Here is a 72089-nt window from a genome sequence, read left to right as displayed (position 1 = left end):
GGGATAATTTCTCATATTGCTTTCCCTGATCCTAACTTACTTATTATAATTAAGCGGGGTGTAGGAATAGGAATATAGTATAGTTATGAATGTACAATAACATATATTCCATTATTCTAAATTGATTTAAATGCACTTAAAAATTATAGTTGAAGATAGAGTGCCTCGTTTGGAAGGGAAGGGGGTCTACACAATATTTGCTTTTATAAAGGGGGTATTGGGTCTGAAATGATAGCTATGGCCATAAGTTAGCAACGTTTGCTAGGAACTGGGTTGATGTTAACTCTGCTAGTTCTGATCCATAGATCACAGTCCTTTGTAGATCCATGTTCTATTGTAGACTTTGTGTGTTAGGTGCAGCATTTATCACATTTTAGGTACCGCATTATACATATGATATTCAGTAGCTTACCCTTCTAAGTGAAAAGATAAAAGGACTATAGATGGGTAGATTCTTAGTGAGCTGTTCCCCGCCCTCTCCCATTCCCACTAATTTGCTTAGAGATAGCCAATACAGACGATTCTTTAAACATGTGGATGAGGATAGAAACTCAATCCTTAACCATTACACAGTTTCAGGACTGACTTTAAATTAAATTTTAGGCTATCATTAGCAATGTACCGCTATTCTCACATTTCTTTTATAGTCTATTGTTTTGGTGACCTTTTCGTACTTCGGTCTTTGCTTAATTTTATTCAGAGCTAGAAAACATGGTAATTTTTGACAACTCCTTGGTAATTCTGCAAATAAAAAGGAAGTTTTAAAAAGGTAGATTTAAAAAGAAAAGAATTGATTTGATTCCAAAGGTGGTATTAACGTATTTTAATGCAGAGGAAAGATAAAGAGCAAGATGAATCTTAAGGTTATAAGAGGCCCATCAAATTGACCTACATGAGCTCACAGAAGTTACACGTTTCCTAAGGCGAAGGAACTGTTTCATGACCTTGAAGGGTATATTAGTATTTCTTCTTAAGTCATTACATTTTCAAACATTGGAACTGCTCAGATTTGGTTCACTGCACAAACCAATCACTTAGAATGTTAAAGAGCATGACTTTGGTCTCCTGGAGACAGCTCTTCTGTGATTGAGCTCTCCTTTGCACGGCCTGTCTACCTTCCCTTTGAATTTTTTTTTCTTGTTGTTGTTTTGTTTTTTTTTTCCCCTTGTCAGCCTACATTGTGAATGCAACTGATAGAACAAACACCAACACCTAACACTGGAAACTCTCTCCTCTGAACTCATTTGAAACACATGCTGAGGTTCTCAATCGGCAAGTTTTATAAAATGTCAGAACGTTTTATTAGAGTTGGGAGTGATTGTTGGACTCATAATAATCACACAGGGAGCTTAAGAAAATACTAATGCCTCAGCCCCACCTTCAGAAATTCTGAATTAACTTGTCTGGGGAAGGCTGCAGGCCCCTATGTTTTTAAAAAGTTTTCCAAGCAATTTGAATGTCCAGCCAATTGGAGAACCACTGGGCTAGTCCCATGCGATCAGATAAAAACAGAAATTCATATAGGATTGGACATAGCAAAGGGCACAAAACTAGACATCAGAATAGCTGAGACTAAACACTGACGGCGCCGGCCCTCCCCGCCCCGCAGAGGCCCGCGCGGCCTCCCTCCGCCGCGGGGACCCGGGGTGGCAGCCGCCGCAACCCCCGTCCTTCCCGCGCCCCGCGCCCTGCCGCCGCCGCCGCCGCCGCCGCCGCCGCCGCCGCCGCCGCCGCAGCCCGCACTCACCTCAGGGGCGCAACCGGCACAGCCGGCCGTCGGCCTCGTTCCCGCCGAAGCGTCTCGGTGCGGTACTCACTGCGCGGGCCGGTTCTTCCCCGGCGGTCGCAGGGGGTTCAGGGATGGGGGGGCGGGGAACGGCCGTCACACGAGCAACGAACCGAAGCGCCGCCTGGTGGCATTTTCCACAGGCCGGCGCCACCGCAGCCGCCTTGTGTCCGCACAACCCCCTGACGGCCGCAGCTCTTGCTGTCTCGCCGAGCCGACAAGCCTCCGCGGACAGGGGAGGGAGCCGCGGCGCGAGTCGGAGGCCGGGCGGGGGTGTGCGCAGACTCTTTCCTCTGGGGACTGCGCGCATGCGCACCAGCGGGGCGGGACCCGCGGCCCCTGCGTGGGGGCGGGACCCGCGGCCGCTGCGAGGGGGCCGGCCCCGCCCAGGGGCGCTGGTCCGGCTCAGCCAATCGCGAGCGCCGGGTACCTCTTGGCGCGGGCGATTTGAATGGTTCGCGGCCGCCCGAGGTGGCGGCAGGTGGGCACGCCGCTGCCCTTTTGGGAGCTTCTCTGAGATCGGGAGGGGAACCCGCCCCTCGTCCTTTCGCCGGAGCCCCACCCTCCCCAGGCCGCGGGACTGGCGAAAAAAAAAAACAGCTGGGAAAGTAAAACAACACTGACTTCAGGATAACGGTTACCTCTTTGGATGCAAAGAAGGGAATGGGATAAAGGAAAGGTGAAAAAGAAACTTCAAGCATTTGTATACGATCTGATTTCTGAAAAGAAAGATTTTTAAATGCTAACGTTTTGCCACAATGCGTCAATGTTTTAAAGAAATAAAATGTTAATATGTAATTTTATTACATAAAAACCCAAAATATAGCCATGCATATGCACACAGATATGCATACTTTATATGTAAACATAAACAACATGATTCAATGAATAAAATGATAGAGATTTTCTTTATCATTGAGCTTTATTCTTTTCCTGAACTTAAGGTTATTTCAGGTACTTCAGGGCTCCAGAGCTTGCCAGGAGACGCACATGTCCAAGAAGGCCAGTCCCCAGCAGGGAAGCAGGATGGAGCCCCAGGTGCAGGTAGGTCACGGCACGATGGGGGTACTGGGGATGGTCGAAGGCAGGCAGGGAGGCTCGGGCTCAGGCAACGGGGAGGGAAGCATCGGGGTGTATGTGGGGCACAGGTAGGCCAAGGCAGGATGCAGTGAGGGGCGCTGTGTGGGACCCAAGTAGGAAGGGAGGGGAGGGGTGCTTCAGGAGCCAGGGTCGGGCTATCCCCTCCCCCCACCTCCTGCCACCTCCCAAAGCAGCAGCTGAGTCCCTCCTGAGCTCCCTGTCGGACAGGCCCAGCTTTGGCATCTGCGTCCTTGCCCCAAGTTGCTACACGGCTCCCCTCATCTGGAGCCCCCGGCCCACTTTTCTTTCCCACCACAGACTGAATGCATCTTTGGACATGTGGCTGGCTCTGGGATGAAATGTTTCCAGGGCACTTCATTGGCACTCTTAACTCGTGTCATAACACACTGAATTGGTTTATAAGTACGTTTATAAATAGCTCATTCACAGGAATATCAAACTTCCTCACTCTTGGTCAACATTGACAGATTGTAATTTATCTTAGCATGTTATACATACTCCAGTTAAGTATTTTTCCCCCTTTGTCTGTGATCGTCTACAGAGAAAACTGGCCTGCTAGTAGCTGAGAGTCCATCTCTGCCTTCGCTCTTTCATTTTTCCTGAACTTCCCGTGTGGGATAATTTCTCATATTGCTTTCCCTGATCCTAACTTACTTATTATAATTAAGAGGGGTGTAGGAATAGGAATATAGTATAGTTATGAATGTACAATAACATATATTCCATTATTCTAAATTGATTTAAATTTACTTAAAAATTATAGTTGAAGATAGAGTGCCTCGTTTGGAAGGGAAGGGGGTCTACACAATATTTGCTTTTATAAAGGGGGTATTGGGCCTGAAATGATAGCTATGGCCATAAGTTAGCAACGTTTGCTAGGAACTGGGTTGATGTTAACTCTGCTAGTTCTGATCCATAGATCACAGTCCTTTGTAGATCTATGGTCTATTGTAGACTTTGTGTGTTAGGTGCAGCATTTATCACATTTTATGTACCGCATTATATATATGACATTCAGTAGCTTACCCTTCTAAATGAAAAGATAAAAGGACTATAGATGAGTAGATTCTTAGTGAGCTGTTCCCCGCCCTCTCCCATTCCCACTAATTTGGTTAGAGATAGCCAATACAGAAGATTCTTTAAACATGTGGATGAGGATAGAAACTCAATCCTTAACCATTACACAGTTTCAGGACTGACTTTAAATTAAATTTTAGGCTATCATTAGCAGTGTACCGCTATTCTCAGGTTTCTTTTATAGTCTCTTGTTTCGATGACCTTTTCGTACTTCGGTCTTTGCTTAATTTCATGCAGAGGTAGAAAATACGGTAATTTTTAACAACTCCTTGGTAATTCTGCAAATACAGAGGAACTTTTAAAAAGGCAGATTTAAAAAGAAAAGAATTGATTTGATTCCAAAGCTGGTATTAACATATTTTAATGCAGAGGAAAGATAAGGAGCAAGATGAATCTTAAGGTTATAAGAGGCCCATCAAATTGACCTACATGAGCTCACAGAAGTTACACGTTTCCTAAGGCCAAGGAACTGTTTCATGACCTTGAAGGGTATATTAGTATTTCTATGTAAGTCATTACATTTTCAAACATTGGAACTGCTCAGATTTGGTTCACTGCACAAACCAATCACTTAGAATGTTAAAGAGCATGACTTTGGTCTCCTGGAGACAGCTCTTCTGTGATTGAGCTCTCCTTTGCACGGCCTGTCTACCTTCCCTTTGAATTTTTTTTTCTTGTTGTTGTTTTGTTTTTTTTTTCCCCTTGTCAGCCTACATTGTGAATGCAACTGATAGAACAAACACCAACACCTAACACTGGAAACTCTCTCCTCTGAACTCATTTGAAACACATGCTGAGGTTCTCAATCGGCAAGTTTTATAAAATGTCAGAACGTTTTATTAGAGTTGGGAGTGATTGTTGGACTCATAATAATCACACAGGGAGCTTAAGAAAATACTAATGCCTCAGCCCCACCTTCAGAAATTCTGAATTAACTTGTCTGGGGAAGGCTGCAGGCCCCTATGTTTTTAAAAAGTTTTCCAAGCAATTTGAATGTCCAGCCAATTGGAGAACCACTGGGCTAGTCCCATGCGATCAGATAAAAACAGAAATTCATATAGGATTGGACATAGCAAAGGGCACAAAACTAGACATCAGAATAGCTGAGACTAAACACTGACGGCGCCGGCCCTCCCCGCCCCGCAGAGGCCCGCGCGGCCTCCCTCCGCCGCGGGGACCCGGGGTGGCAGCCGCCGCAACCCCCGTCCTTCCCGCGCCCCGCGCCCTGCCGCCGCCGCCGCCGCCGCCGCCGCCGCCGCCGCCGCCGCAGCCCGCACTCACCTCAGGGGCGCAACCGGCACAGCCGGCCGTCGGCCTCGTTCCCGCCGAAGCGTCTCGGTGCGGTACTCACTGCGCGGGCCGGTTCTTCCCCGGCGGTCGCAGGGGGTTCAGGGATGGGGGGGCGGGGAACGGCCGTCACACGAGCAACGAACCGAAGCGCCGCCTGGTGGCATTTTCCAAAGGCCGGCGCCACCGCAGCCGCCTTGGGTCCGCACAGCCCCCTGCCGGCCGCAGCTCTTGCTGTCTCGCCGAGCCGACAAGCCTCGGCAGACAGGGGAGGGAGCCACGGCGCGAGTCGGAGGCCGGGCGGGGGTGTGCGCAGACTCTGTCCTCTGGGGACTGCGCGCATGCGCACCAGCGGGGCGGGACCCGAGGCCGCTGCGTGGGGGCGGGACCCGCGGCCGCTTAGTGGGGGCCGGCCCCGCCCAGGGGCACTGGTCCGGCTCAGCCAATCGCGAGCGCCCGGTACCTCTTGGCGCGGGCGATTTGAATGGTTCGCGGCCGCCTGAGGTGGCGGCAGGTGGGCACGCCGCTGCCCTTTTGGGAGCTTCTCTGAGATCGGGGGGGGGGGGAACCCGCCCCTCATCCTTTCGCCGGAGCCCCACCCTCCCCAGGCCGCGGGACTGGCAAAAAAAAAAAAAAAAAAAACAAACAAACCCAGCTGGGAAATTAAAACAACACTGACTTCAGGATAACGGTTACGTCCTTGGATGGAAAGAAGGGAATGGGATAAAGGAAAGGAGAAAAAGAAACTTCAAGCATTTGTATATGATTTGATTTCTTAAAAGAAAGATTTTTAAATGCTAACATTTTGCCACAATGCTTCAATGTTTTGAAGAAATAAAATGTTAATATGTAATTTTATTACATAAAAACCCAAAATTTAGTCATGCATATGCACACAGATATGCATATTTTATATGTAAACATAAAAAACATGATTCAATGAATAAAATGATAGAGATTTTCTTTATCATTGAGCTTTATTCTTTTCCTGAACTTACGGTTATTTCAGGTACTTCAGGGCTCCAGAGCTTGCCAGGAGACGCACATGTCCAAGAAGGCCAGTCCCCAGCAGGGAAGCAGGATGGAGCCCCAGGTGCAGGTAGGTCACGGCAGGATGGGGATACTGGGGATGGTCGAAGGCAGGCAGGGAGGCTCGGGGTCAGGCAACGGGGAGGGAAGCACCGGGGTGTATGTGGGGCACAGGTAGGCCAAGGCAGGATGGAGTGAGGGGCGCTGTGTGGGACCCAAGTAGGAAGGGAGGGGAGGGGTGCTTCAGGAGCCAGGGTCGGGCTATCCCCTCCCCCCACCTCCTGCCACCTCCCAAAGCAGCAGCTGAGTCCCTCCTGAGCTCCCTGTGGGACAGGCCCAGCTTTGGCATCTGCGTCCTTGCCCCAACTTGCTACACGGCTCCCCTCATCTGGAGCCCCCGGCCCGCTTATCTTTCCCACCACAGACCGAATGCATCTTTGGACATGTGGCTGGCTCTGGGATGAAATGTTTCCAGGGCACTTCATTGGCACTCTTAACTCGTGCCATAACACACTGAATTGTTTTATAAGTACGTTTAGAAATAGCTTATTCACAAGAATATCAAACTTCCTCATTCTTGGTCAACATTGACAGATTGTCATTTATCTTAGCATGTTATACATACTCCAGTTAAGTATTTTTCCCCCTTTGTCTGTGATCGTCTACAGATAACACTGGTCTGCTATTAGCTTAGAGTCCATCTCTGCCTTTGCTCTTTCATTTTTCCTGAACTTCCCGTGTGGGATAATTTCTCATATTGCTTTCCCTGATCCTAACTTACTTATTATAATTAAGCGGGGTGTAGGAATAGGAATATAGTATAGTTATGAATGTACAATAACATATATTCCATTATTCTAAATTGATTTAAATGTACTTAAAAATTATAGTTGAAGATAGAGTGCCTCGTTTGGAAGGGAAGGGGGTCTACACAATATTTGCTTTTATAAAGGGGGTATTGGGTCTGAAATGATAGCTATGGCCATAAGTTAGCAACGTTTGCTAGGAACTGGGTTGATGTTAACTCTGCTAGTTCTGATCCATAGATCACAGTCCTTTGTAGATCTATGTTCTATTGTAGACTTTGTGTGTTAGGTGCAGCATTTATCACATTTTATGTACCGCATTATACATATGATATTCAGTAGCTTACCCTTGTAAATGAAAAGATAAAAGGACTATAGATGGGTAGATTCTTAGTGAGTTGTTCCCCGCCCTCTCCCATTCCCACTAATTTGCTTAGAGATAGCCAATACAGACGATTCTTTAAACATGTGGATGAGGATAGAAACTCAATCCTTAACCATTACACATTTTCAGGACTGACTTTAAATTAAATTTTAGGCTATCATTAGCAATGTACCGCTATTCTCACATTTCTTTTATAGTCTCTTGTTTTGATGACCTTTTCGTACTTCGGTCTTTGCTTAATTTCATTCAGAGCTAGAAAACATGGTAATTTTTAACAACTCCTTGGTAATTCTGCAAATAAAAAGGAAGTTTTAAAAAGGTAGATTTAAAAAGAAAAGAATTGATTTGATTCCAAAGCTGGTATTAACGTATTTTAATGCAGAGGAAAGATAAGGAGCAAGATGAATCTTAAGGTTATAAGAGGCCCATCAAATTGACCTACATGAGCTCACAGAAGTTACACGTTTCCTAAGGCCAAGGAACTGTTTCATGACCTTGAAGGGTATATTAGTATTTCTTCTTAAGTCATTACATTTTCAAACATTGGAACTGCTCAGATTTGGTTCACTGCACAAACCAATCACTTAGAATGTGAAAGAGCATGACTTTGGTCTCCTGGAGACAGCTCTTCTGTGATTGAGCTCTCGTTTGCACGGCCTGTCTACCTTCCCTGTTAATTTTTTTTTTTCTTTTTTTTTTTTTTGTTTCTTTGTTTTTTCCCCTTGTCAGCCTACATTGTGAATGCAACTGATAGAACAAACACCAACACCTAACACTGGAAATTCTCTCCTCTGGACTCATTTGAAACACATGCTGAGGTTCTCAATCGGCAAGTTTTATAAAATGTCAGAACGTTTTAGAGTTGGGAGTGATTGTTGGACTCATTAAAATCACACAGGGAGCTTAAGAAAATACTAATGCCTCAGCCCGACCTTCAGAAATTCTGAATTAACTTGTCTGGGGAAGGCTGCAGGCCCCTATGTTTTTAAAACGTTTTCCAAGCAATTTGAATGTCCAGCCAATTGGAGAACCACTGGGCTAGTCCCATTCGATCAGATAAAAACAGAAATTCATATAGGATTTGACATAGCAAAGGGCACAAAACTAGACATCAGAATAGCTGAGACTAAACACTGACGGCGCCGGCCCTCCCAGCCCCGCAGACGCCCGCGCCGCCTCCCTCCGCCGAGGGGACCCGGGGTGGCAGCCGCCACAACCCCCGTCCTTCCCGCGCCCCGCGCCCTGCCGCCGCCGCCGCCGCCGCCGCCGCCGCCGCCGCCGCCGCCGCCCCCACTCACCTCAGGGGCGCAACCGGCACAGCCGGCCGTCGGCCTCGTTCCCGCCGAAGCGTCTCGGAGCGGTACTCCCTGCGCGGGCCGGTTCTTCCCCGGCGGCCGCAGGGGGTTCAGGGGTGGGGGGGCGGGGAACGGCCGTCACTTGAGCAACGAACCGAAGCGCCGCCTGGTGGCATTTTCCAAAGGCCGGCGCCACCGCAGCCGCCTTGGGTCCGCACAGCCCCCTGCCGGCCGCAGCTCTTGCTGTCTCGCCGAGCCGACAAGCCTCGGCGGACAGGGGAGGGAGCCACGGCGCGAGTCGGAGGCCGGGCGGGGGTGTGCGCAGACTCTGTCCTCTGGGGACTGCGCGCATGCGCACCAGCGGGGCGGGACCCGAGGCCGCTGCGTGGGGGCGGGACCCGCGGCCGCTTAGTGGGGGCCGGCCCCGCCCAGGGGCACTGGTCCGGCTCAGCCAATCGCGAGCGCCCGGTACCTCTTGGCGCGGGCGATTTGAATGGTTCGCGGCCGCCTGAGGTGGCGGCAGGTGGGCACGCCGCTGCCCTTTTGGGAGCTTCTCTGAGATCGGGGGGGGGGGGAACCCGCCCCTCATCCTTTCGCCGGAGCCCCACCCTCCCCAGGCCGCGGGACTGGCAAAAAAAAAAAAAAAAAAAAACAAACAAACCCAGCTGGGAAATTAAAACAACACTGACTTCAGGATAACGGTTACGTCCTTGGATGGAAAGAAGGGAATGGGATAAAGGAAAGGAGAAAAAGAAACTTCAAGCATTTGTATATGATTTGATTTCTTAAAAGAAAGATTTTTAAATGCTAACATTTTGCCACAATGCTTCAATGTTTTGAAGAAATAAAATGTTAATATGTAATTTTATTACATAAAACCCCAAAATTTAGTCATGCATATGCACACAGATATGCATATTTTATATGTAAACATAAAAAACATGATTCAATGAATAAAATGATAGAGATTTTCTTTATCATTGAGCTTTATTCTTTTCCTGAACTTACGGTTATTTCAGGTACTTCAGGGCTCCAGAGCTTGCCAGGAGACGCACATGTCCAAGAAGGCCAGTCCCCAGCAGGGAAGCAGGATGGAGCCCCAGGTGCAGGTAGGTCACGGCAGGATGGGGATACTGGGGATGGTCGAAGGCAGGCAGGGAGGCTCGGGGTCAGGCAACGGGGAGGGAAGCACCGGGGTGTATGTGGGGCACAGGTAGGCCAAGGCAGGATGGAGTGAGGGGCGCTGTGTGGGACCCAAGTAGGAAGGGAGGGGAGGGGTGCTTCAGGAGCCAGGGTCGGGCTATCCCCTCCCCCCACCTCCTGCCACCTCCCAAAGCAGCAGCTGAGTCCCTCCTGAGCTCCCTGTGGGACAGGCCCAGCTTTGGCATCTGCGTCCTTGCCCCAACTTGCTACACGGCTCCCCTCATCTGGAGCCCCCGGCCCGCTTATCTTTCCCACCACAGACAGAATGCATCTTTGGACATGTGGCTGGCTCTGGGATGAAATGTTTCCAGGGCACTTCATTGGCACTCTTAACTCGTGTCATAACACACTGAATTGTTTTATAAGTACGTTTAGAAATAGCTTATTCACAAGAATATCAAACTTCCTCATTCTTGGTCAACATTGACAGATTGTCATTTATCTTAGCATGTTATACATACTCCAGTTAAGTATTTTTCCCCCTTTGTCTGTGATCGTCTACAGATAACACTGGTCTGCTATTAGCTTAGAGTCCATCTCTGCCTTTGCTCTTTCATTTTTCCTGAACTTCCCGTGTGGGATAATTTCTCATATTGCTTTCCCTGATCCTAACTTACTTATTATAATTAAGCGGGGTGTAGGAATAGGAATATAGTATAGTTATGAATGTACAATAACATATATTCCATTATTCTAAATTGATTTAAATGTACTTAAAAATTATAGTTGAAGATAGAGTGCCTCGTTTGGAAGGGAAGGGGGTCTACACAATATTTGCTTTTATAAAGGGGGTATTGGGTCTGAAATGATAGCTATGGCCATAAGTTAGCAACGTTTGCTAGGAACTGGGTTGATGTTAACTCTGCTAGTTCTGATCCATAGATCACAGTCCTTTGTAGATCTATGTTCTATTGTAGACTTTGTGTGTTAGGTGCAGCATTTATCACATTTTATGTACCGCATTATACATATGATATTCAGTAGCTTACCCTTGTAAATGAAAAGATAAAAGGACTATAGATGGGTAGATTCTTAGTGAGTTGTTCCCCGCCCTCTCCCATTCCCACTAATTTGCTTAGAGATAGCCAATACAGACGATTCTTTAAACATGTGGATGAGGATAGAAACTCAATCCTTAACCATTACACATTTTCAGGACTGACTTTAAATTAAATTTTAGGCTATCATTAGCAATGTACCGCTATTCTCACATTTCTTTTATAGTCTCTTGTTTTCATGACCTTTTCGTACTTCGGTCTTTGCTTAATTTCATTCAGAGCTAGAAAACATGGTAATTTTTAACAACTCCTTGGTAATTCTGCAAATAAAATGGAAGCTTTAAAAAGGTAGATTTAAAAAGAAAAGAATTGATTTGATTCCAAAGCTGGTATTAACGTATTTTAATGCAGAGGAAAGATAAGGAGCAAGATGAATCTTAAGGTTATAAGAGGCCCATCAAATTGACCTACATGAGCTCACAGAAGTTACACGTTTCCTAAGGCCAAGGAACTGTTTCATGACCTTGAAGGGTATATTAGTATTTCTTCTTAAGTCATTACATTTTCAAACATTGGAACTGCTCAGATTTGGTTCACTGCACAAACCAATCACTTAGAATGTGAAAGAGCATGACTTTGGTCTCCTGGAGACAGCTCTTCTGTGATTGAGCTCTCGTTTGCACGGCCTGTCTACCTTCCCTGTTAATTTTTTTTTTCTTTTTTTTTTTTTTGTTTCTTTGTTTTTTCCCCTTGTCAGCCTACATTGTGAATGCAACTGATAGAACAAACACCAACACCTAACACTGGAAATTCTCTCCTCTGGACTCATTTGAAACACATGCTGAGGTTCTCAATCGGCAAGTTTTATAAAATGTCAGAACGTTTTAGAGTTGGGAGTGATTGTTGGACTCATTAAAATCACACAGGGAGCTTAAGAAAATACTAATGCCTCAGCCCCACCTTCAGAAATTCTGAATTAACTTGTCTGGGGAAGGCTGCAGGCCCCTATGTTTTTAAAACGTTTTCCAAGCAATTTGAATGTCCAGCCAATTGGAGAACCACTGGGCTAGTCCCATTCGATCAGATAAAAACAGAAATTCATATAGGATTTGACATAGCAAAGGGCACAAAACTAGACATCAGAATAGCTGAGACTAAACACTGACGGCGCCGGCCCTCCCAGCCCCGCAGACGCCCGCACCGCCTCCCTCCGCCGAGGGGACCCGGGGTGGCAGCCGCCACAACCCCCGTCCTTCCCGCGCCCCGCGCCCTGCCGCCGCCGCCGCCGCCGCCGCCGCCGCCGCCGCCGCCGCCGCCGCCGCCGCCGCCGCCGCCGCCCCCACTCACCTCAGGGGCGCAACCGGCACAGCCGGCCGTCGGCCTCGTTCCCGCCGAAGCGTCTCGGAGCGGTACTCCCTGCGCGGGCCGGTTCTTCCCCGGCGGCCGCAGGGGGTTCAGGGGTGGGGGGGCGGGGAACGGCCGTCACTTGAGCAACGAACCGAAGCGCCGCCTGGTGGCATTTTCCAAAGGCCGGCGCCACCGCAGCCGCCTTGGGTCCGCACAGCCCCCTGCCGGCCGCAGCTCTTGCTGTCTCGCCGAGCGGGCAAGCCTCCGCGGACAGGGGAGGGAGCCGCGGCGCGAGTCGGAGGCCGGGCGGGGGTGTGCGCAGACTCTTTCCTCTGGGGACTGCGCGCATGCGCACCAGCGGGGCGGGACCCGCGGCCCCTGCGTGGGGGCGGGACCCGCGGCCGCTGCGAGGGGGCCGGCCCCGCCCAGGGGCGCTGGTCCGGCTCAGCCAATCGCGAGCGCCGGGTACCTCTTGGCGCGGGCGATTTGAATGGTTCGCGGCCGCCCGAGGTGGCGGCAGGTGGGCACGCCGCTGCCCTTTTGGGAGCTTCTCTGAGATCGGGAGGGGAACCCGCCCCTCGTCCTTTCGCCGGAGCCCCACCCTCCCCAGGCCGCGGGACTGGCGGAAAAAAAAAAACAGCTGGGAAAGTAAAACAACACTGACTTCAGGATAACGGTTACCTCTTTGGATGCAAAGAAGGGAATGGGATAAAGGAAAGGTGAAAAAGAAACTTCAAGCATTTGTATACGATCTGATTTCTGAAAAGAAAGATTTTTAAATGCTAACGTTTTGCCACAATGCGTCAATGTTTTAAAGAAATAAAATGTTAATATGTAATTTTATTACATAAAAACCCAAAATATAGCCATGCATATGCACACAGATATGCATACTTTATATGTAAACATAAACAACATGATTCAATGAATAAAATGATAGAGATTTTCTTTATCATTGAGCTTTATTCTTTTCCTGAACTTAAGGTTATTTCAGGTACTTCAGGGCTCCAGAGCTTGCCAGGAGACGCACATGTCCAAGAAGGCCAGTCCCCAGCAGGGAAGCAGGATGGAGCCCCAGGTGCAGGTAGGTCACGGCACGATGGGGGTACTGGGGATGGTCGAAGGCAGGCAGGGAGGCTCGGGGTCAGGCAACGGGGAGGGAAGCATCGGGGTGTATGTGGGGCACAGGTAGGCCAAGGCAGGATGCAGTGAGGGGCGCTGTGTGGGACCCAAGTAGGAAGGGAGGGGAGGGGTGCTTCAGGAGCCAGGGTCGGGCTATCCCCTCCCCCCACCTCCTGCCACCTCCCAAAGCAGCAGCTGAGTCCCTCCTGAGCTCCCTGTCGGACAGGCCCAGCTTTGGCATCTGCGTCCTTGCCCCAAGTTGCTACACGGCTCCCCTCATCTGGAGCCCCCGGCCCACTTTTCTTTCCCACCACAGACTGAATGCATCTTTGGACATGTGGCTGGCTCTGGGATGAAATGTTTCCAGGGCACTTCATTGGCACTCTTAACTCGTGTCATAACACACTGAATTGGTTTATAAGTACGTTTATAAATAGCTCATTCACAGGAATATCAAACTTCCTCACTCTTGGTCAACATTGACAGATTGTAATTTATCTTAGCATGTTATACATACTCCAGTTAAGTATTTTTCCCCCTTTGTCTGTGATCGTCTACAGAGAAAACTGGCCTGCTAGTAGCTGAGAGTCCATCTCTGCCTTCGCTCTTTCATTTTTCCTGAACTTCCCGTGTGGGATAATTTCTCATATTGCTTTCCCTGATCCTAACTTACTTATTATAATTAAGAGGGGTGTAGGAATAGGAATATAGTATAGTTATGAATGTACAATAACATATATTCCATTATTCTAAATTGATTTAAATTTACTTAAAAATTATAGTTGAAGATAGAGTGCCTCGTTTGGAAGGGAAGGGGGTCTACACAATATTTGCTTTTATAAAGGGGGTATTGGGCCTGAAATGATAGCTATGGCCATAAGTTAGCAACGTTTGCTAGGAACTGGGTTGATGTTAACTCTGCTAGTTCTGATCCATAGATCACAGTCCTTTGTAGATCTATGGTCTATTGTAGACTTTGTGTGTTAGGTGCAGCATTTATCACATTTTATGTACCGCATTATATATATGACATTCAGTAGCTTACCCTTCTAAATGAAAAGATAAAAGGACTATAGATGAGTAGATTCTTAGTGAGCTGTTCCCCGCCCTCTCCCATTCCCACTAATTTGGTTAGAGATAGCCAATACAGAAGATTCTTTAAACATGTGGATGAGGATAGAAACTCAATCCTTAACCATTACACAGTTTCAGGACTGACTTTAAATTAAATTTTAGGCTATCATTAGCAGTGTACCGCTATTCTCAGGTTTCTTTTATAGTCTCTTGTTTCGATGACCTTTTCGTACTTCGGTCTTTGCTTAATTTCATGCAGAGGTAGAAAATACGGTAATTTTTAACAACTCCTTGGTAATTCTGCAAATACAGAGGAACTTTTAAAAAGGCAGATTTAAAAAGAAAAGAATTGATTTGATTCCAAAGCTGGTATTAACATATTTTAATGCAGAGGAAAGATAAGGAGCAAGATGAATCTTAAGGTTATAAGAGGCCCATCAAATTGACCTACATGAGCTCACAGAAGTTACACGTTTCCTAAGGCCAAGGAACTGTTTCATGACCTTGAAGGGTATATTAGTATTTCTATGTAAGTCATTACATTTTCAAACATTGGAACTGCTCAGATTTGGTTCACTGCACAAACCAATCACTTAGAATGTTAAAGAGCATGACTTTGGTCTCCTGGAGACAGCTCTTCTGTGATTGAGCTCTCCTTTGCACGGCCTGTCTACCTTCCCTTTGAATTTTTTTTTCTTGTTGTTGTTTTGTTTTTTTTTTCCCCTTGTCAGCCTACATTGTGAATGCAACTGATAGAACAAACACCAACACCTAACACTGGAAACTCTCTCCTCTGAACTCATTTGAAACACATGCTGAGGTTCTCAATCGGCAAGTTTTATAAAATGTCAGAACGTTTTATTAGAGTTGGGAGTGATTGTTGGACTCATAATAATCACACAGGGAGCTTAAGAAAATACTAATGCCTCAGCCCCACCTTCAGAAATTCTGAATTAACTTGTCTGGGGAAGGCTGCAGGCCCCTATGTTTTTAAAAAGTTTTCCAAGCAATTTGAATGTCCAGCCAATTGGAGAACCACTGGGCTAGTCCCATGCGATCAGATAAAAACAGAAATTCATATAGGATTGGACATAGCAAAGGGCACAAAACTAGACATCAGAATAGCTGAGACTAAACACTGACGGCGCCGGCCCTCCCCGCCCCGCAGAGGCCCGCGCGGCCTCCCTCCGCCGCGGGGACCCGGGGTGGCAGCCGCCGCAACCCCCGTCCTTCCCGCGCCCCGCGCCCTGCCGCCGCCGCCGCCGCCGCCGCCGCCGCCGCCGCCGCCGCCGCCGCAGCCCGCACTCACCTCAGGGGCGCAACCGGCACAGCCGGCCGTCGGCCTCGTTCCCGCCGAAGCGTCTCGGTGCGGTACTCACTGCGCGGGCCGGTTCTTCCCCGGCGGTCGCAGGGGGTTCAGGGATGGGGGGGCGGGGAACGGCCGTCACACGAGCAACGAACCGAAGCGCCGCCTGGTGGCATTTTCCAAAGGCCGGCGCCACCGCAGCCGCCTTGGGTCCGCACAGCCCCCTGCCGGCCGCAGCTCTTGCTGTCTCGCCGAGCCGACAAGCCTCGGCAGACAGGGGAGGGAGCCACGGCGCGAGTCGGAGGCCGGGCGGGGGTGTGCGCAGACTCTGTCCTCTGGGGACTGCGCGCATGCGCACCAGCGGGGCGGGACCCGAGGCCGCTGCGTGGGGGCGGGACCCGCGGCCGCTTAGTGGGGGCCGGCCCCGCCCAGGGGCACTGGTCCGGCTCAGCCAATCGCGAGCGCCCGGTACCTGTTGGCGCGGGCGATTTGAATGGTTCGCGGCCGCCTGAGGTGGCGGCAGGTGGGCACGCCGCTGCCCTTTTGGGAGCTTCTCTGAGATCGGGGGGGGGGGGGGAACCCGCCCCTCATCCTTTCGCCGGAGCCCCACCCTCCCCAGGCCGCGGGACTGGCAAAAAAAAAAAAAAAAAAAAAACAAACAAACCCAGCTGGGAAATTAAAACAACACTGACTTCAGGATAACGGTTACGTCCTTGGATGGAAAGAAGGGAATGGGATAAAGGAAAGGAGAAAAAGAAACTTCAAGCATTTGTATATGATTTGATTTCTTAAAAGAAAGATTTTTAAATGCTAACATTTTGCCACAATGCTTCAATGTTTTGAAGAAATAAAATGTTAATATGTAATTTTATTACATAAAAACCCAAAATTTAGTCATGCATATGCACACAGATATGCATATTTTATATGTAAACATAAAAAACATGATTCAATGAATAAAATGATAGAGATTTTCTTTATCATTGAGCTTTATTCTTTTCCTGAACTTACGGTTATTTCAGGTACTTCAGGGCTCCAGAGCTTGCCAGGAGACGCACATGTCCAAGAAGGCCAGTCCCCAGCAGGGAAGCAGGATGGAGCCCCAGGTGCAGGTAGGTCACGGCAGGATGGGGATACTGGGGATGGTCGAAGGCAGGCAGGGAGGCTCGGGGTCAGGCAACGGGGAGGGAAGCACCGGGGTGTATGTGGGGCACAGGTAGGCCAAGGCAGGATGGAGTGAGGGGCGCTGTGTGGGACCCAAGTAGGAAGGGAGGGGAGGGGTGCTTCAGGAGCCAGGGTCGGGCTATCCCCTCCCCCCACCTCCTGCCACCTCCCAAAGCAGCAGCTGAGTCCCTCCTGAGCTCCCTGTGGGACAGGCCCAGCTTTGGCATCTGCGTCCTTGCCCCAACTTGCTACACGGCTCCCCTCATCTGGAGCCCCCGGCCCGCTTATCTTTCCCACCACAGACCGAATGCATCTTTGGACATGTGGCTGGCTCTGGGATGAAATGTTTCCAGGGCACTTCATTGGCACTCTTAACTCGTGTCATAACACACTGAATTGTTTTATAAGTACGTTTAGAAATAGCTTATTCACAAGAATATCAAACTTCCTCATTCTTGGTCAACATTGACAGATTGTCATTTATCTTAGCATGTTATACATACTCCAGTTAAGTATTTTTCCCCCTTTGTCTGTGATCGTCTACAGATAACACTGGTCTGCTATTAGCTTAGAGTCCATCTCTGCCTTTGCTCTTTCATTTTTCCTGAACTTCCCGTGTGGGATAATTTCTCATATTGCTTTCCCTGATCCTAACTTACTTCTTATAATTAAGCGGGGTGTAGGAATAGGAATATAGTATAGTTATGAATGTACAATAACATATATTCCATTATTCTAAATTGATTTAAATGTACTTAAAAATTATAGTTGAAGATAGAGTGCCTCGTTTGGAAGGGAAGGGGGTCTACACAATATTTGCTTTTATAAAGGGGGTATTGGGTCTGAAATGATAGCTATGGCCATAAGTTAGCAACGTTTGCTAGGAACTGGGTTGATGTTAACTCTGCTAGTTCTGATCCATAGATCACAGTCCTTTGTAGATCTATGTTCTATTGTAGACTTTGTGTGTTAGGTGCAGCATTTATCACATTTTATGTACCGCATTATACATATGATATTCAGTAGCTTACCCTTGTAAATGAAAAGATAAAAGGACTATAGATGGGTAGATTCTTAGTGAGTTGTTCCCCGCCCTCTCCCATTCCCACTAATTTGGTTAGAGTTAGCCAATACAGAAGATTCTTTAAACATGTGGATGAGGATAGAAACTCAATCCTTAACCATTACACATTTTCAGGACTGACTTTAAATTAAATTTTAGGCTATCATTAGCAATGTACCGCTATTCTCACATTTCTTTTATAGTCTCTTGTTTTCATGACCTTTTCGTACTTCGGTCTTTGCTTAATTTCATTCAGAGCTAGAAAACATGGTAATTTTTAACAACTCCTTGGTAATTCTGCAAATAAAAAGGAAGTTTTAAAAAGGTAGATTTAAAAAGAAAAGAATTGATTTGATTCCAAAGCTGGTATTAACGTATTTTAATGCAGAGGAAAGATAAGGAGCAAGATGAATCTTAAGGTTATAAGAGGCCCATCAAATTGACCTACATGAGCTCACAGAAGTTACACGTTTCCTAAGGCCAAGGAACTGTTTCATGACCTTGAAGGGTATATTAGTATTTCTTCTTAAGTCATTACATTTTCAAACATTGGAACTGCTCAGATTTGGTTCACTGCACAAACCAATCACTTAGAATGTGAAAGAGCATGACTTTGGTCTCCTGGAGACAGCTCTTCTGTGATTGAGCTCTCGTTTGCACGGCCTGTCTACCTTCCCTGTTAATTTTTTTTTTCTTTTTTTTTTTTTGTTTCTTTGTTTTTTCCCCTTGTCAGCCTACATTGTGAATGCAACTGATAGAACAAACACCAACACCTAACACTGGAAATTCTCTCCTCTGGACTCATTTGAAACACATGCTGAGGTTCTCAATCGGCAAGTTTTATAAAATGTCAGAACGTTTTAGAGTTGGGAGTGATTGTTGGACTCATTAAAATCACACAGGGAGCTTAAGAAAATACTAATGCCTCAGCCCGACCTTCAGAAATCCTGAATTAACTTGTCTGGGGAAGGCTGCAGGCCCCTATGTTTTTAAAACGTTTTCCAAGCAATTTGAATGTCCAGCCAATTGGAGAACCACTGGGCTAGTCCCATTCGATCAGATAAAAACAGAAATTCATATAGGATTTGACATAGCAAAGGGCACAAAACTAGACATCAGAATAGCTGAGACTAAACACTGACGGCGCCGGCCCTCCCAGCCCCGCAGACGCCCGCGCCGCCTCCCTCCGCCGAGGGGACCCGGGGTGGCAGCCGCCACAACCCCCGTCCTTCCCGCGCCCCGCGCCCTTCCGCCGCCGCCGCCGCCGCCGCCGCCGCCGCCGCCGCCGCCGCCGCCGCCCCCACTCACCTCAGGGGCGCAACCGGCACAGCCGGCCGTCGGCCTCGTTCCCGCCGAAGCGTCTCGGAGCGGTACTCCCTGCGCGGGCCGGTTCTTCCCCGGCGGCCGCAGGGGGTTCAGGGGTGGGGGGGCGGGGAACGGCCGTCACTTGAGCAACGAACCGAAGCGCCGCCTGGTGGCATTTTCCAAAGGCCGGCGCCACCGCAGCCGCCTTGGGTCCGCACAGCCCCCTGCCGGCCGCAGCTCTTGCTGTCTCGCCGAGCCGACAAGCCTCCGCGGACAGGGGAGGGAGCCACGGCGCGAGTCGGAGGCCGGGCGGGGGTGTGCGCAGACTCTGTCCTCTGGGGACTGCGCGCATGCGCACCAGCGGGGCGGGACCCGAGGCCGCTGCGTGGGGGCGGGACCCGCGGCCGCTTAGTGGGGGCCGGCCCCGCCCAGGGGCACTGGTCCGGCTCAGCCAATCGCGAGCGCCCGGTACCTCTTGGCGCGGGCGATTTGAATGGTTCGCGGCCGCCTGAGGTGGCGGCAGGTGGGCACGCCGCTGCCCTTTTGGGAGCTTCTCTGAGATCGGGGGGGGGGGGGGAACCCGCCCCTCATCCTTTCGCCGGAGCCCCACCCTCCCCAGGCCGCGGGACTGGCAAAAAAAAAAAAAAAAAAAAACAAACAAACCCAGCTGGGAAATTAAAACAACACTGACTTCAGGATAACGGTTACGTCCTTGGATGGAAAGAAGGGAATGGGATAAAGGAAAGGAGAAAAAGAAACTTCAAGCATTTGTATATGATTTGATTTCTTAAAAGAAAGATTTTTAAATGCTAACATTTTGCCACAATGCTTCAATGTTTTGAAGAAATAAAATGTTAATATGTAATTTTATTACATAAAAACCCAAAATTTAGTCATGCATATGCACACAGATATGCATATTTTATATGTAAACATAAAAAACATGATTCAATGAATAAAATGATAGAGATTTTCTTTATCATTGAGCTTTATTCTTTTCCTGAACTTACGGTTATTTCAGGTACTTCAGGGCTCCAGAGCTTGCCAGGAGACGCACATGTCCAAGAAGGCCAGTCCCCAGCAGGGAAGCAGGATGGAGCCCCAGGTGCAGGTAGGTCACGGCAGGATGGGGATACTGGGGATGGTCGAAGGCAGGCAGGGAGGCTCGGGGTCAGGCAACGGGGAGGGAAGCACCGGGGTGTATGTGGGGCACAGGTAGGCCAAGGCAGGATGGAGTGAGGGGCGCTGTGTGGGACCCAAGTAGGAAGGGAGGGGAGGGGTGCTTCAGGAGCCAGGGTCGGGCTATCCCCTCCCCCCACCTCCTGCCACCTCCCAAAGCAGCAGCTGAGTCCCTCCTGAGCTCCCTGTGGGACAGGCCCAGCTTTGGCATCTGCGTCCTTGCCCCAACTTGCTACACGGCTCCCCTCATCTGGAGCCCCCGGCCCGCTTATCTTTCCCACCACAGACAGAATGCATCTTTGGACATGTGGCTGGCTCTGGGATGAAATGTTTCCAGGGCACTTCATTGGCACTCTTAACTCGTGTCATAACACACTGAATTGTTTTATAAGTACGTTTAGAAATAGCTTATTCACAAGAATATCAAACTTCCTCATTCTTGGTCAACATTGACAGATTGTCATTTATCTTAGCATGTTATACATACTCCAGTTAAGTATTTTTCCCCCTTTGTCTGTGATCGTCTACAGATAACACTGGTCTGCTATTAGCTTAGAGTCCATCTCTGCCTTTGCTCTTTCATTTTTCCTGAACTTCCCGTGTGGGATAATTTCTCATATTGCTTTCCCTGATCCTAACTTACTTCTTATAATTAAGCGGGGTGTAGGAATAGGAATATAGTATAGTTATGAATGTACAATAACATATATTCCATTATTCTAAATTGATTTAAATGTACTTAAAAATTATAGTTGAAGATAGAGTGCCTCGTTTGGAAGGGAAGGGGGTCTACACAATATTTGCTTTTATAAAGGGGGTATTGGGTCTGAAATGATAGCTATGGCCATAAGTTAGCAACGTTTGCTAGGAACTGGGTTGATGTTAACTCTGCTAGTTCTGATCCATAGATCACAGTCCTTTGTAGATCTATGTTCTATTGTAGACTTTGTGTGTTAGGTGCAGCATTTATCACATTTTATGTACCGCATTATACATATGATATTCAGTAGCTTACCCTTGTAAATGAAAAGATAAAAGGACTATAGATGGGTAGATTCTTAGTGAGTTGTTCCCCGCCCTCTCCCATTCCCACTAATTTGGTTAGAGTTAGCCAATACAGAAGATTCTTTAAACATGTGGATGAGGATAGAAACTCAATCCTTAACCATTACACATTTTCAGGACTGACTTTAAATTAAATTTTAGGCTATCATTAGCAATGTACCGCTATTCTCACATTTCTTTTATAGTCTCTTGTTTTCATGACCTTTTCGTACTTCGGTCTTTGCTTAATTTCATTCAGAGCTAGAAAACATGGTAATTTTTAACAACTCCTTGGTAATTCTGCAAATAAAAAGGAAGTTTTAAAAAGGTAGATTTAAAAAGAAAAGAATTGATTTGATTCCAAAGCTGGTATTAACGTATTTTAATGCAGAGGAAAGATAAGGAGCAAGATGAATCTTAAGGTTATAAGAGGCCCATCAAATTGACCTACATGAGCTCACAGAAGTTACACGTTTCCTAAGGCCAAGGAACTGTTTCATGACCTTGAAGGGTATATTAGTATTTCTTCTTAAGTCATTACATTTTCAAACATTGGAACTGCTCAGATTTGGTTCACTGCACAAACCAATCACTTAGAATGAGAAAGAGCATGACTTTGGTCTCCTGGAGACAGCTCTTCTGTGATTGATCTCTCGTTTGCACGGCCTGTCTACCTTCCCTGTTAATTTTTTTTTTCTTTTTTTTTTTTTTTGTTTCTTTGTTTTTTCCCCTTGTCAGCCTACATTGTGAATGCAACTGATAGAACAAACACCAACACCTAACACTGGAAATTCTCTCCTCTGGACTCATTTGAAACACATGCTGAGGTTCTCAATCGGCAAGTTTTATAAAATGTCAGAACGTTTTAGAGTTGGGAGTGATTGTTGGACTCATTAAAATCACACAGGGAGCTTAAGAAAATACTAATGCCTCAGCCCCACCTTCAGAAATTCTGAATTAACTTGTCTGGGGAAGGCTGCAGGCCCCTATGTTTTTAAAACGTTTTCCAAGCAATTTGAATGTCCAGCCAATTGGAGAACCACTGGGCTAGTCCCATTCGATCAGATAAAAACAGAAATTCATATAGGATTTGACATAGCAAAGGGCACAAAACTAGACATCAGAATAGCTGAGACTAAACACTGACGGCGCCGGCCCTCCCAGCCCCGCAGACGCCCGCGCCGCCTCCCTCCGCCGAGGGGACCCGGGGTGGCAGCCGCCACAACCCCCGTCCTTCCCGCGCCCCGCGCCCTGCCGCCGCCGCCGCCGCCGCCGCCGCCGCCGCCGCCGCCGCCGCCGCCGCCGCCCCCACTCACCTCAGGGGCGCAACCGGCACAGCCGGCCGTCGGCCTCGTTCCCGCCGAAGCGTCTCGGAGCGGTACTCCCTGCGCGGGCCGGTTCTTCCCCGGCGGCCGCAGGGGGTTCAGGGGTGGGGGGGCGGGGAACGGCCGTCACTTGAGCAACGAACCGAAGCGCCGCCTGGTGGCATTTTCCAAAGGCCGGCGCCACCGCAGCCGCCTTGGGTCCGCACAGCCCCCTGCCGGCCGCAGCTCTTGCTGTCTCGCCGAGCCGACAAGCCTCGGCGGACAGGGGAGGGAGCCACGGCGCGAGTCGGAGGCCGGGCGGGGGTGTGCGCAGACTCTGTCCTCTGGGGACTGCGCGCATGCGCACCAGCGGGGCGGGACCCGAGGCCGCTGCGTGGGGGCGGGACCCGCGGCCGCTTAGTGGGGGCCGGCCCCGCCCAGGGGCACTGGTCCGGCTCAGCCAATCGCGAGCGCCCGGTACCTCTTGGCGCGGGCGATTTGAATGGTTCGCGGCCGCCTGAGGTGGCGGCAGGTGGGCACGCCGCTGCCCTTTTGGGAGCTTCTCTGAGATCGGGGGGGGGGGGAACCCGCCCCTCATCCTTTCGCCGGAGCCCCACCCTCCCCAGGCCGCGGGACTGGCAAAAAAAAAAAAAAAAACAAACAAACAAACCCAGCTGGGAAATTAAAACAACACTGACTTCAGGATAACGGTTACGTCCTTGGATGGAAAGAAGGGAATGGGATAAAGGAAAGGAGAAAAAGAAACTTCAAGCATTTGTATATGATTTGATTTCTTAAAAGAAAGATTTTTAAATGCTAACATTTTGCCACAATGCTTCAATGTTTTGAAGAAATAAAATGTTAATATGTAATTTTATTACATAAAAACCCAAAATTTAGTCATGCATATGCACACAGATATGCATATTTTATATGTAAACATAAAAAACATGATTCAATGAATAAAATGATAGAGATTTTCTTTATCATTGAGCTTTATTCTTTTCCTGAACTTACGGTTATTTCAGGTACTTCAGGGCTCCAGAGCTTGCCAGGAGACGCACATGTCCAAGAAGGCCAGTCCCCAGCAGGGAAGCAGGATGGAGCCCCAGGTGCAGGTAGGTCACGGCAGGATGGGGATACTGGGGATGGTCGAAGGCAGGCAGGGAGGCTCGGGGTCAGGCAACGGGGAGGGAAGCACCGGGGTGTATGTGGGGCACAGGTAGGCCAAGGCAGGATGGAGTGAGGGGCGCTGTGTGGGACCCAAGTAGGAAGGGAGGGGAGGGGTGCTTCAGGAGCCAGGGTCGGGCTATCCCCTCCCCCCACCTCCTGCCACCTCCCAAAGCAGCAGCTGAGTCCCTCCTGAGCTCCCTGTGGGACAGGCCCAGCTTTGGCATCTGCGTCCTTGCCCCAACTTGCTACACGGCTCCCCTCATCTGGAGCCCCCGGCCCGCTTATCTTTCCCACCACAGACCGAATGCATCTTTGGACATGTGGCTGGCTCTGGGATGAAATGTTTCCAGGGCACTTCATTGGCACTCTTAACTCGTGTCATAACACACTGAATTGTTTTATAAGTACGTTTAGAAATAGCTTATTCACAAGAATATCAAACTTCCTCATTCTTGGTCAACATTGACAGATTGTCATTTATCTTAGCATGTTATACATACTCCAGTTAAGTATTTTTCCCCCTTTGTCTGTGATCGTCTACAGATAACACTGGTCTGCTATTAGCTTAGAGTCCATCTCTGCCTTTGCTCTTTCATTTTTCCTGAACTTCCTGTGTGGGATAATTTCTCATATTGCTTTCCCTGATCCTAACTTACTTATTATAATTAAGCGGGGTGTAGGAATAGGAATATAGTATAGTTATGAATGTACAATAACATATATTCCATTATTCTAAATTGATTTAAATGTACTTAAAAATTATAGTTGAAGATAGAGTGCCTCGTTTGGAAGGGAAGGGGGTCTACACAATATTTGCTTTTATAAAGGGGGTATTGGGTCTGAAATGATAGCTATGGCCATAAGTTAGCAACGTTTGCTAGGAACTGGGTTGATGTTAACTCTGCTAGTTCTGATCCATAGATCACAGTCCTTTGTAGATCTATGTTCTATTGTAGACTTTGTGTGTTAGGTGCAGCATTTATCACATTTTATGTACCGCATTATACATATGATATTCAGTAGCTTACCCTTGTAAATGAAAAGATAAAAGGACTATAGATGGGTAGATTCTTAGTGAGTTGTTCCCCGCCCTCTCCCATTCCCACTAATTTGCTTAGAGATAGCCAATACAGACGATTCTTTAAACATGTGGATGAGGATAGAAACTCAATCCTTAACCATTACACATTTTCAGGACTGACTTTAAATTAAATTTTAGGCTATCATTAGCAATGTACCGCTATTCTCACATTTCTTTTATAGTCTCTTGTTTTCATGACCTTTTCGTACTTCGGTCTTTGCTTAATTTCATTCAGAGCTAGAAAACATGGTAATTTTTAACAACTCCTTGGTAATTCTGCAAATAAAAAGGAAGTTTTAAAAAGGTAGATTTAAAAAGAAAAGAATTGATTTGATTCCAAAGCTGGTATTAACGTATTTTAATGCAGAGGAAAGATAAGGAGCAAGATGAATCTTAAGGTTATAAGAGGCCCATCAAATTGACCTACATGAGCTCACAGAAGTTACACGTTTCCTAAGGCCAAGGAACTGTTTCATGACCTTGAAGGGTATATTAGTATTTCTATTCAAGTCATTACATTTTCAAACATTGGAACTGCTCAGATTTGGTTCACTGCACAAACCAATCACTTAGAATGTGAAAGAGCATGACTTTGGTCTCCTGGAGACAGCTCTTCTGTGATTGAGCTCTCGTTTGCACGGCCTGTCTACCTTCCCTGTTAATTTTTTTTTTTTGTTTGTTTGTTTTTTCCCCTTGTCAGCCTACATTGTGAATGCAACTGATAGAACAAACACCAACACCTAACACTGGAAATTCTCTCCTCTGGACTCATTTGAAACACATGCTGAGGTTCTCAATCGGCAAGTTTTATAAAATGTCAGAACGTTTTAGAGTTGGGAGTGATTGTTGGACTCATTAAAATCACACAGGGAGCTTAAGAAAATACTAATGCCTCAGCCCCACCTTCAGAAATTCTGAATTAACTTGTCTGGGGAAGGCTGCAGGCCCCTATGTTTTTAAAACGTTTTCCAAGCAATTTGAATGTCCAGCCAATTGGAGAACCACTGGGCTAGTCCCATTCGATCAGATAAAAACAGAAATTCATATAGGATTTGACATAGCAAAGGGCACAAAACTAGACATCAGAATAGCTGAGACTAAACACTGACGGCGCCGGCCCTCCCAGCCCCGCAGACGCCCGCGCCGCCTCCCTCCGCCGAGGGGACCCGGGGTGGCAGCCGCCACAACCCCCGTCCTTCCCGCGCCCCGCTCCCTGCCGCCGCCGCCGCCGCCGCCGCCGCCCCCACTCACCTCAGGGGCGCAACCGGCACAGCCGGCCGTCGGCCTCGTTCCCGCCAAAGCGTCTCGGAGCGGTACTCCCTGCGCGGGCCGGTTCTTCCCCGGCGGCCGCAGGGGGTTCAGGGGTGGGGGGGCGGGGAACGGCCGTCACTTGAGCAACGAACCGAAGCGCCGCCTGGTGGCATTTTCCAAAGGCCGGCGCCACCGCAGCCACCTTGGGTCCGCACAGCCCCCTGCCGGCCGCAGCTCTTGCTGTCTCGCCGAGCCTACAAGCCTCCGCGGACAGGGGAGGGAGCCACAGCGCGAGTCGGAGGCCGGGCGGGGGTGTGCGCAGAGTCTGTCCTCTGGGGACTGCGCGCATGCGCACCAGCGGGGCGGGAGCCGCGGCCGCTGCGTGGGGGCGGGACCCGCGGCCGCTTAGTGGGGGCCGGCCCCGCCCAGGGGCACTGGTCCGGCTCAGCCAATCGCGAGCGCCGGGTACCTCTTGGCGCGGGCGATTTGAATGGTTCGCGGCCGCCTGAGGTGGCGGCAGGTGGGCACGCCGCTGCCCTTTTGGGAGCTTCTCTGAGATGGGGGGGGGGGGAACCCGCCCCTCATCCTTTCGCCGGAGCCCCACCCTCCCCAGGCCGCGGGACTGGCAAAAAAAAAAAAAAAAAAAAAACAAACAAACCCAGCTGGGAAATTAAAACAACACTGACTTCAGGATAACGGTTACGTCCTTGGATGGAAAGAAGGGAATGGGATAAAGGAACGGAGAAAAAGAAACTTCAAGCATTTGTATATGATTTGATTTCTTAAAAGAAAGATTTTTAAATGCTAACATTTTGCCACAATGCTTCAATGTTTTGAAGAAATAAAATGTTAATATGTAATTTTATTACATAAAAACCCAAAATTTAGTCATGCATATGCACACAGATATGCATATTTTATATGTAAACATAAAAACATGATTCAATGAATAAAATGATAGAGATTTTCTTTATCATTGAGCTTTATTCTTTTCCTGAACTTACGGTTATTTCAGGTACTTCAGGGCTCCAGAGCTTGCCAGGAGACGCACATGTCCAAGAAGGCCAGTCCCCAGCAGGGAAGCAGGATGGAGCCCCAGGTGCAGGTAGGTCACGGCAGGATGGGGATACTGGGGATGGTCGAAGGCAGGCAGGGAGGCTCGGGGTCAGGCAACGGGGAGGGAAGCACCGGGGTGTATGTGGGGCACAGGTAGGCCAAGGCAGGATGGAGTGAGGGGCGCTGTGTGGGACCCAAGTAGGAAGGGAGGGGAGGGGTGCTTCAGGAGCCAGGGTCGGGCTATCCCCTCCCCCCACCTCCTGCCACCTCCCAAAGCAGCAGCTGAGTCCCTCCTGAGCTCCCTGTGGGACAGGCCCAGCTTTGGCATCTGCGTCCTTGCCCCAACTTGCTACACGGCTCCCCTCATCTGGAGCCCCCGGCCCGCTTATCTTTCCCACCACAGACCGAATGCATCTTTGGACATGTGGCTGGCTCTGGGATGAAATGTTTCCAGGGCACTTCATTGGCACTCTTAACTCGTGCCATAACACACTGAATTGTTTTATAAGTACGTTTAGAAATAGCTTATTCACAAGAATATCAAACTTCCTCATTCTTGGTCAACATTGACAGATTGTCATTTATCTTAGCATGTTATACATACTCCAGTTAAGTATTTTTCCCCCTTTGTCTGTGATCGTCTACAGATAACACTGGTCTGCTATTAGCTTAGAGTCCATCTCTGCCTTTGCTCTTTCATTTTTCCTGAACTTCCCGTGTGGGATAATTTCTCATATTGCTTTCCCTGATCCTAACTTACTTATTATAATTAAGCGGGGTGTAGGAATAGGAATATAGTATAGTTATGAATGTACAATAACATATATTCCATTATTCTAAATTGATTTAAATGTACTTAAAAATTATAGTTGAAGATAGAGTGCCTCGTTTGGAAGGGAAGGGGGTCTACACAATATTTGCTTTTATAAAGGGGGTATTGGGTCTGAAATGATAGCTATGGCCATAAGTTAGCAACGTTTGCTAGGAACTGGGTTGATGTTAACTCTGCTAGTTCTGATCCATAGATCACAGTCCTTTGTAGATCTATGTTCTATTGTAGACTTTGTGTGTTAGGTGCAGCATTTATCACATTTTATGTACCGCATTATACATATGATATTCAGTAGCTTACCCTTGTAAATGAAAAGATAAAAGGACTATAGATGGGTAGATTCTTAGTGAGTTGTTCCCCGCCCTCTCCCATTCCCACTAATTTGCTTAGACATAGCCAATACAGACGATTCTTTAAACATGTGGATGAGGATAGAAACTCAATCCTTAACCATTACACATTTTCAGGACTGACTTTAAATTAAATTTTAGGCTATCATTAGCAATGTACCGCTATTCTCACATTTCTTTTATAGTCTCTTGTTTTCATGACCTTTTCGTACTTCGGTCTTTGCTTAATTTCATTCAGAGCTAGAAAACATGGTAATTTTTAACAACTCCTTGGTAATTCTGCAAATAAAAAGGAAGTTTTAAAAAGGTAGATTTAAAAAGAAAAGAATTGATTTGATTCCAAAGCTGGTATTAACGTATTTTAATGCAGAGGAAAGATAAGGAGCAAGATGAATCTTAAGGTTATAAGAGGCCCATCAAATTGACCTACATGAGCTCACAGAAGTTACACGTTTCCTAAGGCCAAGGAACTGTTTCATGACCTTGAAGGGTATATTAGTATTTCTATTCAAGTCATTACATTTTCAAACATTGGAACTGCTCAGATTTGGTTCACTGCACAAACCAATCACTTAGAATGTGAAAGAGCATGACTTTGGTCTCCTGGAGACAGCTCTTCTGTGATTGAGCTCTCGTTTGCACGGCCTGTCTACCTTCCCTGTTAATTTTTTTTTTCTTTTTTTTTTTTTGTTTCTTTGTTTTTTCCCCTTGTCAGCCTACATTGTGAATGCAACTGATAGAACAAACACCAACACCTAACACTGGAAATTCTCTCCTCTGGACTCATTTGAAACACATGCTGAGGTTCTCAATCGGCAAGTTTTATAAAATGTCAGAACGTTTTAGAGTTGGGAGTGATTGTTGGACTCATTAAAATCACACAGGGAGCTTAAGAAAATACTAATGCCTCAGCCCCACCTTCAGAAATTCTGAATTAACTTGTCTGGGGAAGGCTGCAGGCCCCTATGTTTTTAAAACGTTTTCCAAGCAATTTGAATGTCCAGCCAATTGGAGAACCACTGGGCTAGTCCCATTCGATCAGATAAAAACAGAAATTCATATAGGATTTGACATAGCAAAGGGCACAAAACTAGACATCAGAATAGCTGAGACTAAACACTGACGGCGCCGGCCCTCCCAGCCCCGCAGACGCCCGCGCCGCCTCCCTCCGCCGAGGGGACCCGGGGTGGCAGCCGCCACAACCCCCGTCCTTCCCGCGCCCCGCGCCCTGCCGCCGCCGCCGCGCCGCCGCCGCCGCCGCCGCCGCCGCCGCCGCCCCCACTCACCTCAGGGGCGCAACCGGCACAGCCGGCCGTCGGCCTCGTTCCCGCCGAAGCGTCTCGGAGCGGTACTCCCTGCGCGGGCCGGTTCTTCCCCGGCGGCCGCAGGGGGTTCAGGGGTGGGGGGGCGGGGAACGGCCGTTACTTGAGCAACGAACCGAAGCGCCGCCTGGTGGCATTTTCCACAGGCCGGCGCCACCGCAGCCGCCTTGGGTCCGCACAGCCCCCTGCCGGCCGCAGCTCTTGCTGTCTCGCCGAGCCGACAAGCCTCCGCGGACAGGGGAGGGAGCCACGGCGCGAGTCGGAGGCCGGGCGGGGGTGTGCGCAGACTCTGTCCTCTGGGGACTGCGCGCATGCGCACCAGCGGGGCGGGACCCGCGGCCCCTGCGTGGGGGCGGGACCCGCGGCCGCTTCGTGGGGGCCGGCCCCGCCCAGGGGCACTGGTCCGGCTCAGCCAATCGCGAGCGCCGGGTACCTCTTGGCGCGGGCGATTTGAATGGTTCGCGGCCGCCTGAGGTGGCGGCAGGTGGGCACGCCGCTGCCCTTTTGGGAGCTTCTCTGAGATCGGGGGGGGGGGGAACACGCCCCTCATCCTTTCGCCGGAGCCCCACCCTCCCCAGGCCGCGGGACTGGCAAAAAAAAAAAAAACAAACCCAGCTGGGAAATTAAAACAACACTGACTTCAGGATAACGGTTACGTCCTTGGATGGAAAGAAGGGAATGGGATAAAGGAAAGGAGAAAAAGAAACTTCAAGCATTTGGATATGATTAGATTTCTTAAAAGAAAGATTTTTAAATGCTAACATTTTGCCACAATGCTTCAATGTTTTGAAGAAATAAAATGTTAATATGTAATTTTATTACATAAAAACCCAAAATTTAGTCATGCATATGCACACAGATATGCATATTTTATATGTAAACATAAAAAACATGATTCAATGAATAAAATGATAGAGATTTTCTTTATCATTGAGCTTTATTCTTTTCCTGAACTTACGGTTATTTCAGGTACTTCAGGGCTCCAGAGCTTGCCAGGAGACGCACATGTCCAAGAAGGCCAGTCCCCAGCAGGGAAGCAGGATGGAGCCCCAGGTGCAGGTAGGTCACGGCAGGATGGGGATACTGGGGATGGTCGAAGGCAGGCAGGGAGGCTCGGGGTCAGGCAACGGGGAGGGAAGCACCGGGGTGTATGTGGGGCACAGGTAGGCCAAGGCAGGATGGAGTGAGGGGCGCTGTGTGGGACCCAAGTAGGAAGGGAGGGGAGGGGTGCTTCAGGAGCCAGGGTCGGGCTATCCCCTCCCCCCACCTCCTGCCACCTCCCAAAGCAGCAGCTGAGTCCCTCCTGAGCTCCCTGTGGGACAGGCCCAGCTTTGGCATCTGCGTCCTTGCCCCAACTTGCTACACGGCTCCCCTCATCTGGAGCCCCCGGCCCGCTTATCTTTCCCACCACAGACCGAATGCATCTTTGGACATGTGGCTGGCTCTGGGATGAAATGTTTCCAGGGCACTTCATTGGCACTCTTAACTCGTGCCATAACACACTGAATTGTTTTATAAGTACGTTTAGAAATAGCTTATTCACAAGAATATCAAACTTCCTCATTCTTGGTCAACATTGACAGATTGTCATTTATCTTAGCATGTTATACATACTCCAGTTAAGTATTTTTCCCCCTTTGTCTGTGATCGTCTACAGATAACACTGGTCTGCTATTAGCTTAGAGTCCATCTCTGCCTTTGCTCTTTCATTTTTCCTGAACTTCCCGTGTGGGATAATTTCTCATATTGCTTTCCCTGATCCTAACTTACTTATTATAATTAAGCAGGGTGTAGGAATAGGAATATAGTATAGTTATGAATGTACAATAACATATATTCCATTATTCTAAATTGATTTAAATGTACTTAAAAATTATAGTTGAAGATAGAGTGCCTCGTTTGGAAGGGAAGGGGGTCTACACAATATTTGCTTTTATAAAGGGGGTATTGGGTCTGAAATGATAGCTATGGCCATAAGTTAGCAACGTTTGCTAGGAACTGGGTTGATGTTAACTCTGCTAGTTCTGATCCATAGATCACAGTCCTTTGTAGATCTATGTTCTATTGTAGACTTTGTGTGTTAGGTGCAGCATTTATCACATTTTATGTACCGCATTATACATATGATATTCAGTAGCTTACCCTTGTAAATGAAAAGATAAAAGGACTATAGATGGGTAGATTCTTAGTGAGTTGTTCCCCGCCCTCTCCCATTCCCACTAATTTGCTTAGAGATAGCCAATACAGACGATTCTTTAAACATGTGGATGAGGATAGAAACTCAATCCTTAACCATTACACATTTTCAGGACTGACTTTAAATTAAATTTTAGGCTATCATTAGCAATGTACCGCTATTCTCACATTTCTTTTATAGTCTCTTGTTTTCATGACCTTTTCGTACTTCGGTCTTTGCTTAATTTCATTCAGAGCTAGAAAACATGGTAATTTTTAACAACTCCTTGGTAATTCTGCAAATAAAAAGGAAGTTTTAAAAAGGTAGATTTAAAAAGAAAAGAATTGATTTGATTCCAAAGCTGGTATTAACGTATTTTAATGCAGAGGAAAGATAAGGAGCAAGATGAATCTTAAGGTTATAAGAGGCCCATCAAATTGACCTACATGAGCTCACAGAAGTTACACGTTTCCTAAGGCCAAGGAACTGTTTCATGACCTTGAAGGGTATATTAGTATTTCTATTCAAGTCATTACATTTTCAAACATTGGAACTGCTCAGATTTGGTTCACTGCACAAACCAATCACTTAGAATGTGAAAGAGCATGACTTTGGTCTCCTGGAGACAGCTCTTCTTTGACTGAGCTCTCGTTTGCACGGCCTGTCTACCTTCCCTGTTAATTTTTTTTTCTTTTTTTTTTTTTGTTTGTTTGTTTTTTCCCCTTGTCAGCCTACATTGTGAATGCAACTGATAGAACAAACACCAACACCTAACACTGGAAATTCTCTCCTCTGGACTCATTTGAAACACATGCTGAGGTTCTCAATCGGCAAGTTTTATAAAATGTCAGAACGTTTTAGAGTTGGGAGTGATTGTTGGACTCATTAAAATCACACAGGGAGCTTAAGAAAATACTAATGCCTCAGCCCCACCTTCAGAAATTCTGAATTAACTTGTCTGGGGAAGGCTGCAGGCCCCTATGTTTTTAAAACGTTTTCCAAGCAATTTGAATGTCCAGCCAATTGGAGAACCACTGGGCTAGTCCCATTCGATCAGATAAAAACAGAAATTCATATAGGATTTGACATAGCAAAGGGCACAAAACTAGACATCAGAATAGCTGAGACTAAACACTGACGGCGCCGGCCCTCCCAGCCCCGCAGACGCCCGCGCCGCCTCCCTCCGCCGAGGGGACCCGGGGTGGCAGCCGCCACAACCCCCGTCCTTCCCGCGCCCCGCAACCTGCCGCCGCTGCCGCCGCCGCCGCCGCCGCCGCCGCCGCCCCCACTCACCTCAGGGGCGCAACCGGCACAGCCGGCCGTCGGCCTCGTTCCCGCCGAAGCGTCTCGGAGCGGTACTCCCTGCGCGGGCCGGTTCTTCCCCGGCGGCCGCAGGGGGTTCAGGGGTGGGGGGGGCGGGGAACGGCCGTCACTTGAGCAACGAACCGAAGCGCCGCCTGGTGGCATTTTCCAAAGGCCGGCGCCACCGCAGCCGCCTTGGGTCCGCACAGCCCCCTGCCGGCCGCAGCTCTTGCTGTCTCGCCGAGCCAACAAGCCTCCGCGGACAGGGGAGGGAGCCACGGCGCGAGTCGGAGGCCGGGCGGGGGTGTGCGCAGACTCTGTCCTCTGGGGACTGCGCGCATGCGCACCAGCGGGGCGGGACCCGCGGCCGCTTCGTGGGGGCCGGCCCCGCCCAGGGGCACTGGTCCGGCTCAGCCAATCGCGAGCGCCGGGTACCTCTTGGCGCGGGCGATTTGAATGGTTCGCGGCCGCCTGAGGTGGCGGCAGGTGGGCACGCCGCTGCCCTTTTGGGAGCTTCTCTGAGATCGGGGGGGGGGAACACGCCCCTCATCCTTTCGCCGGAGCCCCACCCTCCCCAGGCCGCGGGACTGGCAAAAAAAAAAAAAAAACAAACAAACAAACAAACCCAGCTGGGAAATTAAAACAACACTGACTTCAGGATAACGGTTACGTCCTTGGATGGAAAGAAGGGAATGGGATAAAGGAAAGGAGAAAAAGAAACTTCAAGCATTTGTATATGATTTGATTTCTTAAAAGAAAGATTTTTAAATGCTAACATTTTGCCACAATGCTTCAATGTTTTGAAGAATTAAAATGTTAATATGTAATTTTATTACATAAAAACCCAAAATTTAGTCATGCATATGCACACAGATATGCATATTTTATATGTAAACATAAAAAACATGATTCAATGAATAAAATGATAGAGATTTTCTTTATCATTGAGCTTTATTCTTTTCCTGAACTTACGGTTATTTCAGGTACTTCAGGGCTCCAGAGCTTGCCAGGAGACGCACATGTCCAAGAAGGCCAGTCCCCAGCAGGGAAGCAGGATGGAGCCCCAGGTGCAGGTATGTCACGGCAGGATGGGGGTACTGGGGATGGTCGAAGGCAGGCAGGGAGGCTCGGGGTCAGGCAACGGGGAGGGAAGCACCGGGGTGTATGTGGGGCACAGGTAGGCCAAGGCAGGATGGAGTGAGGGGCGCTGTGTGGGACCCAAGTAGGAAGGGAGGGGAGGGGTGCTTCAGGAGCCAGGGTCGGGCTATCCCCTCCCCCCACCTCCTGCCACCTCCCAAAGCAGCAGCTGAGTCCCTCCTGAGCTCCCTGTGGGACAGGCCCAGCTTTGGCATCTGCGTCCTTGCCCCAACTTGCTACACGGCTCCCCTCATCTGGAGCCCCCGGCCCGCTTATCTTTCCCACCACAGACCGAATGCATCTTTGGACATGTGGCTGGCTCTGGGATGAAATGTTTCCAGGGCACTTCATTGGCACTCTTAACTCGTGCCATAACACACTGAATTGTTTTATAAGTACGTTTAGAAATAGCTTATTCACAAGAATATCAAACTTCCTCATTCTTGGTCAACATTGACAGATTGTCATTTATCTTAGCATGTTATACATACTCCAGTTAAGTATTTTTCCCCCTTTGTCTGTGATCGTCTACAGATAACACTGGTCTGCTATTAGCTTAGAGTCCATCTCTGCCTTTGCTCTTTCATTTTTCCTGAACTTCCCGTGTGGGATAATTTCTCATATTGCTTTCCCTGATCCTAACTTACTTATTATAATTAAGCGGGGTGTAGGAATAGGAATATAGTATAGTTATGAATGTACAATAACATATATTCCATTATTCTAAATTGATTTAAATGTACTTAAAAATTATAGTTGAAGATAGAGTGCCTCGTTTGGAAGGGAAGGGGGTCTACACAATATTTGCTTTTATAAAGGGGGTATTGGGTCTGAAATGATAGCTATGGCCATAAGTTAGCAACGTTTGCTAGGAACTGGGTTGATGTTAACTCTGCTAGTTCTGATCCATAGATCACAGACCTTTGTAGATCTATGTTCTATTGTAGACTTTGTGTGTTAGGTGCAGCATTTATCACATTTTATGTACCGCATTATACATATGATATTCAGTAGCTTACCCTTGTAAATGAAAAGATAAAAGGACTATAGATGGGTAGATTCTTAGTGAGTTGTTCCCTGCCCTCTCCCATTCCCACTAATTTGCTTAGAGATAGCCAATACAGACGATTCTTTAAACATGTGGATGAGGATAGAAACTCAATCCTTAACCATTACACATTTTCAGGACTGACTTTAAATTAAATTTTAGGCTATCACTAGCAATGTACCGCTATTCTCACATTTCTTTTATAGTCTCTTGTTTTCATGACCTTTTCGTACTTTGGTCTTTGCTTAATTTCATTCAGAGCTAGAAAACATGGTAATTTTTAACAACTCCTTGGTAATTCTGCAAATAAAAAGGAAGTTTTAAAAAGGTAGATTTAAAAAGAAAAGAATTGATTTGATTCCAAAGCTGGTATTAACGTATTTTAATGCAGAGGAAAGATAAGGAGCAAGATGAATCTTAAGGTTATAAGAGGCCCATCAAATTGACCTACATGAGCTCACAGAAGTTACACGTTTCCTAAGGCCAAGGAACTGTTTCATGACCTTGAAGGGTATATTAGTATTTCTATTCAAGTCATTACATTTTCAAACATTGGAACTGCTCAGATTTGGTTCACTGCACAAACCAATCACTTAGAATGTGAAAGAGCATGACTTTGGTCTCCTGGAGACAGCTCTTCTTTGACTGAGCTCTCGTTTGCACGGCCTGTCTACCTTCCCTGTTAATTTTTTTTTTGTTTGTTTGTTTTTTCCCCTTGTCAGCCTACATTGTGAATGCAACTGATAGAACAAACACCAACACCTAACACTGGAAATTCTCTCCTCTGGACTCATTTGAAACACATGCTGAGGTTCTCAATCGGCAAGTTTTATAAAATGTCAGAACGTTTTAGAGTTGGGAGTGATTGTTGGACTCATTAAAATCACACAGGGAGCTTAAGAAAATACTAATGCCTCAGCCCCACCTTCAGAAATTCTGAATTAACTTGTCTGGGGAAGGCTGCAGGCCCCTATGTTTTTAAAACGTTTTCCAAGCAATTTGAATGTCCAGCCAATTGGAGAACCACTGGGCTAGTCCCATTCGATCAGATAAAAACAGAAATTCATATAGGATTTGACATAGCAAAGGGCACAAAACTAGACATCAGAATAGCTGAGACTAAACACTGACGGCGCCGGCCCTCCCAGCCCCGCAGACGCCCGCGCCGCCTCCCTCCGCCGAGGGGACCCGGGGTGGCAGCCGCCACAACCCCCGTCCTTCCCGCGCCCCGCAACCTGCCGCCGCTGCCGCCGCCGCCGCCGCCGCCGCCGCCGCCCCCACTCACCTCAGGGGCGCAACCGGCACAGCCGGCCGTCGGCCTCGTTCCCGCCGAAGCGTCTCGGAGCGGTACTCCCTGCGCGGGCCGGTTCTTCCCCGGCGGCCGCAGGGGGTTCAGGGGTGGGGGGGGCGGGGAACGGCCGTCACTTGAGCAACGAACCGAAGCGCCGCCTGGTGGCATTTTCCAAAGGCCGGCGCCACCGCAGCCGCCTTGGGTCCGCACAGCCCCCTGCCGGCCGCAGCTCTTGCTGTCTCGCCGAGCCAACAAGCCTCCGCGGACAGGGGAGGGAGCCACGGCGCGAGTCGGAGGCCGGGCGGGGGTGTGCGCAGACTCTGTCCTCTGGGGACTGCGCGCATGCGCACCAGCGGGGCGGGACCCGCGGCCGCTTCGTGGGGGCCGGCCCCGCCCAGGGGCACTGGTCCGGCTCAGCCAATCGCGAGCGCCGGGTACCTCTTGGCGCGGGCGATTTGAATGGTTCGCGGCCGCCTGAGGTGGCGGCAGGTGGGCACGCCGCTGCCCTTTTGGGAGCTTCTCTGAGATCGGGGGGGGGGAACACGCCCCTCATCCTTTCGCCGGAGCCCCACCCTCCCCAGGCCGCGGGACTGGCAAAAAAAAAAAACAAACAAACAAACAAACAAACCCAGCTGGGAAATTAAAACAACACTGACTTCAGGATAACGGTTACGTCCTTGGATGGAAAGAAGGGAATGGGATAAAGGAAAGGAGAAAAAGAAACTTCAAGCATTTGTATATGATTTGATTTCTTAAAAGAAAGATTTTTAAATGCTAACATTTTGCCACAATGCTTCAATGTTTTGAAGAATTAAAATGTTAATATGTAATTTTATTACATAAAAACCCAAAATTTAGTCATGCATATGCACACAGATATGCATATTTTATATGTAAACATAAAAAACATGATTCAATGAATAAAATGATAGAGATTTTCTTTATCATTGAGCTTTATTCTTTTCCTGAACTTACGGTTATTTCAGGTACTTCAGGGCTCCAGAGCTTGCCAGGAGACGCACATGTCCAAGAAGGCCAGTCCCCAGCAGGGAAGCAGGATGGAGCCCCAGGTGCAGGTATGTCACGGCAGGATGGGGGTACTGGGGATGGTCGAAGGCAGGCAGGGAGGCTCGGGGTCAGGCAACGGGGAGGGAAGCACCGGGGTGTATGTGGGGCACAGGTAGGCCAAGGCAGGATGGAGTGAGGGGCGCTGTGTGGGACCCAAGTAGGAAGGGAGGGGAGGGGTGCTTCAGGAGCCAGGGTCGGGCTATCCCCTCCCCCCACCTCCTGCCACCTCCCAAAGCAGCAGCTGAGTCCCTCCTGAGCTCCCTGTGGGACAGGCCCAGCTTTGGCATCTGCGTCCTTGCCCCAACTTGCTACACGGCTCCCCTCATCTGGAGCCCCCGGCCCGCTTATCTTTCCCACCACAGACCGAATGCATCTTTGGACATGTGGCTGGCTCTGGGATGAAATGTTTCCAGGGCACTTCATTGGCACTCTTAACTCGTGCCATAACACACTGAATTGTTTTATAAGTACGTTTAGAAATAGCTTATTCACAAGAATATCAAACTTCCTCATTCTTGGTCAACATTGACAGATTGTCATTTATCTTAGCATGTTATACATACTCCAGTTAAGTATTTTTCCCCCTTTGTCTGTGATCGTCTACAGATAACACTGGTCTGCTATTAGCTTAGAGTCCATCTCTGCCTTTGCTCTTTCATTTTTCCTGAACTTCCCGTGTGGGATAATTTCTCATATTGCTTTCCCTGATCCTAACTTACTTATTATAATTAAGCGGGGTGTAGGAATAGGAATATAGTATAGTTATGAATGTACAATAACATATATTCCATTATTCTAAATTGATTTAAATGTACTTAAAAATTATAGTTGAAGATAGAGTGCCTCGTTTGGAAGGGAAGGGGGTCTACACAATATTTGCTTTTATAAAGGGGGTATTGGGTCTGAAATGATAGCTATGGCCATAAGTTAGCAACGTTTGCTAGGAACTGGGTTGATGTTAACTCTGCTAGTTCTGATCCATAGATCACAGACCTTTGTAGATCTATGTTCTATTGTAGACTTTGTGTGTTAGGTGCAGCATTTATCACATTTTATGTACCGCATTATACATATGATATTCAGTAGCTTACCCTTGTAAATGAAAAGATAAAAGGACTATAGATGGGTAGATTCTTAGTGAGTTGTTCCCTGCCCTCTCCCATTCCCACTAATTTGCTTAGAGATAGCCAATACAGACGATTCTTTAAACATGTGGATGAGGATAGAAACTCAATCCTTAACCATTACACATTTTCAGGACTGACTTTAAATTAAATTTTAGGCTATCACTAGCAATGTACCGCTATTCTCACATTTCTTTTATAGTCTCTTGTTTTCATGACCTTTTCGTACTTTGGTCTTTGCTTAATTTCATTCAGAGCTAGAAAACATGGTAATTTTTAACAACTCCTTGGTAATTCTGCAAATAAAAAGGAAGTTTTAAAAAGGTAGATTTAAAAAGAAAAGAATTGATTTGATTCCAAAGCTGGTATTAACGTATTTTAATGCAGAGGAAAGATAAGGAGCAAGATGAATCTTAAGGTTATAAGAGGCCCATCAAATTGACCTACATGAGCTCACAGAAGTTACACGTTTCCTAAGGCCAAGGAACTGTTTCATGACCTTGAAGGGTATATTAGTATTTCTATTCAAGTCATTACATTTTCAAACATTGGAACTGCTCAGATTTGGTTCACTGCACAAACCAATCACTTAGAATGTGAAAGAGCATGACTTTGGTCTCCTGGAGACAGCTCTTCTTTGACTGAGCTCTCGTTTGCACGGCCTGTCTACCTTCCCTGTTAATTTTTTTTTTTGTTTGTTTGTTTTTTCCCCTTGTCAGCCTACATTGTGAATGCAACTGATAGAACAAACACCAACACCTAACACTGGAAATTCTCTCCTCTGGACTCATTTGAAACACATGCTGAGGTTCTCAATCGGCAAGTTTTATAAAATGTCAGAACGTTTTAGAGTTGGGAGTGATTGTTGGACTCATTAAAATCACACAGGGAGCTTAAGAAAATACTAATGCCTCAGCCCCACCTTCAGAAATTCTGAATTAACTTGTCTGGGGAAGGTTGCAGGCCCCTATGTTTTTAAAACGTTTTCCAAGCAATTTGAATGTCCAGCCAATTGGAGAACCACTGGGCTAGTCCCATTCGATCAGATAAAAACAGAAATTCATATAGGATTTGACATAGCAAAGGGCACAAAACTAGACATCAGAATAGCTGAGACTAAACACTGACGGCGCCGGCCCTCCCAGCCCCGCAGACGCCCGCGCCGCCTCCCTCCGCCGAGGGGACCCGGGGTGGTAGCCGCCACAACCCCCGTCCTTCCCGCGCCCCGCGCCCTGCCGCCGCCGCCGCCGCCGCCGCCGCCGCCGCCGCCGCCGCCGCCGCCCCCACTCACCTCAGGGGCGCAACCGGCACAGCCGGCCGTCGGCCTCGTTCCCGCCGAAGCGTCTCGGAGCGGTACTCCCTGCGCGGGCCGGTTCTTCCCCGGCGGCCGCAGGGGGTTCAGGGGTGGGGGGGCGGGGAACGGCCGTCACTTGAGCAACGAACCGAAGCCCCGCCTGGTGGCATTTTCCAAAGGCCGGCGCCACCGCAGCCGCCTTGGGTCCGCACAGCCCCCTGCCGGCCGCAGCTCTTGCTGTCTCGCCGAGCCGACAAGCCTCCGCGGACGGGGGAGGGAGCCACAGCGCGAGTCGGAGGCCGGGCTGGGGTGTGCGCAGAGTCTGTCCTCTGGGGACTGCGCGCATGCGCACCAGCGGGGCGGGAGCCGCGGCCGCTGCGTGGGGGCGGGACCCGCGGCCGCTTAGTGGGGGCCGGCCCCGCCCAGGGGCACTGGTCCGGCTCAGCCAATCGCGAGCGCCGGGTACCTCTTGGCGCGGGCGATTTGAATGGTTCGCGGCCGCCTGAGGTGGCGGCAGGTGGGCACGCTGCTGCCCTTTTGGGAGCTTCTCTGAGATCGGGGGGGGGGAACCCGCCCCTCATCCTTTCGCCGGAGCCCCACCCTCCCCAGGCCGCGGGACTGGCAAAAAAAAAAAAAAAAAAAAAACAAACAAACCCAGCTGGGAAATTAAAACAACACTGACTTCAGGATAACGGTTACGTCCTTGGATGGAAAGAAGGGAATGGGATAAAGGAACGGAGAAAAAGAAACTTCAAGCATTTGTATATGATTTGATTTCTTAAAAGAAAGATTTTTAAATGCTAACATTTTGCCACAATGCTTCAATGTTTTGAAGAAATAAAATGTTAATATGTAATTTTATTACATAAAAACCCAAAATTTAGTCATGCATATGCACACAGATATGCATATTTTATATGTAAACATAAAAAACATGATTCAATGAATAAAATGATAGAGATTTTCTTTATCATTGAGCTTTATTCTTTTCCTGAACTTACGGTTATTTCAGGTACTTCAGGGCTCCAGAGCTTGCCAGGAGACGCACATGTCCAAGAAGGCCAGTCCCCAGCAGGGAAGCAGGATGGAGCCCCAGGTGCAGGTAGGTCACGGCAGGATGGGGATACTGGGGATGGTCGAAGGCAGGCAGGGAGGCTCGGGGTCAGGCAACGGGGAGGGAAGCACCGGGGTGTATGTGGGGCACAGGTAGGCCAAGGCAGGATGGAGTGAGGGGCGCTGTGTGGGACCCAAGTAGGAAGGGAGGGGAGGGGTGCTTCAGGAGCCAGGGTCGGGCTATCCCCTCCCCCCACCTCCTGCCACCTCCCAAAGCAGCAGCTGAGTCCCTCCTGAGCTCCCTGTGGGACAGGCCCAGCTTTGGCATCTGCGTCCTTGCCCCAACTTGCTACACGGCTCCCCTCATCTGGAGCCCCCGGCCCGCTTATCTTTCCCACCACAGACCGAATGCATCTTTGGACATGTGGCTGGCTCTGGGATGAAATGTTTCCAGGGCACTTCATTGGCACTCTTAACTCGTGTCATAACACACTGAATTGTTTTATAAGTACGTTTAGAAATAGCTTATTCACAAGAATATCAAACTTCCTCATTCTTGGTCAACATTGACAGATTGTCATTTATCTTAGCATGTTATACATACTCCAGTTAAGTATTTTTCCCCCTTTGTCTGTGATCGTCTACAGATAACACTGGTCTGCTATTAGCTTAGAGTCCATCTCTGCCTTTGCTCTTTCATTTTTCCTGAACTTCCCGTGTGGGATAATTTCTCATATTGCTTTCCCTGATCCTAACTTACTTATTATAATTAAGCGGGGTGTAGGAATAGGAATATAGTATAGTTATGAATGTACAATAACATATATTCCATTATTCTAAATTGATTTAAATGTACTTAAAAATTATAGTTGAAGATAGAGTGCCTCGTTTGGAAGGGAAGGGGGTCTACACAATATTTGCTTTTATAAAGGGGGTATTGGGTCTGAAATGATAGCTATGGCCATAAGTTAGCAACGTTTGCTAGGAACTGGGTTGATGTTAACTCTGCTAGTTCTGATCCATAGATCACAGTCCTTTGTAGATCTATGTTCTATTGTAGACTTTGTGTGTTAGGTGCAGCATTTATCACATTTTATGTACCGCATTATACATATGATATTCAGTAGCTTACCCTTGTAAATGAAAAGATAAAAGGACTATAGATGGGTAGATTCTTAGTGAGTTGTTCCCCGCCCTCTCCCATTCCCACTAATTTGCTTAGAGATAGCCAATACAGACGATTCTTTAAACATGTGGATGAGGATAGAAACTCAATCCTTAACCATTACACATTTTCAGGACTGACTTTAAATTAAATTTTAGGCTATCATTAGCAATGTACCGCTATTCTCACATTTCTTTTATAGTCTCTTGTTTTCATGACCATTTCGTACTTCGGTCTTTGCTTAATTTCATTCAGAGCTAGAAAACATGGTAATTTTTAACAACTCCTTGGTAATTCTGCAAATAAAAAGGAAGATTTAAAAAGGTAGATTTAAAAAGAAAAGAATTGATTTGATTGCAAAGCTGGTATTAACGTATTTTAATGCAGAGGAAAGATAAGGAGCAAGATGAATCTTAAGGTTATAAGAGGCCCATCAAATTGACCTACATGAGCTCACAGAAGTTACACGTTTCCTAAGGCCAAGGAACTGCTTCATGACCTTGAAGGGTATATTAGTATTTCTATTCAAGTCATTACATTTTCAAACATTGGAACTGCTCAGATTTGGTTCACTGCACAAACCAATCACTTAGAATGTGAAAGAGCATGACTTTGGTCTCCTGGAGACAGCTCTTCTGTGATTGAGCTCTCGTTTGCACGGCCTGTCTACCTTCCCTGTTAATTTTTTTTTTCTTTTTTTTTTTTTTTTGTTTCTTTGTTTTTTCCCCTTGTCAGCCTACATTGTGAATGCAACTGATAGAACAAACACCAACACCTAACACTGGAAATTCTCTCCTCTGGACTCATTTGAAACACATGCTGAGGTTCTCAATCGGCAAGTTTTATAAAATGTCAGAACGTTTTAGAGTTGGGAGTGATTGTTGGACTCATTAAAATCACACAGGGAGCTTAAGAAAATACTAATGCCTCAGCCCCACCTTCAGAAATTCTGAATTAACTTGTCTGGGGAAGGCTGCAGGCCCCTATGTTTTTAAAACGTTTTCCAAGCAATTTGAATGTCCAGCCAATTGGAGAACCACTGGGCTAGTCCCATTCGATCAGATAAAAACAGAAATTCATATAGGATTTGACATAGCAAAGGGCACAAAACTAGACATCAGAATAGCTGAGACTAAACACTGACGGCGCCGGCCCTCCCAGCCCCGCAGACGCCCGCGCCGCCTCCCTCCGCCGAGGGGACCCGGGGTGGCAGCCGCCACAACCCCCGTCCTTCCCGCGCCCCGCGCCCTGCCGCCGCCGCCGCGCCGCGCCGCCGCCGCCGCCGCCGCCGCCGCCGCCGCCGCCCCCACTCACCTCAGGGGCGCAACCGGCACAGCCGGCCGTCGGCCTCGTTCCCGCCGAAGCGTCTCGGAGCGGTACTCCCTGCGCGGGCTGGTTCTTCCCCGGCGGCCGCAGGGGGTTCAGGGGTGGGGGGGCGGGGAACGGCCGTCACTTGAGCAACGAACCGAAGCGCCGCCTGGTGGCATTTTCCAAAGGCCGGCGCCACCGCAGCCGCCTTGGGTCCGCACAGCCCCCTGCCGGCCGCAGCTCTTGCTGTCTCGCCGAGCCGACAAGCCTCTGTGGACAGGGGAGGGAGCCACGGCGCGAGTCGGAGGCCGGGCGGGGGTGTGCGCAGACTCTGTCCTCCAGGGACTGCGCGCATGCGCACCAACGGGGCGGGACCCGCGGCCCCTGCGTGGGGGCGGGACCCGCGGCCGCTTCGTGGGGGCCGGCCCCGCCCAGGGGCACTGGTCCGGCTCAGCCAATCGCGAGCGCCGGGTACCTCTTGGCGCGGGCGATTTGAATGGTTCGCGGCCGCCTGAGGTGGCGGCAGGTGGGCACGCCGCTGCCCTTTTGGGAGCTTCTCTGAGATCCGGAGGGAAACCCGCCTCTCATCCTTTCGCCGGAGCCCCACCCTCCCCAGGCCGCGGGACTGGCAAAAAAAAAAAAAAAAAAAAACAAACAAACCCAGCTGGGAAATTAAAACAACACTGACTTCAGGATAACGGTTACGTCCTTGGATGGAAAGAAGGGAATGGGATAAAGGAACGGAGAAAAAGAAACTTCAAGCATTTGTATATGATTTGATTTCTTAAAAGAAAGATTTTTAAATGCTAACATTTTGCCACAATGCTTCAATGTTTTGAAGAAATAAAATGTTAATATGTAATTTTATTACATAAAAACCCAAAATTTAGTCATGCATATGCACACAGATATGCATATTTTATATGTAAACATAAAAAACATGATTCAATGAATAAAATGATAGAGATTTTCTTTATCATTGAGCTTTATTCTTTTCCTGAACTTACGGTTATTTCAGGTACTTCAGGGCTCCAGAGCTTGCCAGGAGACGCACATGTCCAAGAAGGCCAGTCCCCAGCAGGGAAGCAGGATGGAGCCCCAGGTGCAGGTAGGTCACGGCAGGATGGGGATACTGGGGATGGTCGAAGGCAGGCAGGGAGGCTCGGGGTCAGGCAACGGGGAGGGAAGCACCGGGGTGTATGTGGGGCACAGGTAGGCCAAGGCAGGATGGAGTGAGGGGCGCTGTGTGGGACCCAAGTAGGAAGGGAGGGGAGGGGTGCTTCAGGAGCCAGGGTCGGGCTATCCCCTCCCCCCACCTCCTGCCACCTCCCAAAGCAGCAGCTGAGTCCCTCCTGAGCTCCCTGTGGGACAGGCCCAGCTTTGGCATCTGCGTCCTTGCCCCAACTTGCTACACGGCTCCCCTCATCTGGAGCCCCCGGCCCGCTTATCTTTCCCACCACAGACCGAATGCATCTTTGGACATGTGGCTGGCTCTGGGATGAAATGTTTCCAGGGCACTTCATTGGCACTCTTAACTCGTGCCATAACACACTGAATTGTTTTATAAGTACGTTTAGAAATAGCTTATTCACAAGAATATCAAACTTCCTCATTCTTGGTCAACATTGACAGATTGTCATTTATCTTAGCATGTTATACATACTCCAGTTAAGTATTTTTCCCCCTTTGTCTGTGATCGTCTACAGATAACACTGGTCTGCTATTAGCTTAGAGTCCATCTCTGCCTTTGCTCTTTCATTTTTCCTGAACTTCCCGTGTGGGATAATTTCTCATATTGCTTTCCCTGATCCTAACTTACTTATTATAATTAAGCGGGGTGTAGGAATAGGAATATAGTATAGTTATGAATGTACAATAACATATATTCCATTATTCTAAATTGATTTAAATGTACTTAAAAATTATAGTTGAAGATAGAGTGCCTCGTTTGGAAGGGAAGGGGGTCTACACAATATTTGCTTTTATAAAGGGGGTATTGGGTCTGAAATGATAGCTATGGCCATAAGTTAGCAACGTTTGCTAGGAACTGGGTTGATGTTAACTCTGCTAGTTCTGATCCATAGATCACAGTCCTTTGTAGATCTATGTTCTATTGTAGACTTTGTGTGTTAGGTGCAGCATTTATCACATTTTATGTACCGCATTATACATATGATATTCAGTAGCTTACCCTTGTAAATGAAAAGATAAAAGGACTATAGATGGGTAGATTCTTAGTGAGTTGTTCCCCGCCCTCTCCCATTCCCACTAATTTGCTTAGAGATAGCCAATACAGACGATTCTTTAAACATGTGGATGAGGATAGAAACTCAATCCTTAACCATTACACATTTTCAGGACTGACTTTAAATTAAATTTTAGGCTATCATTAGCAATGTACCGCTATTCTCACATTTCTTTTATAGTCTCTTGTTTTCATGACCTTTTCGTACTTCGGTCTTTGCTTAATTTCATTCAGAGCTAGAAAACATGGTAATTTTTAACAACTCCTTGGTAATTCTGCAAATAAAAAGGAAGTTTTAAAAAGGTAGATTTAAAAAGAAAAGAATTGATTTGATTGCAAAGCTGGTATTAACGTATTTTAATGCAGAGGAAAGATAAGGAGCAAGATGAATCTTAAGGTTATAAGAGGCCCATCAAATTGACCTACATGAGCTCACAGAAGTTACACGTTTCCTAAGGCCAAGGAACTGTTTCATGACCTTGAAGGGTATATTAGTATTTCTATTCAAGTCATTACATTTTCAAACATTGGAACTGCTCAGATTTGGTTCACTGCACAAACCAATCACTTAGAATGTGAAAGAGCATGACTTTGGTCTCCTGGAGACAGCTCTTCTTTGACTGAGCTCTCGTTTGCACGGCCTGTCTACCTTCCCTGTTAATTTTTTTTTTTTTTTTTTTTTTTTGTTTGTTTGTTTTTTCCCCTTGTCAGCCTACATTGTGAATGCAACTGATAGAACAAACACCAACACCTAACACTGGAAATTCTCTCCTCTGGACTCATTTGAAACACATGCTGAGGTTCTCAATCGGCAAGTTTTATAAAATGTCAGAACGTTTTAGAGTTGGGAGTGATTGTTGGACTCATTAAAATCACACAGGGAGCTTAAGAAAATACTAATGCCTCAGCCCCACCTTCAGAAATTCTGAATTAACTTGTCTGGGGAAGGCTGCAGGCCCCTATGTTTTTAAAACGTTTTCCAAGCAATTTGAATGTCCAGCCAATTGGAGAACCACTGGGCTAGTCCCATTCGATCAGATAAAAACAGAAATTCATATAGGATTTGACATAGCAAAGGGCACAAAACTAGACATCAGAATAGCTGAGACTAAACACTGACGGCGCCGGCCCTCCCAGCCCCGCAGACGCCCGCGCCGCCTCCCTCCGCCGAGGGGACCCGGGGTGGCAGCCGCCACAACCCCCGTCCTTCCCGCGCCCCGCAACCTGCCGCCGCTGCCGCCGCCGCCGCCGCCGCCGCCGCCGCCCCCACTCACCTCAGGGGCGCAACCGGCACAGCCGGCCGTCGGCCTCGTTCCCGCCGAAGCGTCTCGGAGCGGTACTCCCTGCGCGGGCCGGTTCTTCCCCGGCGGCCGCAGGGGGTTCAGGGGTGGGGGGGCGGGGAACGGCCGTCACTTGAGCAACGAACCGAAGCGCCGCCTGGTGGCATTTTCCAAAGGCCGGCGCCACCGCAGCCGCCTTGGGTCCGCACAGCCCCCTGCCGGCCGCAGCTCTTGCTGTCTCGCCGAGCCAACAAGCCTCCGCGGACAGGGGAGGGAGCCACGGCGCGAGTCGGAGGCCGGGCGGGGGTGTGCGCAGACTCTGTCCTCTGGGGACTGCGCGCATGCGCACCAGCGGGGCGGGACCCGCGGCCGCTTCGTGGGGGCCGGCCCCGCCCAGGGGCACTGGTCCGGCTCAGCCAATCGCGAGCGCCGGGTACCTCTTGGCGCGGGCGATTTGAATGGTTCGCGGCCGCCTGAGGTGGCGGCAGGTAGGCACGCCGCTGCCCTTTTGGGAGCTTCTCTGAGATCAGGAGGGAAACCCGCCTCTCATCCTTTCGCCGGAGCCCCACCCTCCCCAGGCCACGGGACTGGCAAAAAAAAAAAAAACAAACCCAGCTGGGAAATTAAAACAACACTGACTTCAGGATAACGGTTACGTCTTTGGATGGAAAGAAGGGAATGGGATAAAGGAAAGGAGAAAAAGAAACTTCAAGCATTTGTATATGATTTGATTTCTTAAAAGAAAGATTTTTAAATGCTAACATTTTGCCACAATGCTTCAATGTTTTGAAGAAATAAAATGTTAATATGTAATTTTATTACATAAAAACCCAAAATTTAGTCATGCATATGCACACAGATATGCATATTTTATATGTAAACATAAAAAACATGATTCAATGAATAAAATGATAGAGATTTTCTTTATCATTGAGCTTTATTCTTTTCCTGAACTTACGGTTATTTCAGGTACTTCAGGGCTCCAGAGCTTGCCAGGAGACGCACATGTCCAAGAAGGCCAGTCCCCAGCAGGGAAGCAGGATGGAGCCCCAGGTGCAGGTAGGTCACGGCAGGATGGGGGTACTGGGGATGGTCGAAGGCAGGCAGGGAGGCTCGGGCTCAGGCAACGGGGGAGGGAAGCACCGGGGTGTATGTGGGGCACAGGTAGGCCAAGGCAGGATGGAGTGAGGGGCGCTGTGTGGGACCCAAGTAGGAAGGGAGGGGAGGGGTGCTTCAGGAGCCAGGGTCGGGCTATCCCCTCCCCCCACCTCCTGCCACCTCCCAAAGCAGCAGCTGAGTCCCTCCTGAGCTCCCTGTGGGACAGGCCCAGCTTTGGCATCTGCGTCCTTGCCCCAACTTGCTACACGGCTCCCCTCATCTGGAGCCCCCGGCCCGCTTATCTTTCCCACCACAGACCGAATGCATCTTTGGACATGTGGCTGGCTCTGGGATGAAATGTTTCCAGGGCACTTCATTGGCACTCTTAACTCGTGTCATAACACACTGAATTGTTTTATAAGTACGTTTAGAAATAGCTTATTCACAAGAATATCAAACTTCCTCATTCTTGGTCAACATTGACAGATTGTCATTTATCTTAGCATGTTATACATACTCCAGTTAAGTATTTTTCCCCCTTTGTCTGTGATCGTCTACAGATAACACTGGTCTGCTATTAGCTTAGAGTCCATCTCTGCCTTTGCTCTTTCATTTTTCCTGAACTTCCCGTGTGGGATAATTTCTCATATTGCTTTCCCTGATCCTAACTTACTTATTATAATTAAGCGGGGTGTAGGAATAGGAATATAGTATAGTTATGAATGTACAATAACATATATTCCATTATTCTAAATTGATTTAAATGTACTTAAAAATTATAGTTGAAGATAGAGTGCCTCGTTTGGAAGGGAAGGGGGTCTACACAATATTTGCTTTTATAAAGGGGGTATTGGGTCTGAAATGATAGCTATGGCCATAAGTTAGCAACGTTTGCTAGGAACTGGGTTGATGTTAACTCTGCTAGTTCTGATCCATAGATCACAGTCCTTTGTAGATCTATGTTCTATTGTAGACTTTGTGTGTTAGGTGCAGCATTTATCACATTTTATGTACCGCATTATACATATGATATTCAGTAGCTTACCCTTGTAAATGAAAAGATAAAAGGACTATAGATGGGTAGATTCTTAGTGAGTTGTTCCCCGCCCTCTCCCATTCCCACTAATTTGCTTAGAGATAGCCAATACAGACGATTCTTTAAACATGTGGATGAGGATAGAAACTCAATCCTTAACCATTACACATTTTCAGGACTGACTTTAAATTAAATTTTAGGCTATCATTAGCAATGTACCGCTATTCTCACATTTCTTTTATACTCTCTTGTTTTCATGACCTTTTCGTACTTCGGTCTTTGCTTAATTTCATTCAGAGCTAGAAAACATGGTAATTTTTAACAACTCCTTGGTAATTCTGCAAATAAAAAGGAAGTTTTAAAAAGGTAGATTTAAAAAGAAAAGAATTGATTTGATTCCAAAGCTGGTATTAACGTATTTTAATGCAGAGGAAAGATAAGGAGCAAGATGAATCTTAAGGTTATAAGAGGCCCATCAAATTGACCTACATGAGCTCACAGAAGTTACACGTTTCCTAAGGCCAAGGAACTGCTTCATGATCTTGAAGGGTATATTAGTATTTCTATTCAAGTCATTACATTTTCAAACATTGGAACTGCTCAGATTTGGTTCACTGCACAAACCAATCACTTAGAATGTGAAAGAGCATGACTTTGGTCTCCTGGAGACAGCTCTTCTGTGATTGAGCTCTCGTTTGCACGGCCTGTCTACCTTCCCTGTTAATTTTTTTTTCTTTTTTTTTTTTTTTTTTTGTTTGTTTGTTTTTTCCCCTTGTCAGCCTACATTGTGAATGCAACTGATAGAACAAACACCAACACCTAACACTGGAAATTCTCTCCTCTGGACTCATTTGAAACACATGCTGAGGTTCTCAATCGGCAAGTTTTATAAAATGTCAGAACGTTTTAGAGTTGGGAGTGATTGTTGGACTCATTATAATCACACAGGGAGCTTAAGAAAATACTAATGCCTCAGCCCCACCTGCAGAAATTCTGAATTAACTTGTCTGGGGAAGGCTGCAGGCCCCTATGTTTTTAAAACGTTTTCCAAGCAATTTGAATGTCCAGCCAATTGGAGAACCACTGGGCTAGTCCCATTCGATCAGATAAAAACAGAAATTCATATAGGATTTGACATAGCAAAGGGCACAAAACTAGACATCAGAATAGCTGAGACTAAACACTGACGGCGCCGGCCCTCCCAGCCCCGCAGACGCCCGCGCCGCCTCCCTCCGCCGAGGGGACCCGGGGTGGCAGCCGCCACAACCCCCGTCCTTCCCGCGCCCCGCGCCCTGCCGCCGCCGCCGCCGCCGCCCCCACTCACCTCAGGGGCGCAACCGGCACAGCCGGCCGTCGGCCTCGTTCCCGCCGAAGCGTCTCGGAGCGGTACTCCCTGCGCGGGCCGGTTCTTCCCCGGCGGCCGCAGGGGGTTCAGGGGTGGGGGGGCGGGGAACGGCCGTCACTTGAGCAACGAACCGAAGCGCCGCCTGGTGGCATTTTCCAAAGGCCGGCGCCACCGCAGCCGCCTTGGGTCCGCACAGCCCCCTGCCGGCCGCAGCTCTTGCTGTCTCGCCGAGCCGACAAGCCTCTGTGGACAGGGGAGGGAGCCACGGCGCGAGTCGGAGGCCGGGCGGGGGTGTGCGCAGACTCTGTCCTCTAGGGACTGCGCGCATGCGCACCAGCGGGGCGGGACCCGCGGCCCCTGCGTGGGGGCGGGACCCGCGGCCGCTACGTGGGGGCCGGCCCCGCCCAGGGGCACTGGTCCGGCTCAGCCAATCGCGAGCGCCGGGTACCTCTTGGCGCGGGCGATTTGAATGGTTCGCGGCCGCCTGAGGTGGCGGCAGGTGGGCACGCCGCTGCCCTTTTGGGAGCTTCTCTGAGATCAGGAGGGAAACCCGCCTCTCATCCTTTCGCCGGAGCCCCACCCTCCCCAGGCCGCGGGACTGGCAAAAAAAAAAAAAACAAACCCAGCTGGGAAATTAAAACAACACTGACTTCAGGATAACGGTTACGTCTTTGGATGGAAAGAAGGGAATGGGATAAAGGAAAGGAGAAAAAGAAACTTCAAGCATTTGGATATGATTTGATTTCTTAAAAGAAAGATTTTTAAATGCTAACATTTTGCCACAATGCTTCAATGTTTTGAAGAAATAAAATGTTAATATGTAATTTTATTACATAAAAACCCAAAATTTAGTCATGCATATGCACACAGATATGCATATTTTATATGTAAACATAAAAAACATGATTCAATGAATAAAATGATAGAGATTTTCTTTATCATTGAGCTTTATTCTTTTCCTGAACTTACGGTTATTTCAGGTACTTCAGGGCTCCAGAGCTTGCCAGGAGACGCACATGTCCAAGAAGGCCAGTCCCCAGCAGGGAAGCAGGATGGAGCCCCAGGTGCAGGTAGGTCACGGCAGGATGGGGGTACTGAGGATGGTCGAAGGCAGGCAGGGAGGCTCGGGCTCAGGCAACGGGGGAGGGAAGCACCGGGGTGTATGTGGGGCACAGGTAGGCCAAGGCAGGATGGAGTGAGGGGCGCTGTGTGGGACCCAAGTAGGAAGGGAGGGGAGGGGTGCTTCAGGAGCCAGGGTCGGGCTATCCCCTCCCCCCACCTCCTGCCACCTCCCAAAGCAGCAGCTGAGTCCCTCCTGAGCTCCCTGTGGGACAGGCCCAGCTTTGGCATCTGCGTCCTTGCCCCAACTTGCTACACGGCTCCCCTCATCTGGAGCCCCCGGCCCGCTTATCTTTCCCACCACAGACCGAATGCATCTTTGGACATGTGGCTGGCTCTGGGATGAAATGTTTCCAGGGCACTTCATTGGCACTCTTAACTCGTGTCATAACACACTGAATTGTTTTATAAGTACGTTTAGAAATAGCTTATTCACAAGAATATCAAACTTCCTCATTCTTGGTCAACATTGACAGATTGTCATTTATCTTAGCATGTTATACATACTCCAGTTAAGTATTTTTCCCCCTTTGTCTGTGATCGTCTACAGATAACACTGGTCTGCTATTAGCTTAGAGTCCATCTCTGCCTTTGCTCTTTCATTTTTCCTGAACTTCCCGTGTGGGATAATTTCTCATATTGCTTTCCCTGATCCTAACTTACTTATTATAATTAAGCGGGGTGTAGGAATAGGAATATAGTATAGTTATGAATGTACAATAACATATATTCCATTATTCTAAATTGATTTAAATGTACTTAAAAATTATAGTTGAAGATAGAGTGCCTCGTTTGGAAGGGAAGGGGGTCTACACAATATTTGCTTTTATAAAGGGGGTATTGGGTCTGAAATGATAGCTATGGCCATAAGTTAGCAACGTTTGCTAGGAACTGGGTTGATGTTAACTCTGCTAGTTCTGATCCATAGATCACAGTCCTTTGTAGATCTATGTTCTATTGTAGACTTTGTGTGTTAGGTGCAGCATTTATCACATTTTATGTACCGCATTATACATATGATATTCAGTAGCTTACCCTTGTAAATGAAAAGATAAAAGGACTATAGATGGGTAGATTCTTAGTGAGTTGTTCCCCGCCCTCTCCCATTCCCACTAATTTGCTTAGAGATAGCCAATACAGACGATTCTTTAAACATGTGGATGAGGATAGAAACTCAATCCTTAACCATTACACATTTTCAGGACTGACTTTAAATTAAATTTTAGGCTATCATTAGCAATGTACCGCTATTCTCACATTTCTTTTATAGTCTCTTGTTTTCATGACCTTTTCGTACTTCGGTCTTTGCTTAATTTCATTCAGAGCTAGAAAACATGGTAATTTTTAACAACTCCTTGGTAATTCTGCAAATAAAAAGGAAGTTTTAAAAAGGTAGATTTAAAAAGAAAAGAATTGATTTGATTGCAAAGCTGGTATTAACGTATTTTAATGCAGAGGAAAGATAAGGAGCAAGATGAATCTTAAGGTTATAAGAGGCCCATCAAATTGACCTACATGAGCTCACAGAAGTTACACGTTTCCTAAGGCCAAGGAACTGTTTCATGACCTTGAAGGGTATATTAGTATTTCTATTCAAGTCATTACATTTTCAAACATTGGAACTGCTCAGATTTGGTTCACTGCACAAACCAATCACTTAGAATGTGAAAGAGCATGACTTTGGTCTCCTGGAGACAGCTCTTCTGTGATTGAGCTCTCGTTTGCACGGCCTGTCTACCTTCCCTGTTAATTTTTTTTTTCTTTTTTTTTTTTTTTTTGTTTCTTTGTTTTTACCCCTTGTCAGCCTACATTGTGAATGCAACTGATAGAACAAACACCAACACCTAACACTGGAAATTCTCTCCTCTGGACTCATTTGAAACACATGCTGAGGTTCTCAATCGGCAAGTTTTATAAAATGTCACAACGTTTTAGAGTTGGGAGTGATTGTTGGACTCATTAAAATCACACAGGGAGCTTAAGAAAATACTAATGCCTCAGCCCCACCTTCAGAAATTCTGAATTAACTTGTCTGGGGAAGGCTGCAGGCCCCTATGTTTTTAAAACGTTTTCCAAGCAATTTGAATGTCCAGCCAATTGGAGAACCACTGGGCTAGTCCCATTCGATCAGATAAAAACAGAAATTCATATAGGATTTGACATAGCAAAGGGCACAAAACTAGACATCAGAATAGCTGAGACTAAACACTGACGGCGCCGGCCCTCCCAGCCCCGCAGACGCCCGCGCCGCCTCCCTCCGCCGAGGGGACCCGGGGTGGCAGCCGCCACAACCCCCGTCCTTCCCGCGCCCCGCGCCCTGCCGCCGCCGCCGCCGCCCCCACTCACCTCAGGGGCGCAACCGGCACAGCCGGCCGTCGGCCTCGTTCCCGCCGAAGCGTCTCGGAGCGGTACTCCCTGCGCGGGCCGGTTCTTCCCCGGCGGCCGCAGGGGGTTCAGGGGTGGGGGGGCGGGGAACGGCCGTCACTTGAGCAACGAACCGAAGCGCCGCCTGGTGGCATTTTCCAAAGGCCGGCGCCACCGCAACCGCCTTGGGTCCGCACAGCCCCCTGCCGGCCGCAGCTCTTGCTGTCTCGCCGAGCCGACAAGCCTCTGTGGACAGGGGAGGGAGCCACGGCGCGAGTCGGAGGCCGGGCGGGGGTGTGCGCAGACTCTGTCCTCTAGGGACTGCGCGCATGCGCACCAGCGGGGCGGGACCCGCGGCCCCTGCGTGGGGGCGGGACCCGCGGCCGCTTCGTGGGGGCCGGCCCCGCCCAGGGGCACTGGTCCGGCTCAGCCAATCGCGAGCGCCGGGTACCTCTTGGCGCGGGCGATTTGAATGGTTCGCGGCCGCCTGAGGTGGCGGCAGGTGGGCACGCCGCTGCCCTTTTGGGAGCTTCTCTGAGATCAGGAGGGAAACCCGCCTCTCATCCTTTCGCCGGAGCCCCACCCTCCCCAGGCCGCGGGACTGGCAAAAAAAAAAAAAACAAACCCAGCTGGGAAATTAAAACAACACTGACTTCAGGATAACCGTTACGTCTTTGGATGGAAAGAAGGGAATGGGATAAAGGAAAGGAGAAAAAGAAACTTCAAGCATTTGTATATGATTTGATTTCTTAAAAGAAAGATTTTTAAATGCTAACATTTTGCCACAATGCTTCAATGTTTTGAAGAAATAAAATGTTAATATGTAATTTTATTACATAAAAACCCAAAATTTAGTCATGCATATGCACACAGATATGCATATTTTATATGTAAACATAAAAAACATGATTCAATGAATAAAATGATAGAGATTTTCTTTATCATTGAGCTTTATTCTTTTCCTGAACTTACGGTTATTTCAGGTACTTCAGGGCTCCAGAGCTTGCCAGGAGACGCACATGTCCAAGAAGGCCAGTCCCCAGCAGGGAAGCAGGATGGAGCCCCAGGTGCAGGTAGGTCACGGCAGGATGGGGGTACTGGGGATGGTCGAAGGCAGGCAGGGAGGCTCGGGCTCAGGCAACGGGGGAGGGAAGCACCGGGGTGTATGTGGGGCACAGGTAGGCCAAGGCAGGATGGAGTGAGGGGCGCTGTGTGGGACCCAAGTAGGAAGGGAGGGGAGGGGTGCTTCAGGAGCCAGGGTCGGGCTATCCCCTCCCCCCACCTCCTGCCACCTCCCAAAGCAGCAGCTGAGTCCCTCCTGAGCTCCCTGTGGGACAGGCCCAGCTTTGGCATCTGCGTCCTTGCCCCAACTTGCTACACGGCTCCCCTCATCTGGAGCCCCCGGCCCGCTTATCTTTCCCACCACAGACCGAATGCATCTTTGGACATGTGGCTGGCTCTGGGATGAAATGTTTCCAGGGCACTTCATTGGCACTCTTAACTCGTGTCATAACACACTGAATTGTTTTATAAGTACGTTTAGAAATAGCTTATTCACAAGAATATCAAACTTCCTCATTCTTGGTCAACATTGACAGATTGTCATTTATCTTAGCATGTTATACATACTCCAGTTAAGTATTTTTCCCCCTTTGTCTGTGATCGTCTACAGATAACACTGGTCTGCTATTAGCTTAGAGTCCATCTCTGCCTTTGCTCTTTCATTTTTCCTGAACTTCCCGTGTGGGATAATTTCTCATATTGCTTTCCCTGATCCTAACTTACTTATTATAATTAAGCGGGGTGTAGGAATAGGAATATAGTATAGTTATGAATGTACAATAACATATATTCCATTATTCTAAATTGATTTAAATGTACTTAAAAATTATAGTTGAAGATAGAGTGCCTCGTTTGGAAGGGAAGGGGGTCTACACAATATTTGCTTTTATAAAGGGGGTATTGGGTCTGAAATGATAGCTATGGCCATAAGTTAGCAACGTTTGCTAGGAACTGGGTTGATGTTAACTCTGCTAGTTCTGATCCATAGATCACAGTCCTTTGTAGATCTATGTTCTATTGTAGACTTTGTGTGTTAGGTGCAGCATTTATCACATTTTATGTACCGCATTATACATATGATATTCAGTAGCTTACCCTTGTAAATGAAAAGATAAAAGGACTATAGATGGGTAGATTCTTAGTGAGTTGTTCCCCGCCCTCTCCCATTCCCACTAATTTGCTTAGAGATAGCCAATACAGACGATTCTTTAAACATGTGGATGAGGATAGAAACTCAATCCTTAACCATTACACATTTTCAGGACTGACTTTAAATTAAATTTTAGGCTATCATTAGCAATGTACCGCTATTCTCACATTTCTTTTATACTCTCTTGTTTTCATGACCTTTTCGTACTTCGGTCTTTGCTTAATTTCATTCAGAGCTAGAAAACATGGTAATTTTTAACAACTCCTTGGTAATTCTGCAAATAAAAAGGAAGTTTTAAAAAGGTAGATTTAAAAAGAAAAGAATTGATTTGATTCCAAAGCTGGTATTAACGTATTTTAATGCAGAGGAAAGATAAGGAGCAAGATGAATCTTAAGGTTATAAGAGGCCCATCAAATTGACCTACATGAGCTCACAGAAGTTACACGTTTCCTAAGGCCAAGGAACTGCTTCATGACCTTGAAGGGTATATTAGTATTTCTATTCAAGTCATTACATTTTCAAACATTGGAACTGCTCAGATTTGGTTCACTGCACAAACCAATCACTTAGAATGTGAAAGAGCATGACTTTGGTCTCCTGGAGACAGCTCTTCTGTGATTGAGCTCTCGTTTGCACGGCCTGTCTACCTTCCCTGTTAATTTTTTTTTCTTTTTTTTTTTTTTTTTTTTGTTTGTTTGTTTTTTCCCCTTGTCAGCCTACATTGTGAATGCAACTGATAGAACAAACACCAACACCTAACACTGGAAATTCTCTCCTCTGGACTCATTTGAAACACATGCTGAGGTTCTCAATCGGCAAGTTTTATAAAATGTCAGAACGTTTTAGAGTTGGGAGTGATTGTTGGACTCATTATAATCACACAGGGAGCTTAAGAAAATACTAATGCCTCAGCCCCACCTGCAGAAATTCTGAATTAACTTGTCCGGGGAAGGCTGCAGGCCCCTATGTTTTTAAAACGTTTTCCAAGCAATTTGAATGTCCAGCCAATTGGAGAACCACTGGGCTAGTCCCATTCGATCAGATAAAAACAGAAATTCATATAGGATTTGACATAGCAAAGGGCACAAAACTAGACATCAGAATAGCTGAGACTAAACACTGACGGCGCCGGCCCTCCCAGCCCCGCAGACGCCCGCGCCGCCTCCCTCCGCCGAGGGGACCCGGGGTGGCAGCCGCCACAACCCCCGTCCTTCCCGCGCCCCGCGCCCTGCCGCCGCCGCCGCCGCCGCCCCCACTCACCTCAGGGGCGCAACCGGCACAGCCGGCCGTCGGCCTCGTTCCCGCCGAAGCGTCTCGGAGCGGTACTCCCTGCGCGGGCCGGTTCTTCCCCGGCGGCCGCAGGGGGTTCAGGGGTGGGGGGGCGGGGAACGGCCGTCACTTGAGCAACGAACCGAAGCGCCGCCTGGTGGCATTTTCCAAAGGCCGGCGCCACCGCAGCCGCCTTGGGTCCGCACAGCCCCCTGCCGGCCGCAGCTCTTGCTGTCTCGCCGAGCCGACAAGCCTCTGTGGACAGGGGAGGGAGCCACGGCGCGAGTCGGAGGCCGGGCGGGGGTGTGCGCAGACTCTGTCCTCTAGGGACTGCGCGCATGCGCACCAGCGGGGCGGGACCCGCGGCCCCTGCGTGGGGGCGGGACCCGCGGCCGCTTCGTGGGGGCCGGCCCCGCCCAGGGGCACTGGTCCGGCTCAGCCAATCGCGAGCGCCGGGTACCTCTTGGCGCGGGCGATTTGAATGGTTCGCGGCCGCCTGAGGTGGCGGCAGGTGGGCACGCCGCTGCCCTTTTGGGAGCTTCTCTGAGATCAGGAGGGAAACCCGCCTCTCATCCTTTCGCCGGAGCCCCACCCTCCCCAGGCCGCGGGACTGGCAAAAAAAAAAAAAAACAAACCCAGCTGGGAAATTAAAACAACACTGACTTCAGGATAACGGTTACGTCTTTGGATGGAAAGAAGGGAATGGGATAAAGGAAAGGAGAAAAAGAAACTTCAAGCATTTGTATATGATTTGATTTCTTAAAAGAAAGATTTTTAAATGCTAACATTTTGCCACAATGCTTCAATGTTTTGAAGAAATAAAATGTTAATATGTAATTTTATTACATAAAAACCCAAAATTTAGTCATGCATATGCACACAGATATGCATATTTTATATGTAAACATAAAAAACATGATTCAATGAATAAAATGATAGAGATTTTCTTTATCATTGAGCTTTATTCTTTTCCTGAACTTACGGTTATTTCAGGTACTTCAGGGCTCCAGAGCTTGCCAGGAGACGCACATGTCCAAGAAGGCCAGTCCCCAGCAGGGAAGCAGGATGGAGCCCCAGGTGCAGGTAGGTCACGGCAGGATGGGGGTACTGGGGATGGTCGAAGGCAGGCAGGGAGGCTCGGGCTCAGGCAACGGGGGAGGGAAGCACCGGGGTGTATGTGGGGCACAGGTAGGCCAAGGCAGGATGGAGTGAGGGGCGCTGTGTGGGACCCAAGTAGGAAGGGAGGGGAGGGGTGCTTCAGGAGCCAGGGTCGGGCTATCCCCTCCCCCCACCTCCTGCCACCTCCCAAAGCAGCAGCTGAGTCCCTCCTGAGCTCCCTGTGGGACAGGCCCAGCTTTGGCATCTGCGTCCTTGCCCCAACTTGCTACACGGCTCCCCTCATCTGGAGCCCCCGGCCCGCTTATCTTTCCCACCACAGACCGAATGCATCTTTGGACATGTGGCTGGCTCTGGGATGAAATGTTTCCAGGGCACTTCATTGGCACTCTTAACTCGTGTCATAACACACTGAATTGTTTTATAAGTACGTTTAGAAATAGCTTATTCACAAGAATATCAAACTTCCTCATTCTTGGTCAACATTGACAGATTGTCATTTATCTTAGCATGTTATACATACTCCAGTTAAGTATTTTTCCCCCTTTGTCTGTGATCGTCTACAGATAACACTGGTCTGCTATTAGCTTAGAGTCCATCTCTGCCTTTGCTCTTTCATTTTTCCTGAACTTCCCGTGTGGGATAATTTCTCATATTGCTTTCCCTGATCCTAACTTACTTATTATAATTAAGCGGGGTGTAGGAATAGGAATATAGTATAGTTATGAATGTACAATAACATATATTCCATTATTCTAAATTGATTTAAATGTACTTAAAAATTATAGTTGAAGATAGAGTGCCTCGTTTGGAAGGGAAGGGGGTCTACACAATATTTGCTTTTATAAAGGGGGTATTGGGTCTGAAATGATAGCTATGGCCATAAGTTAGCAACGTTTGCTAGGAACTGGGTTGATGTTAACTCTGCTAGTTCTGATCCATAGATCACAGTCCTTTGTAGATCTATGTTCTATTGTAGACTTTGTGTGTTAGGTGCAGCATTTATCACATTTTATGTACCGCATTATACATATGATATTCAGTAGCTTACCCTTGTAAATGAAAAGATAAAAGGACTATAGATGGGTAGATTCTTAGTGAGTTGTTCCCCGCCCTCTCCCATTCCCACTAATTTGCTTAGAGATAGCCAATACAGACGATTCTTTAAACATGTGGATGAGGATAGAAACTCAATCCTTAACCATTACACATTTTCAGGACTGACTTTAAATTAAATTTTAGGCTATCATTAGCAATGTACCGCTATTCTCACATTTCTTTTATACTCTCTTGTTTTCATGACCTTTTCGTACTTCGGTCTTTGCTTAATTTCATTCAGAGCTAGAAAACATGGTAATTTTTAACAACTCCTTGGTAATTCTGCAAATAAAAAGGAAGTTTTAAAAAGGTAGATTTAAAAAGAAAAGAATTGATTTGATTCCAAAGCTGGTATTAACGTATTTTAATGCAGAGGAAAGATAAGGAGCAAGATGAATCTTAAGGTTATAAGAGGCCCATCAAATTGACCTACATGAGCTCACAGAAGTTACACGTTTCCTAAGGCCAAGGAACTGCTTCATGACCTTGAAGGGTATATTAGTATTTCTATTCAAGTCATTACATTTTCAAACATTGGAACTGCTCAGATTTGGTTCACTGCACAAACCAATCACTTAGAATGTGAAAGAGCATGACTTTGGTCTCCTGGAGACAGCTCTTCTGTGATTGAGCTCTCGTTTGCACGGCCTGTCTACCTTCCCTGTTAATTTTTTTTTCTTTTTTTTTTTTTTTTTTTTGTTTGTTTGTTTTTTCCCCTTGTCAGCCTACATTGTGAATGCAACTGATAGAACAAACACCAACACCTAACACTGGAAATTCTCTCCTCTGGACTCATTTGAAACACATGCTGAGGTTCTCAATCGGCAAGTTTTATAAAATGTCAGAACGTTTTAGAGTTGGGAGTGATTGTTGGACTCATTATAATCACACAGGGAGCTTAAGAAAATACTAATGCCTCAGCCCCACCTGCAGAAATTCTGAATTAACTTGTCTGGGGAAGGCTGCAGGCCCCTATGTTTTTAAAACGTTTTCCAAGCAATTTGAATGTCCAGCCAATTGGAGAACCACTGGGCTAGTCCCATTCGATCAGATAAAAACAGAAATTCATATAGGATTTGACATAGCAAAGGGCACAAAACTAGACATCAGAATAGCTGAGACTAAACACTGACGGCGCCGGCCCTCCCAGCCCCGCAGACGCCCGCGCCGCCTCCCTCCGCCGAGGGGACCCGGGGTGGCAGCCGCCACAACCCCCGTCCTTCCCGCGCCCCGCGCCCTGCCGCCGCCGCCGCCGCCGCCCCCACTCACCTCAGGGGCGCAACCGGCACAGCCGGCCGTCGGCCTCGTTCCCGCCGAAGCGTCTCGGAGCGGTACTCCCTGCGCGGGCCGGTTCTTCCCCGGCGGCCGCAGGGGGTTCAGGGGTGGGGGGGCGGGGAACGGCCGTCACTTGAGCAACGAACCGAAGCGCCGCCTGGTGGCATTTTCCAAAGGCCGGCGCCACCGCAGCCGCCTTGGGTCCGCACAGCCCCCTGCCGGCCGCAGCTCTTGCTGTCTCGCCGAGCCGACAAGCCTCTGTGGACAGGGGAGGGAGCCACGGCGCGAGTCGGAGGCCGGGCGGGGGTGTGCGCAGACTCTGTCCTCTAGGGACTGCGCGCATGCGCACCAGCGGGGCGGGACCCGCGGCCCCTGCGTGGGGGCGGGACCCGCGGCCGCTACGTGGGGGCCGGCCCCGCCCAGGGGCACTGGTCCGGCTCAGCCAATCGCGAGCGCCGGGTACCTCTTGGCGCGGGCGATTTGAATGGTTCGCGGCCGCCTGAGGTGGCGGCAGGTGGGCACGCCGCTGCCCTTTTGGGAGCTTCTCTGAGATCAGGAGGGAAACCCGCCTCTCATCCTTTCGCCGGAGCCCCACCCTCCCCAGGCCGCGGGACTGGCAAAAAAAAAAAAAACAAACCCAGCTGGGAAATTAAAACAACACTGACTTCAGGATAACGGTTACGTCTTTGGATGGAAAGAAGGGAATGGGATAAAGGAAAGGAGAAAAAGAAACTTCAAGCATTTGTATATGATTTGATTTCTTAAAAGAAAGATTTTTAAATGCTAACATTTTGCCACAATGCTTCAATGTTTTGAAGAAATAAAATGTTAATATGTAATTTTATTACATAAAAACCCAAAATTTAGTCATGCATATGCACACAGATATGCATATTTTATATGTAAACATAAAAAACATGATTCAATGAATAAAATGATAGAGATTTTCTTTATCATTGAGCTTTATTCTTTTCCTGAACTTACGGTTATTTCAGGTACTTCAGGGCTCCAGAGCTTGCCAGGAGACGCACATGTCCAAGAAGGCCAGTCCCCAGCAGGGAAGCAGGATGGAGCCCCAGGTGCAGGTAGGTCACGGCAGGATGGGGGTACTGAGGATGGTCGAAGGCAGGCAGGGAGGCTCGGGCTCAGGCAACGGGGGAGGGAAGCACCGGGGTGTATGTGGGGCACAGGTAGGCCAAGGCAGGATGGAGTGAGGGGCGCTGTGTGGGACCCAAGTAGGAAGGGAGGGGAGGGGTGCTTCAGGAGCCAGGGTCGGGCTATCCCCTCCCCCCACCTCCTGCCACCTCCCAAAGCAGCAGCTGAGTCCCTCCTGAGCTCCCTGTGGGACAGGCCCAGCTTTGGCATCTGCGTCCTTGCCCCAACTTGCTACACGGCTCCCCTCATCTGGAGCCCCCGGCCCGCTTATCTTTCCCACCACAGACCGAATGCATCTTTGGACATGTGGCTGGCTCTGGGATGAAATGTTTCCAGGGCACTTCATTGGCACTCTTAACTCGTGTCATAACACACTGAATTGTTTTATAAGTACGTTTAGAAATAGCTTATTCACAAGAATATCAAACTTCCTCATTCTTGGTCAACATTGACAGATTGTCATTTATCTTAGCATGTTATACATACTCCAGTTAAGTATTTTTCCCCCTTTGTCTGTGATCGTCTACAGATAACACTGGTCTGCTATTAGCTTAGAGTCCATCTCTGCCTTTGCTCTTTCATTTTTCCTGAACTTCCCGTGTGGGATAATTTCTCATATTGCTTTCCCTGATCCTAACTTACTTATTATAATTAAGCGGGGTGTAGGAATAGGAATATAGTATAGTTATGAATGTACAATAACATATATTCCATTATTCTAAATTGATTTAAATGTACTTAAAAATTATAGTTGAAGATAGAGTGCCTCGTTTGGAAGGGAAGGGGGTCTACACAATATTTGCTTTTATAAAGGGGGTATTGGGTCTGAAATGATAGCTATGGCCATAAGTTAGCAACGTTTGCTAGGAACTGGGTTGATGTTAACTCTGCTAGTTCTGATCCATAGATCACAGTCCTTTGTAGATCTATGTTCTATTGTAGACTTTGTGTGTTAGGTGCAGCATTTATCACATTTTATGTACCGCATTATACATATGATATTCAGTAGCTTACCCTTGTAAATGAAAAGATAAAAGGACTATAGATGGGTAGATTCTTAGTGAGTTGTTCCCCGCCCTCTCCCATTCCCACTAATTTGCTTAGAGATAGCCAATACAGACGATTCTTTAAACATGTGGATGAGGATAGAAACTCAATCCTTAACCATTACACATTTTCAGGACTGACTTTAAATTAAATTTTAGGCTATCATTAGCAATGTACCGCTATTCTCACATTTCTTTTATAGTCTCTTGTTTTCATGACCTTTTCGTACTTCGGTCTTTGCTTAATTTCATTCAGAGCTAGAAAACATGGTAATTTTTAACAACTCCTTGGTAATTCTGCAAATAAAAAGGAAGTTTTAAAAAGGTAGATTTAAAAAGAAAAGAATTGATTTGATTGCAAAGCTGGTATTAACGTATTTTAATGCAGAGGAAAGATAAGGAGCAAGATGAATCTTAAGGTTATAAGAGGCCCATCAAATTGACCTACATGAGCTCACAGAAGTTACACGTTTCCTAAGGCCAAGGAACTGTTTCATGACCTTGAAGGGTATATTAGTATTTCTATTCAAGTCATTACATTTTCAAACATTGGAACTGCTCAGATTTGGTTCACTGCACAAACCAATCACTTAGAATGTGAAAGAGCATGACTTTGGTCTCCTGGAGACAGCTCTTCTGTGATTGAGCTCTCGTTTGCACGGCCTGTCTACCTTCCCTGTTAATTTTTTTTTTCTTTTTTTTTTTTTTTTTTGTTTCTTTGTTTTTACCCCTTGTCAGCCTACATTGTGAATGCAACTGATAGAACAAACACCAACACCTAACACTGGAAATTCTCTCCTCTGGACTCATTTGAAACACATGCTGAGGTTCTCAATCGGCAAGTTTTATAAAATGTCACAACGTTTTAGAGTTGGGAGTGATTGTTGGACTCATTAAAATCACACAGGGAGCTTAAGAAAATACTAATGCCTCAGCCCCACCTTCAGAAATTCTGAATTAACTTGTCTGGGGAAGGCTGCAGGCCCCTATGTTTTTAAAACGTTTTCCAAGCAATTTGAATGTCCAGCCAATTGGAGAACCACTGGGCTAGTCCCATTCGATCAGATAAAAACAGAAATTCATATAGGATTTGACATAGCAAAGGGCACAAAACTAGACATCAGAATAGCTGAGACTAAACACTGACGGCGCCGGCCCTCCCAGCCCCGCAGACGCCCGCGCCGCCTCCCTCCGCCGAGGGGACCCGGGGTGGCAGCCGCCACAACCCCCGTCCTTCCCGCGCCCCGCGCCCTGCCGCCGCCGCCGCCGCCCCCACTCACCTCAGGGGCGCAACCGGCACAGCCGGCCGTCGGCCTCGTTCCCGCCGAAGCGTCTCGGAGCGGTACTCCCTGCGCGGGCCGGTTCTTCCCCGGCGGCCGCAGGGGGTTCAGGGGTGGGGGGGCGGGGAACGGCCGTCACTTGAGCAACGAACCGAAGCGCCGCCTGGTGGCATTTTCCAAAGGCCGGCGCCACCGCAACCGCCTTGGGTCCGCACAGCCCCCTGCCGGCCGCAGCTCTTGCTGTCTCGCCGAGCCGACAAGCCTCTGTGGACAGGGGAGGGAGCCACGGCGCGAGTCGGAGGCCGGGCGGGGGTGTGCGCAGACTCTGTCCTCTAGGGACTGCGCGCATGCGCACCAGCGGGGCGGGACCCGCGGCCCCTGCGTGGGGGCGGGACCCGCGGCCGCTTCGTGGGGGCCGGCCCCGCCCAGGGGCACTGGTCCGGCTCAGCCAATCGCGAGCGCCGGGTACCTCTTGGCGCGGGCGATTTGAATGGTTCGCGGCCGCCTGAGGTGGCGGCAGGTGGGCACGCCGCTGCCCTTTTGGGAGCTTCTCTGAGATCAGGAGGGAAACCCGCCTCTCATCCTTTCGCCGGAGCCCCACCCTCCCCAGGCCGCGGGACTGGCAAAAAAAAAAAAAACAAACCCAGCTGGGAAATTAAAACAACACTGACTTCAGGATAACCGTTACGTCTTTGGATGGAAAGAAGGGAATGGGATAAAGGAAAGGAGAAAAAGAAACTTCAAGCATTTGTATATGATTTGATTTCTTAAAAGAAAGATTTTTAAATGCTAACATTTTGCCACAATGCTTCAATGTTTTGAAGAAATAAAATGTTAATATGTAATTTTATTACATAAAAACCCAAAATTTAGTCATGCATATGCACACAGATATGCATATTTTATATGTAAACATAAAAAACATGATTCAATGAATAAAATGATAGAGATTTTCTTTATCATTGAGCTTTATTCTTTTCCTGAACTTACGGTTATTTCAGGTACTTCAGGGCTCCAGAGCTTGCCAGGAGACGCACATGTCCAAGAAGGCCAGTCCCCAGCAGGGAAGCAGGATGGAGCCCCAGGTGCAGGTAGGTCACGGCAGGATGGGGGTACTGGGGATGGTCGAAGGCAGGCAGGGAGGCTCGGGCTCAGGCAACGGGGGAGGGAAGCACCGGGGTGTATGTGGGGCACAGGTAGGCCAAGGCAGGATGGAGTGAGGGGCGCTGTGTGGGACCCAAGTAGGAAGGGAGGGGAGGGGTGCTTCAGGAGCCAGGGTCGGGCTATCCCCTCCCCCCACCTCCTGCCACCTCCCAAAGCAGCAGCTGAGTCCCTCCTGAGCTCCCTGTGGGACAGGCCCAGCTTTGGCATCTGCGTCCTTGCCCCAACTTGCTACACGGCTCCCCTCATCTGGAGCCCCCGGCCCGCTTATCTTTCCCACCACAGACCGAATGCATCTTTGGACATGTGGCTGGCTCTGGGATGAAATGTTTCCAGGGCACTTCATTGGCACTCTTAACTCGTGTCATAACACACTGAATTGTTTTATAAGTACGTTTAGAAATAGCTTATTCACAAGAATATCAAACTTCCTCATTCTTGGTCAACATTGACAGATTGTCATTTATCTTAGCATGTTATACATACTCCAGTTAAGTATTTTTCCCCCTTTGTCTGTGATCGTCTACAGATAACACTGGTCTGCTATTAGCTTAGAGTCCATCTCTGCCTTTGCTCTTTCATTTTTCCTGAACTTCCCGTGTGGGATAATTTCTCATATTGCTTTCCCTGATCCTAACTTACTTATTATAATTAAGCGGGGTGTAGGAATAGGAATATAGTATAGTTATGAATGTACAATAACATATATTCCATTATTCTAAATTGATTTAAATGTACTTAAAAATTATAGTTGAAGATAGAGTGCCTCGTTTGGAAGGGAAGGGGGTCTACACAATATTTGCTTTTATAAAGGGGGTATTGGGTCTGAAATGATAGCTATGGCCATAAGTTAGCAACGTTTGCTAGGAACTGGGTTGATGTTAACTCTGCTAGTTCTGATCCATAGATCACAGTCCTTTGTAGATCTATGTTCTATTGTAGACTTTGTGTGTTAGGTGCAGCATTTATCACATTTTATGTACCGCATTATACATATGATATTCAGTAGCTTACCCTTGTAAATGAAAAGATAAAAGGACTATAGATGGGTAGATTCTTAGTGAGTTGTTCCCCGCCCTCTCCCATTCCCACTAATTTGCTTAGAGATAGCCAATACAGACGATTCTTTAAACATGTGGATGAGGATAGAAACTCAATCCTTAACCATTACACATTTTCAGGACTGACTTTAAATTAAATTTTAGGCTATCATTAGCAATGTACCGCTATTCTCACATTTCTTTTATACTCTCTTGTTTTCATGACCTTTTCGTACTTCGGTCTTTGCTTAATTTCATTCAGAGCTAGAAAACATGGTAATTTTTAACAACTCCTTGGTAATTCTGCAAATAAAAAGGAAGTTTTAAAAAGGTAGATTTAAAAAGAAAAGAATTGATTTGATTCCAAAGCTGGTATTAACGTATTTTAATGCAGAGGAAAGATAAGGAGCAAGATGAATCTTAAGGTTATAAGAGGCCCATCAAATTGACCTACATGAGCTCACAGAAGTTACACGTTTCCTAAGGCCAAGGAACTGCTTCATGACCTTGAAGGGTATATTAGTATTTCTATTCAAGTCATTACATTTTCAAACATTGGAACTGCTCAGATTTGGTTCACTGCACAAACCAATCACTTAGAATGTGAAAGAGCATGACTTTGGTCTCCTGGAGACAGCTCTTCTGTGATTGAGCTCTCGTTTGCACGGCCTGTCTACCTTCCCTGTTAATTTTTTTTTCTTTTTTTTTTTTTTTTTTTGTTTGTTTGTTTTTTCCCCTTGTCAGCCTACATTGTGAATGCAACTGATAGAACAAACACCAACACCTAACACTGGAAATTCTCTCCTCTGGACTCATTTGAAACACATGCTGAGGTTCTCAATCGGCAAGTTTTATAAAATGTCAGAACGTTTTAGAGTTGGGAGTGATTGTTGGACTCATTATAATCACACAGGGAGCTTAAGAAAATACTAATGCCTCAGCCCCACCTGCAGAAATTCTGAATTAACTTGTCTGGGGAAGGCTGCAGGCCCCTATGTTTTTAAAACGTTTTCCAAGCAATTTGAATGTCCAGCCAATTGGAGAACCACTGGGCTAGTCCCATTCGATCAGATAAAAACAGAAATTCATATAGGATTTGACATAGCAAAGGGCACAAAACTAGACATCAGAATAGCTGAGACTAAACACTGACGGCGCCGGCCCTCCCAGCCCCGCAGACGCCCGCGCCGCCTCCCTCCGCCGAGGGGACCCGGGGTGGCAGCCGCCACAACCCCCGTCCTTCCCGCGCCCCGCGCCCTGCCGCCGCCGCCGCCGCCGCCCCCACTCACCTCAGGGGCGCAACCGGCACAGCCGGCCGTCGGCCTCGTTCCCGCCGAAGCGTCTCGGAGCGGTACTCCCTGCGCGGGCCGGTTCTTCCCCGGCGGCCGCAGGGGGTTCAGGGGTGGGGGGGGCGGGGAACGGCCGTCACTTGAGCAACGAACCGAAGCGCCGCCTGGTGGCATTTTCCAAAGGCCGGCGCCACCGCAGCCGCCTTGGGTCCGCACAGCCCCCTGCCGGCCGCAGCTCTTGCTGTCTCGCCGAGCCGACAAGCCTCTGTGGACAGGGGAGGGAGCCACGGCGCGAGTCGGAGGCCGGGCGGGGGTGTGCGCAGACTCTGTCCTCTAGGGACTGCGCGCATGCGCACCAGCGGGGCGGGACCCGCGGCCCCTGCGTGGGGGCGGGACCCGCGGCCGCTTCGTGGGGGCCGGCCCCGCCCAGGGGCACTGGTCCGGCTCAGCCAATCGCGAGCGCCGGGTACCTCTTGGCGCGGGCGATTTGAATGGTTCGCGGCCGCCTGAGGTGGCGGCAGGTGGGCACGCCGCTGCCCTTTTGGGAGCTTCTCTGAGATCAGGAGGGAAACCCGCCTCTCATCCTTTCGCCGGAGCCCCACCCTCCCCAGGCCGCGGGACTGGCAAAAAAAAAAAAAAACAAACCCAGCTGGGAAATTAAAACAACACTGACTTCAGGATAACGGTTACGTCTTTGGATGGAAAGAAGGGAATGGGATAAAGGAAAGGAGAAAAAGAAACTTCAAGCATTTGTATATGATTTGATTTCTTAAAAGAAAGATTTTTAAATGCTAACATTTTGCCACAATGCTTCAATGTTTTGAAGAAATAAAATGTTAATATGTAATTTTATTACATAAAAACCCAAAATTTAGTCATGCATATGCACACAGATATGCATATTTTATATGTAAACATAAAAAACATGATTCAATGAATAAAATGATAGAGATTTTCTTTATCATTGAGCTTTATTCTTTTCCTGAACTTACGGTTATTTCAGGTACTTCAGGGCTCCAGAGCTTGCCAGGAGACGCACATGTCCAAGAAGGCCAGTCCCCAGCAGGGAAGCAGGATGGAGCCCCAGGTGCAGGTAGGTCACGGCAGGATGGGGGTACTGGGGATGGTCGAAGGCAGGCAGGGAGGCTCGGGCTCAGGCAACGGGGGAGGGAAGCACCGGGGTGTATGTGGGGCACAGGTAGGCCAAGGCAGGATGGAGTGAGGGGCGCTGTGTGGGACCCAAGTAGGAAGGGAGGGGAGGGGTGCTTCAGGAGCCAGGGTCGGGCTATCCCCTCCCCCCACCTCCTGCCACCTCCCAAAGCAGCAGCTGAGTCCCTCCTGAGCTCCCTGTGGGACAGGCCCAGCTTTGGCATCTGCGTCCTTGCCCCAACTTGCTACACGGCTCCCCTCATCTGGAGCCCCCGGCCCGCTTATCTTTCCCACCACAGACCGAATGCATCTTTGGACATGTGGCTGGCTCTGGGATGAAATGTTTCCAGGGCACTTCATTGGCACTCTTAACTCGTGTCATAACACACTGAATTGTTTTATAAGTACGTTTAGAAATAGCTTATTCACAAGAATATCAAACTTCCTCATTCTTGGTCAACATTGACAGATTGTCATTTATCTTAGCATGTTATACATACTCCAGTTAAGTATTTTTCCCCCTTTGTCTGTGATCGTCTACAGATAACACTGGTCTGCTATTAGCTTAGAGTCCATCTCTGCCTTTGCTCTTTCATTTTTCCTGAACTTCCCGTGTGGGATAATTTCTCATATTGCTTTCCCTGATCCTAACTTACTTATTATAATTAAGCGGGGTGTAGGAATAGGAATATAGTATAGTTATGAATGTACAATAACATATATTCCATTATTCTAAATTGATTTAAATGTACTTAAAAATTATAGTTGAAGATAGAGTGCCTCGTTTGGAAGGGAAGGGGGTCTACACAATATTTGCTTTTATAAAGGGGGTATTGGGTCTGAAATGATAGCTATGGCCATAAGTTAGCAACGTTTGCTAGGAACTGGGTTGATGTTAACTCTGCTAGTTCTGATCCATAGATCACAGTCCTTTGTAGATCTATGTTCTATTGTAGACTTTGTGTGTTAGGTGCAGCATTTATCACATTTTATGTACCGCATTATACATATGATATTCAGTAGCTTACCCTTGTAAATGAAAAGATAAAAGGACTATAGATGGGTAGATTCTTAGTGAGTTGTTCCCCGCCCTCTCCCATTCCCACTAATTTGCTTAGAGATAGCCAATACAGACGATTCTTTAAACATGTGGATGAGGATAGAAACTCAATCCTTAACCATTACACATTTTCAGGACTGACTTTAAATTAAATTTTAGGCTATCATTAGCAATGTACCGCTATTCTCACATTTCTTTTATACTCTCTTGTTTTCATGACCTTTTCGTACTTCGGTCTTTGCTTAATTTCATTCAGAGCTAGAAAACATGGTAATTTTTAACAACTCCTTGGTAATTCTGCAAATAAAAAGGAAGTTTTAAAAAGGTAGATTTAAAAAGAAAAGAATTGATTTGATTCCAAAGCTGGTATTAACGTATTTTAATGCAGAGGAAAGATAAGGAGCAAGATGAATCTTAAGGTTATAAGAGGCCCATCAAATTGACCTACATGAGCTCACAGAAGTTACACGTTTCCTAAGGCCAAGGAACTGCTTCATGACCTTGAAGGGTATATTAGTATTTCTATTCAAGTCATTACATTTTCAAACATTGGAACTGCTCAGATTTGGTTCACTGCACAAACCAATCACTTAGAATGTGAAAGAGCATGACTTTGGTCTCCTGGAGACAGCTCTTCTGTGATTGAGCTCTCGTTTGCACGGCCTGTCTACCTTCCCTGTTAATTTTTTTTTCTTTTTTTTTTTTTTTTTTGTTTGTTTGTTTTTTCCCCTTGTCAGCCTACATTGTGAATGCAACTGATAGAACAAACACCAACACCTAACACTGGAAATTCTCTCCTCTGGACTCATTTGAAACACATGCTGAGGTTCTCAATCGGCAAGTTTTATAAAATGTCAGAACGTTTTAGAGTTGGGAGTGATTGTTGGACTCATTATAATCACACAGGGAGCTTAAGAAAATACTAATGCCTCAGCCCCACCTGCAGAAATTCTGAATTAACTTGTCTGGGGAAGGCTGCAGGCCCCTATGTTTTTAAAACGTTTTCCAAGCAATTTGAATGTCCAGCCAATTGGAGAACCACTGGGCTAGTCCCATTCGATCAGATAAAAACAGAAATTCATATAGGATTTGACATAGCAAAGGGCACAAAACTAGACATCAGAATAGCTGAGACTAAACACTGACGGCGCCGGCCCTCCCAGCCCCGCAGACGCCCGCGCCGCCTCCCTCCGCCGAGGGGACCCGGGGTGGCAGCCGCCACAACCCCCGTCCTTCCCGCGCCCCGCGCCCTGCCGCCGCCGCCGCCGCCGCCCCCACTCACCTCAGGGGCGCAACCGGCACAGCCGGCCGTCGGCCTCGTTCCCGCCGAAGCGTCTCGGAGCGGTACTCCCTGCGCGGGCCGGTTCTTCCCCGGCGGCCGCAGGGGGTTCAGGGGTGGGGGGGCGGGGAACGGCCGTCACTTGAGCAACGAACCGAAGCGCCGCCTGGTGGCATTTTCCAAAGGCCGGCGCCACCGCAGCCGCCTTGGGTCCGCACAGCCCCCTGCCGGCCGCAGCTCTTGCTGTCTCGCCGAGCCGACAAGCC

This window comes from Camelus bactrianus, chromosome 24 (genome assembly GCF_048773025.1).
Source record: "Camelus bactrianus isolate YW-2024 breed Bactrian camel chromosome 24, ASM4877302v1, whole genome shotgun sequence".
NCBI lineage: Eukaryota > Metazoa > Chordata > Mammalia > Artiodactyla > Camelidae > Camelus > Camelus bactrianus.
The sequence above is the reverse complement of the archived record's forward strand: the minus strand, read 5'-3'. Positions refer to the sequence as shown.